The sequence below is a fragment of the Nymphalis io genome, chromosome 1 (genome assembly GCF_905147045.1).
Source record: "Nymphalis io chromosome 1, ilAglIoxx1.1, whole genome shotgun sequence".
Lineage (NCBI taxonomy): Eukaryota > Metazoa > Arthropoda > Insecta > Lepidoptera > Nymphalidae > Nymphalis > Nymphalis io.
This window is the reverse complement of record NC_065888.1, coordinates 2,695,144-2,767,232: the sequence shown is the minus strand read 5'-3', so window position 1 is coordinate 2,767,232 and position 72,089 is coordinate 2,695,144. Positions and strand designations below refer to the sequence as shown.

General features: G+C 33.9%; 1 protein-coding gene across 3 annotated transcripts; it reads left to right on the top strand.

The window, feature by feature from the left end:
* The first annotated feature begins 38,534 nt into the window (after positions 1 to 38,534).
* LOC126771871 (monocarboxylate transporter 12-B-like) lies at positions 38,535 to 58,084 on the top strand. Of its 3 annotated transcripts, XM_050492044.1 has the most exons (9): positions 38,535 to 38,676; positions 53,960 to 54,166; positions 54,451 to 54,721; positions 55,080 to 55,282; positions 55,402 to 55,666; positions 56,349 to 56,515; positions 56,682 to 56,847; positions 57,082 to 57,473; positions 57,883 to 58,084. In XM_050492044.1, the coding sequence occupies exons 2-8, from the start codon at positions 54,053 to 54,055 to the stop codon at positions 57,432 to 57,434; spliced, it is 1,539 nt and encodes a 512-aa protein (XP_050348001.1). In that variant the 5' UTR covers positions 38,535 to 38,676; positions 53,960 to 54,052; the 3' UTR covers positions 57,435 to 57,473; positions 57,883 to 58,084. The 3 variants fall into 3 exon arrangements, with proteins under 3 accessions (XP_050348001.1, XP_050347993.1, XP_050348008.1); XM_050492036.1 differs by having other exon boundaries at positions 57,082 to 58,084; XM_050492051.1 differs by having other exon boundaries at positions 56,349 to 56,519; positions 56,686 to 56,847; positions 57,082 to 58,084.
* Positions 58,085 to 72,089: the final 14,005 nt, after the last annotated feature.

Below are 72,089 nucleotides of genomic sequence, written 5' to 3'. Positions count from 1 at the left end.
TGGCGGAGTCGGAAGCTATATCTTGTATTTGCATACAAACGTTAAACAAATCTAACGAAACGATTTGAATGATACAAAAGTTAATTGAGTAATTTCTGTTAACAAATGTTCAATGTGAGTATCATTCACTCCTAAGTCTATCACCGTGAAATCAAAACGAATTTAGCGTGGCGATAGCTTTGAGTGTAATTGAAACGTGTCAACGGATGTTGTTACAACGCTAGATGGATGTCTTTGTGCTGGCGACTGATAGGCAGATAGTCTGTCAGTCAATGTACAATGTACATGTCCATCCTGTCATGCGCTGTCCATAGCCGATAGTAGTTCGTATTCAATTTCCGTTGGGACCATGTACGCGCACCACACGCGAAATGTATTATTGGCTGAAATGAAAATTCCTGATAAACCGTGGTCATATTTAACGGTGGGTTTTTGCGTATCCGGCGGCTAGCAGCCTATATTCAATCTACAGCCAAATTTATATCAACGTAAATTCTTTTTCTTTTATGTACTTTTACATAAATGTCTCGTTATTCGTTTTTGTATAGTAGTAGAATCTGAAGTTCTCTGTTCCTTAAAAAAGTTTTTGAATTTTACTAATGTACTTTTTCTTTTAAAGTGAAATGCCTAAGCCTACTGCCGTAAGTCTAAGCCTGATTTATCTCCAGACGGACTGGATTGTTCTTTAACCTGTTTATGAAAATGAGGAAATAAAATAAAAAAGTCAGCTCGACGTAAGTCACTATTACAAGTGAACTATTATATAATACTATTGGACAGTATATTTTGTGCGCAGTTAAATATTCTTTGACTTTGACTACCGCAAGCGAATTATCTTTGTAGTTTATATTATAATTTACCCATATCTAGCATTGTTTTGATTATTAACACAGAAATAAATGTCGTTTAAAAGTAAAATAAAACAATATGGCAGTCACGGGATGACAGGCAGATGTCAAACATCGAATGGTATGGAATGGTTATTGATCGAATTTATAACTTAAGAAAACCAAAATGAATACGAACATTTTCAATAATAGAATAAATATATTTTTATACATGTGCAGTGCACACACTCACAGGAAGAAGTAGCGAATTGTAATATTACAGGCGGAGAGGGCATGGCGGTATAAAAGAGCGTCATGTCGTTGGCCGTCGCGGCGTACGAGTTAGTTTTACTTCAATTTTTTATAGTTTATTAATTTTTAAACCAAGATGTGTATAGAAAGAATTATATAAGATTATATTGAATTAACCCCTGCTTTCTCATATATTTCGTAACACATCTTACGTATACTGATTTTAAATAAATCCCAAAAATAGCTTAAAATTGGGACTAACAACCAACTTTTAATAAATATAACCTGATTTTTTATGTAAAGCAAAGATCCACTAATTAAAAATGACGGTTAATGGAATGTATCTGGACACCATTTAGTATTTAGAATATCAGTAGTTATAAAAAAGAAATAAATTTTCTGTGACCGTTGAATGCTGCTTAAAATGGCCAGCTAATATTTGCACAGACTATCATGTTTTTTTACGCTGAAAATGCATTTAATCATCCAAATTAAGAGGGAGGAGTAAATCAACTATTTCCTCACTATCATCACTCTCGCGACCAACGCCAATATGATTCAATTGGTGTTTTATCGCTACCAATCTCAAAAGCTGTATAGCTTTTTTTAAACTATATAACTTTTTATAACTATAATAACTATTTATAGCATTTATAACTTTTTTATAACTATTTATATGTCATAAACTATATGATATATGGCTCAATGGATAATAGTGAGGGCGTCCAAAGAAAGCGGTATTTTTTTTTTACAATTAATAGGCCAGCGTTTGACCGTTGACTTGCCTGATGTCGACACGGTCTAAGATGTAGCACGCTTGCCTATAAGAGACCTCTGGATTTTTTGTTTACTCTGGATTTGAAGACACCAACGGTATACAATCTAAGCACAACTGAGAATTCATTTACTTAATTTGATTTTATAATTTCTGTCGTAATGGGTGGAAATGGAAAGCAACGTGAGGAAACCTGCATGTGTTGATGAAATTGTGCCACAATTCCTGATCATCGTTACTATGAAGTAACTAGCTGTTACTTTACTTATAATCATTAGAGGATATTTTTAACAATGATGTCCCTGAGGATGATTTTAAAGTATGAGATATAATTCAATAGTTCATTTTTGCATAATATATATAAATATAATATATATTAAATGAAAAAGGTATTGTCATATGAGACAAGGCCTAACAGTGGGGCTATTTAAAATTATTAAATATTCTACATATTTTTTACAAACGTGTATATAAATGTAGTTACACTTTATGAAGTCTAATGGTATATCATAAAAGGTGTATGAAATGACGCCACGTTGCTGTAGACGAGCAGATGTGCACTACACCGAACAAAAATGTTTGTCAGCCATAATGCCTTGCATCACATTTCCTCAAGGAAAACATTAACTATTATTTTACTTCACAATGGAAAGTTATATTTTTTAAAGAAAGATTATTTTATTAACTACACTGAACTACCTCATTTGTCTAGGTGCTATCGGCTGAAGATACCGAGTTTCTTGGTTTGAAACCCGGATCGATGCAATTACACTTAATGAGTTTTTTAATTCTCAATACCCCGGGGTTTCAAAGCTGGCAAAGATATGTCTTTGCTTCAGAGAACACGTGAAACTACTGGTTCTGCATCTAATTTCCCTCAAAACTTATCAAATGCCATTAATGCACTATTATCTCATTTACAATTAAAAATATATACCTAACTTAAAATAATATTTGTTAATACTATATAAGCATTATTAAACAAAAAAAAAAACAATTAAATTATTTTGAATTTTATTAGATTCAGTTTTATTCAACTCAATGATGCCAGAACATTGTTACTATTTGCTACAATATTATTGCAAACATTTTAATACTAAAACTTAACTTTGATTTCCAACATTTCAATATTGTTTCTGAAGAAATATATCTGAGTTTTATCTGATAATACGGGCAACACTAGTCATAACTCAACCCGATTTGTATTCAGGGTGAGTTTCGGTGAGAGGAACAAATTTTTAAAATTGAATCTCGTAGAACGAGCCGTCTGTGATACAGCCACTACAGAAACAAGCCTTTTAGAATAACCATGTCTGCTGTAGATGTTTATTTAGAAAATAAAAATAATTTATTTTCTTCAAAGCGGTTTATACAACCAGTCACATATATATTATATTGTACAATGTCATTGACCTTAAAACCGAAGGTATAATATAAAACATATTCTAATAAATGTAGTCAAATAATTTTTGTAAAGAGTTCATGAATTATAATTTTTTTTTTATTATTATTGAAAAAGGTTTTACTTATTTATATATATTTGAATAAAACGCTTCTTTAAGATATGATAAAGTGGATTCACTTGGTCGTAGGGTTTTGTGCAAGACCATCTGAGAGGTAAGACCCACTCAACACTTATTTTACCGCAAAATTGCATTCCTTAGTATTGTCGTATTCTGGTTTGAAGGGTGTCACCCAGTGTTATTGTAGGCACAGGATTATAACTTCTCTCTCAAGAATGGTGGCGTAACTGCGATCTAAATTCTACGAGTGGTGGTGACTTACCATCTAATAGCCCAATTGTCAGTCTACCTATGAATTACGAGCCAAAAAATTGTAAAATAATACTTTTTGTATGTTACATTTGTAAACAACAAATTTGTGGCTTAAAATAAATATCATAAATGGAGCAGTAGCTATCAGAAAAAAATGTATCATATTTTAAAATTTAAAAGTAGAAATCGTGAAAAGGAACTTTAAAAAATATATAATAAAGCATATGTAACCTCTTTTTTAATAAAAAATATTCGAAAGCGTTCCATTTTAATATCATAATTAAATTTAAAGTCTACGTTTGATTATAAATTATAATAAAAATAAGATTTATAACACATGTAAATTATAATTTAATTTCCCTCTATCTCATTATGTACACCTTCGTTAGGACAATTTAACGTCTTAATTTACTTCACAAAGAGAAATTAAAGAGCCCGTTAAAAGCTTGACATGATAAAGTGCTTTTATAACTTTTAAGTTCATAAGCCTTACGTGCAGTAATTTTGTTAATTACTAACGCCAGTGTTAAAGCAATTAGGCATTAGATCTATAAATAGAAAATAAGTTTCTCGACGTATCTGTCTATATGTACTTACGTACAGATCTCGAGGATTAGTGTGTTGTTGTTTATTTTATTTTCATCAATAAACAGTTTAATGGTAGATTGGAATACTTTATGAATATTTTATTAACATAAGGTAAAATTTGGTGCTATTCGTTAATAAAATCAAAATAGATCGTGCCGAATAAGAACTATTATGTTGTACATTGTGTGCACACAGTATATATATATATATATTGCAATAGTAAAAATGTAATTTATAAAGTGACACTTTGTTATATAATATAGGAAGGCAGACTGGCAAATAGGCCACCTGATGGTAAGTGGTCACCTCCGCCCATAGACATTGGCGGTGTGAAATATTAACCACTCATTACATCGCAAATGCGCTAACAGCCTATTAGTTAATCAATGTCATGTCTTTTTGTTTCGAATGTCAAATCAATCATGACAGAAAGAGAGAAAGCAGTGTTTAACTAAACAGCTAAGCAACTTTTAGAAGTAAGGCCGATAATATTTAAAATAAATTTACACACAATTAAGACAATATTTACTTAATTTTTCATTAAATATACATTTTATCCTTTTAAATTTTCATGGGTCGCCTTTAAGCTTTATTATATTCCGTAAATTATTAAAATATCTTAAAACTAGCAATATATTGAATATTATACGCAAAACAAGTGAAAAGTTCATTTTTTTCAAGTTCAAGTTTTCTACACTGACTACACTATTAAGAAAAGATTTAAAAAATAAATATTATATAAACACAGTACAGGAACAGCCTGTGAATGTCCCACTACTGGGTTAAGGCCTCCTCTCCCTTTTTGAGGAGAAGGTTAAGAGTTTATTCCACCACGCTGCTCCAATGCGGGTTGGTAGAATACACATGTGACATAATTTTAATGAAATTAGACACATGCAGATTTTCTCACGATGTTTTTTTTCACCATCAAGCACGAGATGAATTATAATCACATATTAAGCACATGAAAATTCAGTGGTGCTTGCCCGGGTTTGAACCGACGATAATCGGTTAGGATTCACGCGTTCTAACCACATACATACACATATATATATATGTAAAGCCTCCCACTTTTTGAAGTCTGCTAAAAATATTAAAACAATAAATAATACTGTAATTAAACGCGCGCTGAGATAAATTAATTTATCTACCATCGCTGTTTAACTGTAAGAATATATTGCAATAATTAAGTAAATTTTGATGTACGAATCTTAAATAATGTAGCATTCGTAATTGCCGTAATATAATAAGCAATGTTGAGTAATAAGATTGATTTCATAAATTTATATTATCTATATGATTTGAATATATATAATAAGATGAAACCACACTTCTTGATTACAGCTACCATGATGTGTTGACGTGATACGAATACGACTCGTTTTTTTTTTTAATTATAGATTTAAATACAGTGTGATATGTACTTGAGGTAATAGCTGGTAACAGTATCACTGATGAGCCTGCTCTTATTCGGGTTTGCTCCATTATGGACGGTGCATACAGATATTCGTAAAGGTTTCCATTCGTGCATGTTTTCACAGTATGATTTCTTTCATCACCGAACATGAGATGAATTATAAACGCATATTTAGAACATTAGATTCATAGGTGGCACAAATTCGGTGATGCTTGCCAGAAATGTAGATAAACTAAAAACTCAGCAAAACCTTACTAGTGCAACACAATTTTATTTCTTTAAGAAAATACGCGGACACATATTATTCAAAATATTAATTTATAAAACATATTATTTTGTACAATATTATATAATTAAAAACGTTGAATTTATTAGTATTTTTTAATATTCATAAAAGACACATAAATTTAATTGTTATACCAGGCACTTTATGGCCGATTTTTCTCAGTAGAATCTACATTCCGGTTTTATTTTATTCAATACTATAATGTAGTGATTTAAAATTTGTTTATGATCTTAAATAAATAATATTTTTATTATAAAATAATAATAAATATATTATAGTAATAGGATCAATAGAAGGAGTATAGTTTATATTTCAAAACGTTAAATCACAATCAAACAAATGATTTATCAAATTAAGTTAATATTGTATCATAAGATGATAATGTTCTTCTGTATAATTATATTATATTATGGATATTAATATATTAATTATTTTATTAAAATCTTAAAAGCAAGATAATAGATATTATACGCAAGTAAGCTGTATCCCAAATTGCATTAGCACTTGTGACTATCAGATGACTGCGGTCGTGCGTATGTCTATTATCAATAAAAAAATATTATTTAGATCAATATGCCTTATTATTGTTATATTGCCTGTATAGAAGATATGGATCGTGGTCAGAATTATTTAGTGTTCTGATTTCGATACAGTAATAGCCTGTTAATGCTGGACTAAGGCCTCCTCTGCCTTTTGAGGAGAAGGCTTGGAGCTTATTCCAACACGCTGCTCCAATTCGGATTAGTAGAATACACATGTGGCATAATTTCAATGAAATAAGACACCTGCAGGTTTCCTCACGATGTTTTCCTTCACCGTAAAGCAGATGATTTATAAACACAATTTAAGCACATGAAAATTCAGTGGTGCTTGTCCGAGTTTGTACCCACGATCATCGGTTAAGATTCACGCGTTCTAATCACTAGGCCATCTCGGTTTTGATTTTGATAATGATAAGAGAAATATGCACAAAGGTAAGTAATATCACCAGATATGCGAAAATGAACGTTCTTATTTTTTTTATGACACGCGTTTTCTCCTAAGGTAATTCAATGCCTGTGTTATAGGTAACCGCTGACTAATATATGTATTTACATAGATAATTTTAAATAAATGTATAAATACATAATACATCCAGTCTTAGGCCGAAAATCGAATCAAAACTATTAGACCAGTCAAAATTTGCTCAGTAAATCTGAACATTACGTTCATGTAGATGATTTTTTCAAGTCACTGCAGACTAATTCGCTTAATTTTATCGTCCTTCAAAAATAATTTGAATTATCTAGTATTAATAAATTTAGATTAAGTTACCGACTATTTGATATTACGTATTAATAAAACATAATGCTGTTGCTTACGTAAATACCCGTTTACTGGTAGTTAAATATCGTCGAAAATATATGTAAAACTCGATTCAATAAAGCATAAATGTTAATTTATGTTTACAGATTCACAACGTAACCAACGACTGAATATCAAGTATACAGTGCTTTCAAACACCACTTGAATTGTAATACTAATTGAAACGTGGAACAGGTCTGTTTTTACTTCGAATATAAAAATAAAACATTAAATTATTTGCATTTATACGACTTAAGCGTTTTCTTATATTTCACATCGCTTAATCTAGATTATTTATATTTATATTTTTATTTATTATGTCTATAAGTAAGGCCATCTTTTTATTCATTATTAACTCCCGTAAATAGATTGTTTCTCAAAAAAGGTTTAATTTTATCAGTCAAAAATATTTTGGCTGTTATGATATTCATCGACTAAGTAGGAAAATATCGTGTTGCCAGTGGGTTACTATGACCACTGTGTAACATCATGTTCCACCACCATTTTACCACTGTGTTCAATCGTTGAAGTTGTATTTGTACTTTACATCTCATTAATAACATCGGTACATTCAGTCTATTTTTATTATATATATTTGGTATATATTTGGTAGACAAATGGCAAATGAGCCACTTGATGGTCACAACCGCTTAACGACATTGGCGATGTAAGACCATGTATGACCATGATGTATCTACCATTGCGTACAACACCAATGCGCCACCAATCTTTGGAACAAAAATGTTATGACCCTTGTACTTGTACATGGACTTTACTTACCCTTTAAACCGGAACACAACAATACTAAATATCGCTTTTTGGTAGTAGAATATCTGATGGATATTCGACTGAGACAGGTTTTCACAAAGCCATACGACCAAGTAAATTATATAACTATAACTGAACGAGCTTGAATAAAACCAATTTTTGTTATTTTTTAAATGATAACTTGGGATAAATTCTGCGACTACAGTTTCTAAACAATTTATAATTATTTGTAAAGAGTCTAAGCATTATCAAGTCTGACCTTAATTTCGATTTGAATCAAATAATATTATCACAATATTCGTATTTCAAAGTTTTACTAAAGAAATACTGGACGTCCAATAAAATATATTTAATAAAAAGAAACAGAATTCTACATTCTTAAAGGTTAAAATTTAATATATGTTTCATATCTCATATTATTAAGAGAACATTGGATATTTCTATGTATCAATAGATTACACATTAAACATTTTGAATGATTATTTAAAGTTAGGGTGACTTTGATACTTCTCGATAAGTGTATTTTATAGGATATATACAATTGGATTCTCTTCAGACAAAATAACTAAATTATTTCTTAAAAATCGAGCCGTTTGGATTATTTGTTTCTAGGAGATAATATAATACCTTAAGGATGTTCTTAATAGAGTAAGAAATAATAACTGAGTAACAAGATTAAGGATATTCACAAAGAAATAATGATTTTGATGGAAACAATGATAACGATGAATCAATTTGTAATACCTAGTTTTCGATTTCGCAAAGTCAAAACATCCTGCCTGGTGTAGGGTATTCGATTCAATAACAGAACTCTATATAAAAAATACATAACAAATATTATAAATATATTAGATTACAGAATTGTATAGATGATAAAAGGTAGGCTTCATGCAAGCCCGTCTGGGTAAGTACCACTACTCATCAAATAATCAACCGCTCAACAGCGATACTTGTTATTGTTGTGCTCCGGTTTCCAGGCACAAGAGATATTATAACGGAAGGTGTCCTTATATCAACAGTGGTACATTTAGAGCTGTTTTGTAAACGAGAAAATTAATATAGAATATAATCGTATATTAAATAAATAAAATATTTTTATAAGAATTGTTCTTTTAAAAACGACTGGTGATAGACGGAGTGGAATCCAGATGCCAATATTACTAACCAGAAACCACCGAGTAGGCAAATCTTTGCATTCGGAAGATATGAAGCGTCTAGCTGAGCTTTATTGATGTCAGTATATCTTAAGCTCTCGTTTTTAGGCCACAAAATTGCACTTTTATAAAAATTAAATTAAATTAAATAACGTTGTAAATTATTTATCATTGTTTTTATTAAAGGAATTAAATATTTAAAAGGATAATATTATGCTTGTTAAATGTTGCGCTTTTGAAAACGGCGTAAAAAATTTATAAAAAAGTTTTTAGATATCGTACAGTAATTTTATATCAAAAAATTATCTACAAATAAGTTTAAACCTATTAAAATTACATTTTGGTAGAGAATTTAAATTATGAAGCCGCTTTCAAGAGTAAATTGGATCAACTGAGTAGCTTCGTCATCAATACCAGTGTGAGACATAAACAACTTCTTAATGAAATGCTACCAGCTACCAACTACGGTGTCCAATATGTCACATGTGCCTGGGATTATTCTGGCTCACTCCTATCAGAAAACACATCAATACTACTGCTACTGCTGGGTGGCAATAGAATACCTTGTGAGTTGGAGTATCCATCCAAATAGATCTGCATACCCTAGTTCCAGTCACTTAACCTTATCTAAACCCTATTCCAATTGAAGAAGAAGTAAAAATAAACAATCCTTAGATTTACATATTCCACGTGATTTGGTTGTAGTTCTCGATTAATATATATTTATTTATGACACACAGAATTCCACTTAACTACATTTTGTACTTTCAAGACAACAATTTTGCAAATCCATGATAAATACCATAGGTTTTAGTTTGGTGCCGCAATGGCGATGTAAGCGATGGTTAACATTTTTTACAATGCCAATGTCTATGGGCGTTGGTGACCATTTACCATCAGGTGGCCCATATGCTTGTCCGCCTTCCTATACTATAAAAAAAGACTATCCGCTATCAAAGGATTTTTGGAAGTTTAAGCTTTAAGGAAAACTTTAGGGAAATGAATGTAACTTTATATAAATTGTACCCAAACGAAGTCGGGACAAACAGTTATAATATATAATTATAAATAAATAAAGTAAAAGTTATATAATACGAGAATACGTTCAGTCTATTGTGAAAATTATATAAATCTTGTTTTCTGTTTTATTTTTTCGAGTTTTGTGTACCCGTGTCGTATTCAACTCGTTTCCTTAAATTCAATTTTGGGAATTTGTTTCCTCCCGTCGAATGCTGTGCAGAATACTGATGCCGCTCAGGCTTCCGGTAAAAAGACCCTTCCTTACCTACTTTTTAACATAATCATAATATAATTAAAACACATTAAAATAAACCGAATTTCGTTGCTTATTTATAATTTTACTTTAAATGTTATTACATTCAGTTAATTTTTTTTAATAGTCACAAATTACAAAATTGATTGCTTTGTTTAAGCAGGTTCTTTAGTAGATAAAAAAATGGTTAAACGACTTAACGATTGCTCATAGACTTAATGAAATGCAAAATCAAGTACCTTTGAAGATTCCAAATGTTTTATAATTATGATAAGTTTCTGTATTATTGAATTAAACAATTATAAACAAGTCTGATCAATATCACACTTTATCATTTCAAAGATTTTTGTTAAAACTTAATTTATTGATCGATACAGTTAAAAATATACGCGAAACCTTATTATAGAAATGAATTATCTTAAAGTATGGAAGTATTGACGTTTGCGGAGTTGCGGAAACTTTGATAAAATTCTAAAACAGTATCCGGTCTTTAACGAAGCAGCGTGGTTAATTAGGCTTCACTTCTTATTAAGTATAAGATATGGGATATCTGTGTTACGTTTTACACGCTTCATATTAGTTTCAGTTGTCTAACGAAGTCAGTATTTAAATAGAAATTAATTAGTTAATTAAATTTTCGTATTGTAAAAATGACACATTACACTGTAAAATCGTGTTTTATATAATAATCTTATATTTATGATATCATTTTAAGAGAAACAGAAGAGGCTTATCGTATGTTTCACGTCCAAGACAATTTATGTGAAATATTAAAGTATTACAAAAAAGCAAGTCGTAACTTAAATTTATTACTTTCATATACTTATTATATAAATATCACTAGTCCAATATTTTCCAAGACTACTTATATATGTTTATCTGTATTATTATGTATTGAAAAACTCGTACATGTTAATCGTATTTTAATATTTACGGTTAACTAGCTAACCTTTGTCTATTTCTCGGCCATTTTTTTTTGTAGAAGTTGTCTTTATGTACCTAAATCCCATATTTTATACTACTTTATTGTTATTATTATATCCAATTTTATTAAAAAAGCGTTTAATTATTACGAAGTAATAAGCAGACATAGTTGCTTTCGCTTTAAAATATAAATTTGATATTGTCAAAAAATATATAATTTCTATTAATTTATTATTATAATAAATTATATAATTTTATTGCCTTCATTATATTTTAAACATTGTGAATTTGTATTTATTCACAAAACAATTTGAGTGGTCGAGTTGCTACAATTAATAAATAAGCTAATTAATAACAAGCTTATATCTGGCTTGAGACATAATGACAAGTCATTTGCAGTATATTATTGCTCTGTTACAATATTATAGTTATCCTTAGCTTTACTGTAATAAATGGGCAGCACAGAACATCTGAGACCATTACATTATGCACTTAATTAAGTGCAACTATTTCAGGCATGAGATGTTCAATTGTTAACATTATAGATACAGTTGATTCATGATCGTTGTCGATAAATAGGACGTGTTCAAATTAAATATTATTCAAATGAAATTTTTTTTATAATTTTGTCTTTTAGTGATAAGGTTAAATTTTATCCCACCGCTGCTCTTAGGCAGGTAACACATATTTAAGGATATAAGACAATTGTATACTGCTATTATTAAATATATTATTAATATGAAATAAATTTACTAAATTAACATATATGTATTTATTATGTGTTAAAGTATTGTTGCAGTAGTTATATTCCAAAATTCTTCTAATAATAATTATTATGATGAATGATATTTTACATTAAGATATGTTATCTTAAGATCTGTTTGTTATCTGTAGAATACACACACACTTACAATACACTACACAGTAACGATAGGAAGAATAATGATATCACACTTTACAATCGTCCATAAACTCCATTTGTGACTAAGTTAGTATCGTCGTAACGGGCAGCAAGAGACAAAGTTTCGGAGGTCAGATAAGGCTCGCTACCATAAACACTCCGCACATACAACGTAGTGTCAAATCTTACTCATAAACTTTATCATACGAGGGATTTACCCGACAATAAATTTTGATAAATTTATACTATATATTAAACCTATAATAAAGGACATATTTATATCCGTTGTATACAAATTATCGAATCAAGTGATTGGATCGTGATGCTTGTTGAATTAATAATAATTATTATGTTCTTAAATTAATAGTTTTATTTGTCTAGTGACCAAGTTATAAGGTCGTAGACCTATCATATGTTACCCAAAGCTGATGTTGATTTTTTTTAACGCTGGAAAAACGCATTACGCGTTGACCCCAAGGGAACAATCGTGGGAATATGCGGAGTTCGATGGTGTCTAAGGCGACAAGTGCGCCCCGAACATCGGAATACCCACTAAAAAACCAGCGGAACAATTTCCGTTTTAACACCACGAGCGCCACGGGATCGCCTGCGCATGCTACCGTGACGCTCTGGCGAATTGATGTTGGACCCTAAGTTAACGCGTTTAAAACCATAAGGATACAAAAAGTCTTTATAAAAACTACGTTGTTTCCGTATCTGGTTTGGAAAACTTGTAGTGTTTTAAAGTTGATTGTTTTCGTGTTATCCAGTTTACATGTATTTTGTTTCATCCCAATATATTCTGCATCGTGGAGCACGTGACAAATTGTAAATTACACCGATATTCTCTAACCTGTATACGCGACGTGTGTTGCATTATTGCATTATAGCCTTCGTTCTGTTCTAAAAATATTAACGAACATTAGGTACATATTATTATAGAGTTTTATTAATATACGCGAACCTGCACTATAGTAAAATTGTGGAATACGCTCCGAAAAGGAGGCACTTTAGATTGGATTAGAGCAGAATCTTAGTATATATTTATATATTAACTCAACATTTATTGCAGTTATTTATATCCGTCTCTGAAGTAGTACTCGTTTTGAAATGAAATTCCAAATTTAAATAATACATTATAAGTATTATTGCAGTAAGCTTTATTACACACGAGCGCAATATATACATAATCACAGGATATCCAATAAGCTAAAACCGTGATAAGGCGACCCATATCGCTATACAGTAAACCATACAATAAATCTTAAATCTATAATTATATATATAAATATATAAATTAAATTATTTTCCTACCCTTCCTTCTACTATAAAAGACAAAATTTGACGTATTTTAATATAAAAGTTTTTCAACGAGACAATTAATAGAAAAAACAACTCAACACCATATTGCTAAACACAAACTGTGACATGAAAAATTTACAAGATATCTCATAAAACACCTTACTTCCTCCCAGTATTGTAAGAAGTTCAGTCAGACAATACACTATTGTCGAGACCAGATTATATTTGTGGATTGTTCGCAAGTTAATCCGAACTATTCCAAGTATACTTCCAGACTCTTATACTTTTATAACCTAAGTAACGTCTCCAACATGATATTACCCCTTGCTTTGAAAACTTTTGCAATAGTACCTAAACTTTCGTCTTTGTATGTAATAAATAAAGTTATGTTGCATTGACAAAATTCATTTTATACTTTCTTCAATTCAGATACACGTCTTTTGTAATGCTAATATATAACGCAATATATATAAATATGATTTATAAAAATCAAAATATACTTTATTAAAGTGGGCTCTTTGAATAATTTGAAAAGATAAATTACATGTAAAGTTTCTGCCGGTCCAAGATGTAAAGTATAATTGTCAAGAAAGTTACTTTTTTTCATAAATCCTGTTCATATCACATCACACAGTTCAATTTATATTAGTCTTTTAAATTACTACAATATTATTGCATTGTTGCAAATTATTATTTATTCCAAATATTTGATACAACATATAAATAATCTATATATATATATATATATATATATATATATATATATATATATATATAATTATATTTAATATCGCGATCAGTGTTATTATGTACGAATATGCTTGGAACTCACAATACACAGCATAAGCTCGTGAATAATCAGAAAGTTATTATTACGCTATATTGAAATAATTGTTATAATAATACACGCATCAAAATATTATATCATCATAAGGCGTTTATTTACATTTATCACTAAATGAAAGATAAGATACGTAGTTAATTTTTGGAGAATAATTAAATAATAATTGAATATATTCATTAAAAATATATATTTCAAACCTTGAAATGCTAATGAACCGGTCTTTAAAACTTCTTCATAAAACCTTCAATAAAGTTTCCCTTTAAAAGAGGAAAAACTATACACTACTTTGAACATCAATGGACTTTTCCATTTCTTGTTGAGGCTGTTGTTTCTGTTGTCCCGCGGAGTTCCGCGGAGTTATTGCCGAATGCTTTGTTCATAGTAACGTAAAACCACAACTTTTACCGTAAATATTACCGGCTATTCGAAAACTACGAAAAACTAGACTTCTATATAACTATATATTTTATACAATAGCTAAAGTAAATAATGTTTGTGGATCTTAACCAAAAGTAGTTTCAATTCCAGGTAAGGATAGTTTTCTCAGCATTAATTTTTATTTACAATCTCTATTGCATCGTGAGGTAAAATAAATATTTCATATCAAAATCAACCATAAGTGTATTCTATTATATTTTATCATATTATATTTTACTGGTGGTAGGGCTTTGTGCAAACTCTTCTGGGTAGGTACCACCCACTCATCAGATATTCTACCGCAAAATAGCAGTACTTGATATTGTTGTGCTCCGGTTTGAAGGGTGAGTGAGCCAGTGTAATTACAGTCACAAGGGACATAAAATCTTAGTTTCCAAGGTTGGTGGCGCATTGGCTATGTAATCGATGGTTGATATTTCTTACAATGCCAATGTCTAAGGGCGTTGGCGACCACTTACCATCAGGTGGCCCATATGCTCGTCCGCCTTCCTACTCTATAAAAAAAAGGTAGACTGTCTAACGGGCCACCTGATGGTAAGTATTCACTACTGCCCATAGACATTGCCACTGTAAATATTAAACAGTTCCCATATCGCTACTGCGCTACCAACGTCAGAAATTAATATGCTATATGCTTGTAATTAGACTGGCTCAATCAACCTTTAAACCGGATCACAACAGTAGAGTATTGCTGCTTGACGTTAGAATATGTGGAGTGTGATAAATACCCAGACGGACTCAACATATCATCTTAGTTCCCAAACTTAGTGGAGCGTTAATGATCTACGGAATGGTTAATATTTCGTACATCGCCAATATATATAGGCGATGGCCACTTGCTAACAGGTAAGGAACAACGAAAAAAGTATATGTTAATTTTTAAACGTAATATTAGGTGTTAGTCTAGAAATAAGATAAGAACTAAATGGGAAATTGTTGAACATGCGAGAAATGGACGATCTAACAGACGTCAGACAGTCGGTAGCGAGTATCGACCCTTCGACTATCTGGCATGCATTTGGCGGTATCCGGTTTAATTTAATACACATTGCTTAAGTCGCTTGTCTGCGTTGATATCGAATATAATCTGTAGTACTATTCTGTAATAACAAACACAAAACTCACGCGATCGCGAAAAAGAACGCGATCGTGAAATGTCGGAAAGCGATAAGCTACTATGACTATAATAATTATAACGTTTAAGGACAAACGCATCAAAATAGCGTTGATATTTTACAAGTGAGATACGATGTTAATTCTTAGAGCATGACTGTTCTGGAATATTCTTTTAGTATCAGTTCTTAACGAGAAAGTTTAAAGTTTACCCCACAATATATTAACAGTGCGAAGTGGATACATATGAAGTCAAATTTGATCCTATATATGATATGATCGATATATTCCTTCACAGCCGAACATAAGATGAAGAATAATAAATACAAATAATGCGCTTGAAACCTCAATAACGCTTGCTGGATTTGAGCCCACAATCATGTTAATATTCATAAGATCTTCTCCAGTAATTACGGCGTGTCGTCTTTAGTTTTATAGAGAAACGTTATATGAAGAGATGTTCTAAAATTTTCAATCAAATATTTGATTTGAAACATCTATCGACGAGCTTTAAGGGTACGACGGATTCGTATGCCGTAACGGCAAACGGCATGACGCTCTCTTATGCGGTCATGCCATTTCTCTACCGCCGCTCTCTACTCCATTGTATTGTATGTGTACGAAGTATTTTATAACTTGTTGCTATATTTTATCATTATAATAAAAAAAAATATTTATTTTATTAACGAGACTATTTATTTATTTATTTATTTATTGGTTTTCTTCATTAAAAATTAATAACTAATATCTTTCAATAAATATTAATTTTAATGTTTCACATCTGACGGCCGACCCAAGACGGTCTCGTTTTATTGTGAATGTTTGAAAGCTGTGTAGTTGAATAACAGAGTTAATATGTTAATTGTAGCTGTATTAACAATTTGTATTTCATAATTTCTAGAATAATATTATTTTGTGATTTTTTTGACAAATTTGCTTACATTATCAAATAAACATTGAGAAGAATACCAACAGGCCTTGACCTCCTCTCCTTATTGAGGTTTGGAGCTTACACTACCGCGCTGCTATAATGCGCGTTGGTAGATACGTGACTGCCTCGTTAGTCTAGTGGCTACATGTAAAGCAGACCCTGGGTTCAAATCTCAGGTCAGGCCAATAAAAAAATATTGAGTCTTTCTGTCAAAAAATTTCAGTATCAGCCCGGAGCCTGGAAGTTGATACAAGCACGAATCTCGGAAAACACGTAAAGCCGTTGGATCTGCGTTTGAACTCGAAACTCGTCGGATTGCCGTCCCATCGGATTATGAGAGTTACGGAATATTTTCCGTAACTCTCATAATCAAACACAGGTATACACTATTGTGTATTTTTTTTTTATATATATGCCCCGGGATGGCAAATGACTCTACTCCACCTGATGGTAAGTGGTAGTAGAGTCCAAACGCGACGACGGCCAGTACAGTCGGGAAGAATGTTCTGTACTAGCCGTCCCCGCCTTGCCAGCCCGCAAGATGCCTCTTCACGCCTCGTTTGAAGGAACCCGGGTTGTAAGAGGAGGGGAACACGTGAGCTGGTAAGGAATTCCATTCTTTGGTAGTGCGACAAAGAAAGGAGTTGCCAAATTTCTTTGTGCGCGATGGAATTGATGTCACAGTTAGGCGGTGACATCGAGAACCAGCTCGCGTGGACTTAAGAAGGAAGGGGAAAGCAGGAATTAGAGAGAATAATTCCTCAGAGCACTCGCCGTGATACAGACGATAGAAAGCGCTCAGTGCTGCTATCTCGCGACGCAATTGTAAAGGTTCAAGGGTGTTTGTGACCTTTACGTCGCCAATAATGCGTACTGCACGTCGCTGCAACCGGTCCAAGGCCTCCATTAGGTACTTAGCGGAGCCATTCCAAAGGTGCGAGCAATATTCAACGCAAGACCGTACCTGTGTTTTGTATAACAGGCACAGTTGTTGTGGCGTGAAAAAACGCCACACCTTGTTCAGAACTCCGAGTTTTCGTGAAGCTGTTTTTATAATAGCCTCGATGTAATCCCTTGGACTAAGGTCGCAGCGAACGTCCATCCCCAGCATGGCGATTTTGCTTTGTATCATCAGCGGTGTGCCACAGAGGGAGGGATGAGGGTAAAATGGTGACTTTTTCGCTGTGAGAGCGCACACCTGTGTTTTCTTGGCATTAAACTCAACAAGATTATCAGAACCCCATTTGGCGATGAGCTCTAATGTCCTATCGAGTTCAATAACAAGATTCTCCCGCCTCTCCTCAGTTTCCGCCCGGCCAGCCACTGCGCGTCCGTGGTATCCACCATGCACTGTACTATCATCTGCATAGCAATGTATGTTCCCAAGAGAGAGCATATCATTGATATGCAAAAGAAAGAGTGTGGGAGATAGCACAGATCCCTGGGGGACCCCAGCATTCACTACATAGAATTGTGAAGCGCAACCATCTACTAAAACACGTAGGCTACGCTTGTGTAGGAAGCTGGCAATCCAGGTGCATAGCTGAGCAGGCAGACCATATGCCGGTAGCTTGGAGAGAAGACTTCTGTGCCAGACCCTGTCGAAAGCCTTGGAGATATCGAGGCTGACAGCCAACGATTCTCCATGCTTGTCGATAGCTTCACCCCAGAGGTGCGTTACGTACGCTAGAAGATCACCTGTGGACCGTTTTAGTCGAAACCCGTACTGACGATCATTAATGAGACAGTGATCTTCTAGGTAATGGATCAGTTGGTTGTTTAAAATCCGTTCCATCACCTTACAAAGTACTGAGGTGATAGCTATTGGCCGATAATTTGCCGGGTCAGACCGATCCCCTTTTTGGGAACCGCTTGCACATTAGCTCTTCTCCAAGCCTCCGGCACACATCCCGAAGAGAGAGAAAGTTGGAACAGGCGCGTTAACACAGGAGACAGCTCCGCCGCGCACTTCTTCAGCACAATGGCTGGTATTCCATCGGGACCACTAGCTTTCCGTATATCGAGTGATTGCACGCACGCACATCACGTTGCCTGATTTTGATGTCAGGCATCGTGTGGCCACATGAAGGTATTGTTGGTGGCTGCGCACTACAATCATCGATCACAGAGTTGTCGGCAAAGAGTTTAGCCAGGAGGACAGCTTTCTCCTGCGGACTGTGAGCTAGCGATCCGTCCGGATTTCTGAGCGGTGGCAGTGAAGGTTGGCAGAAATTGTTTTGCACAGACTTGGTCAGACGCCAGAAGCTACGGGAGCCCCTAGGATGCGAAATAAGGTCATGACCAATCTGTACAATGCGATGTGCATCCGCTCTCGTGTATGCCTTCCTACAGGACTTGGAATTTTTATTGTAGTTTGCTTTCAGTGAGTCAATGTTAGATGCCCCGCTAATGCAGCCGTTGATCCACGCGCGATATGCCGCCTGCTTAGATGATACAGCGTCGGCACATTCACGCGTGAACCAACGGTTACGCGTACCCCTATTGATGAGATCTGAGCTAGGAATGTAGTATTCCATTCCTAACATGATCTCATCAGCAACAGCAGCGGCACTAGCTGTCGGGTCATTCCCACTGAAGCAACGTTCCTTCCAAGGGACTGACGCATAGTAATCGCGCATACCGTCCCAATCTGCCGACTTATAGTGCCAAACGCGACGTTTGCATACCGCTGATGGCGGCAGCTTGGCCTGTGGCACTTTGGTAGATATAAGGCCGTGATCCGAAGAACCAAGTGGAGCTTGAACCACAACCTGATATTCCACCGGGTGAGAAGTCAGCAGAAGATCCAGTAGCGAAGGCGCTTGCCCATCAATGTCTGGGATCCTGGTGGGCTGATCAACCAGTTGGGTCAAGTCGTGTGTGAGAGCAAAAGCATGAGCAGTTCTTCCAGCATGGTCAGTTTTGAGGGATTTCAACCATGATTCATTGTGAGCATTAAAATCCCCCAAAAACACCAATTCCGCGTTAGGAAACTGCTCTTGCGCAGCATCTGCCACCCGACTAAGATGGTCGAACAATCGGCTTGTCTCCAAGTCACCATTGTGGGATCTGTAGAGGCACACGTAGACTCGACTCTGACGAACCAGGTCTACACGTGCCACCAACATGGAGAAGGAGGGGTCCTCCAAGCAGCGCAATCGGTGACAACAAACATCCGCCCTGACGAACAAGCATACTCCGGCTTTCGCTTTAAAAGATTCTTCAAGCATGTAGCCGGGATAGTTAAGGTAGCTGGTGTCGGCAGGGCGGAGTATTTGCGTCTCCGTGAGAAACAACATTGCTGGCCGTGCTGTCTCGAGATGGTGGTGGACAGCGTTGAGGTTAGCGTGGAGTCCTCGGATGTTAGAGAACTCGACCTCAAACAGCGTGGGTATGGTGGGGGTGTGCACCGCTGAACGACCGTTATTTCTTATTTGCGCTACCATTTGGAAAAATAAGGAAAAGAGACGTGAAGCGAGCGACGTATTGCCACGATAGGGATGGGCAAAGTATGGAGGCGTGTTTTCCCAAATGTTTGCCAAAAAGGAAAATATACTGATCCGCCGGACGGAAGGGCCCCCGAACCCCCCCGGAAGTGGCCGCCGGGACCCCACCTTCCGGTCACCAACCGGCACGACGGTCCACCCCGAGATTATGCGTGGCCTGGTGGGGCAGCCTCGCGAGCTGGTTAGGCACGCTCGGGCCTCGGGCCTTATTATTATACGTGACAGTTTTTATATATCACATGCAGGTTTTCTTACGATCCCCGCCGAGCACGAGATGAATTGTAAAAATAAGTTCAGTACTATGCCACGGGCGGCCAGCGGAACAGCCGTTTCTTCGGGTCTCCCTGTCCGGCAGGTCAATACAGTTTCCCCCGGCATCGGTTCAACAGCCGTCTCCACTGGACCAACACCCATCGCGGCAATACTCGCTCGGACACTGGCTGTACGCTGGCTGACCTCGAAACGCGGCTGCAAGCCACTTCACGAGTTTTTCACCATGCGTACGGTGGTAACAAGCCAGGCGGACGTTAGCATCCTACCACCAGATGAGCAGATGGTCGCTCATATATCCCTTAGTCGCCTCTTACGACACCCATGGGAGAGAGAGGGGCAGTGAAATGTATTCTTTCTCCGTCACTGCACGGATAGTATACCTGTGTTTGCGCACACACTTGTGCATAATATGTCCTGCGCAGTTGGCTAATCTCCTTTGAGATTGGCCGCCGTGGCCGAAATTGGTCTGGAGGACATTATTATTATACGTGACAGTTTTTATATATCACATGCAGGTTTTCTTACGATCCCCGCCGAGCACGAGATGAATTGTAAAAATAAGTTCAGCACTTGAACTCTGAATCGTGTTGAGATTCACGTCTATTAACCAACGGGCTATCATGGCGTTCTTATATTGAGAAGCATATACTTAATTAAAAGTGACGTTATTTCATAACAATTACAATAATAAAAACAATTATAAAATTGATTTCGGCGTTTCAGGATAAGTAAAATTTTAATTCTAAATTATTAATACCTAATAAATATTATCATAGGCCTGTTGAGTCTTCGATATTAATGGAAAAATAACTTCGACGTAAATATTTTGATAAGGGAACTCAAAGACTAAGGTCAAAGGTTTTAAAAACAAATTTATGGTATCGAGATCTATTTTTTGCGATTGTAATATAAATTAATATTACTTTTACTTAACGGTAATATTAATAAGACAATATAATTATTTTTAATTTTTTATTTAAAATTGATTTATACCTTTAATAAATAAAGTGCAAGTTATTGGAATTTTATTGCTTTATCTATATTTTTTATTATTTTTTATATACTTTATGTATTCAGTTCCGGCAGTGTAACAATTTTTTAACGTATAATGATTTTGATTTTGTCTTAGACTTGCAAAATAACTGGAATATATACAAAACAAACAACTTTTACATTACAATAATAATTAAAATTACAAATAATATTTAAAACTATTTAAGCTTCTTTTATTTTGGAGGAATTAGTATTATTTCTATATTGTAAAAATAATTACTTTTTAAAATACATTACAAAACCTATTCTTCTAAAATAACTGTGATAGCACACAAAATATTAAACAAAAGAGACAACACAACTTTTCATCAGTCAGTACAAAGACTATAAAAATAAAATAAGGATTTTTAAAACGGACATACGCATGGGCATTCTACGACCGTCTGCTAAGTTCCCTTTGAAAAAGTTTAACCGACAACGTACTAGTACCTGTCTGCACGTCAATAGCAGCGAACGCTCAAAAGAGCCGCGTGTCTTTTAAGCAGCTACAGACAACGAAACCGCCACGGACGCAATTTAAATGGCGAATTTTCTTAAAAAGTTCTTAAACGAAGAAACAGACAAACTTTAAACTAAAGTATTGTATCTTAAAGATTGAAACTGCTCATTTCAAAAGTCTTTCTGGATTCGCAACGACAAATTCGAAATTCGTATTTCGTGCCAACGCGCGCTTTGAATGAACCTTTAATTTTAATTTAGAAATAAAACATTTTAATAATTAACATGAAATTATATTTTTAATTTATAGTCTTTCTGGTTTCATATATTTGTATAATTCTCTTATATATTTTGCTTATCGTCATATATTTTGCTATTGTTAGTAGTTATTGGTAGATATGCGTAGGTGTACATAATTGCACACATACTTTTTTATTTACCCAAAATATGACAAAACCTATAATTGGTAGTAAGCAATGAGATATCATTTAGTTGTAATACTATCATTATTTTTATATTCAATAAAGGGTATTAAATGAATAATTCATAAAAATGACTACATAATTTCAATTAAAAAAATAACGTATTATAAAATTATTTGTATAATAACATTTTCTATGAACGAGTGCAGTAAAATGAAAGAGAGTATTATATATTATTATAAAGTAAATCTGTCATTTATCTATTATAAAAATATATACACAAATAAGATAAAAATTCCTTTATAATACCTTTATATCATTCGACTAATAATATTACCAAAAAATTATGTAATAGTTGATTTAGTAATTATAATTTTGTTAACTTGCTGATTTTTGTTAAAGGCATGAAATGAAAACAAAATCATAATGCGTAATTATGAACAAATACAATAACATTAGGCACTTAACTTAATCCCGGCAATTAGCCCATTTAATATGATTAAAGTCTTAGGTAGCGTTCTAACCCAGATGATATACAGTTGTGTAAGCCAATGGAACTGTTAATAAGCCTCATATGCTCTGGTCTTAAGGGATTCAAGCGAGATTTGTATCGAGTATTAGAGACTATTAACAAAGGGGATGATATGCCGTAAACGAAGAGCAATTAGTCTGCGCAAATCATACATATTAATAGCTTACATAATCAACATACTCACTAGAATTGTTAACTAAGACGGCGTTGCTGTTAAATAAATAGGCATTCCATTTTTGAATTAGAATTATTTCTATTAAAGACTTATATATATATATATATATATATATATATATATATATATATATATATATATATATATATTATATATATTATAATATAATTAAAAATAACAACTGTACTAATCACGACCACGTCGAATGCTAGCAATCCGGACTTGCGATTCAATGGGGGGAAATATTGGTATTTCCCCCATTGAATTAATTCTATGAACGAAAAATTAACCAGCTATACTGTTTCTATTGGAGGTAAAAAACATTGCGTTATTTAAAACATAAACAGACTGGCAAATAAGCGATCTGATGGTAAGTCGTCAATAACGCCCCAACTAACTTATAACGGCACTGCGCCACCAATCTTAGCAACTTAGATGTTATAACCTTAGACGTTATCTTTTCGGCAAACAACCCAGCTTTTGTATCAAGAGTCATATTTTTACTATAAAATAAACTATTTTGATTTTTTTTTGTCTTGTTACAAGTATAAATCTTTTGTTGACTGTATATTGAATTGTTGCTTAATAATAAATAATAATAAGTCAATATAGGTAGTTTATTAATAATGTTTTCTCACATTTTCAAAATGTTTTTATTATATATAAATTATGGTTTTTATCGTATCTTGATTTACTTTTCTATACTGGATAAAACATTTAATATATATATATATTTACTAAAGTTAGTAAATTTAATATTTTTTTATAGTATTCAGACAGTATTCAGAAGCAAAAAGTGAAGTCAAACAGAAAATTTATCATGGTTTACAGCACAAACAAGGTTTTAAGGAAATGTTAGCTAGTAATAAAATTAAAAAGCTTCTTAGTTCTTATAGCAACGCATAAAGAACTTATGACTTCAAGTTTTACGCCGTTAAACCAGCCGTGCCGCAAAGCTACACCAGCTGAGAGCGATAAAGATTCGCAAATTGGATTAATTCCGGATTGACGAGAACTCTCTACTTGATTCGGCACCAACACCAAAACAAAAATGCGAACTAAATATAAAACCGTATTTGAAAACTCGTTGAATTCCCAATAAAGTACGAGGTAAAGTAAGCAAGGAAAAAGCTGCGAATTACACTTAGCCGGCGGCACATTAAAAGAACGAGGCCGTCTCGGAATGTTGCTAAATCTCCCAAGACGTGCTATAGGAAATGTTCTCTTTATCTTACACCATCCTGTTTCCGAAGGCGCACCTTCCGCTCCGCGTTCCGCCCGGCCGCACTACACACCGGAATTGATCTAGATTTATTTTGAATACGCCTTTTTTTGGATTACTACGAATTGCGAAGCAAAAATATCAAATACTAACTGACTCGTAGCAAATTACGTTTTATATATTTCATATACTAAATTATTCCTGATTTGTTTAATAATGCAATACACAAATTGAATTTATAACTTCGCTCAATAAGCAAGTGTAATGTTGCTTATTGAGCGATTGAGTGTTTACTTAATTCAATGTTGAATAAAGTATTTTGTTTTTTTATTTTTTATTTACGTAATTCGAGTATTTACATTGCGCATTTAGTGTGCATATTCACATTGATTATATTATGAACTAATATTTCACTTAACAATTTTCAATATATACGAATCGTATACATTGCGAGATGGACAGATTTACCTGACATTTGTTATCTACAACAGTACAGGTTGTTGAGACGCTTAAATAAAAATTTTTACTCAGTCAGCTCTTACGATAAACGTAGAATATCTATTATACGTTTGTCTATTCTCCGTTTCAAACTTCGATACCTACATAACGATGTCCTTTTTGGAAGCGTAGTTCTACGCTTCCAAAAACGACATCGTTATTCGACTACACGACACGTCAAAATAAAATAAACGACATAAAAACGAATACGAACGGACAATTGATGTGTTGAGAAAATTCACATCACAGAGTGAACGTTGCAAGTGCATTGTTTTGCCGCGCAGATGTGTAGGGATTATCATCAATCACCAACTGCGAATTGCGCAGGGCCTTTTACAACGCACGCCCGCTATATGTGTGCCACCGGTCAGGATTAGGCTGCATTAGTTGAATCGAATTCCGTGCTAAGCGCTCTGCGGAGCAATGTGTTACTCCGAATTGCGCCTCCAGCTTTCCGTATAAAGCACCCGAATTGCCTGCACGGAAACATTTAACGTACAAATAAATTATTTAATCATTTAAGTAAGGAGCGAAATCGAAATTAATTTTGTTTCAATTTAAGTTTGCCGATTCACGTTTCCTTTTAAATTTGGTTAGGGATTCGGTAAAGTCTCTCGTTGAAGCTAGTTGCTGATAAATTCAACTTATTTCATTGGTTTCTCGTCGCGGTCGCTCGCGTTGCAACTCAAGTATCGTTGTACGCTATAAATAACTTTCTCCATGATTATTTTCCAAGTTCGCTGTCGGAGAAAATGGGAAAAAATGAACGGCTTATTAAGGTTCCCAATAGCATAGGTGGATTTATGTCTTTAATATGTAAAACTGGCGAAGCAAAAATTTTCTTGGTCAGTTTCAATTGAGTTTTATAGTTACAGTGTTCATTTTCAATATTTATTTGACAGGTTGTTATTAAGTTACGATATATTGTGTATGCAATATGCAATACTTAAATAGTTTGTTTTAAATTGTGAATGATAGCTTGTAGCTTGATAAGTTTATCTAATTTATTTACACGATTAAAGAGATAAGACATAACTCAGATAAGAGATAGTAATTCTCTTGTGTTTTACATCCACTTGAATAAATTGTTTACGAAAGTGTTGAAACTTCCCACTTATTCAAGAAATAAGGTTAATCATCATTTATCATAAAATATTTTTATAATGGTTCATTTTTTAAACGTATTGACCGATTGGAGTCGTTTTTACAAAATGTTTTCTTGACATGATTTGTTGCTAGGATCCGATAGATGGCACTGTAGTTAAGTTTACAAATACAATTATGCATATCTATCTATATACATATATTTATAAGCAGAACATACTTATCTGTACATTATCTATTGGCTTACAGCCAAAATAGAAAACATGAAACCCCGACTATTTAAGTGTAGCAATGGTTGAGTTATTGATAAATATTATTTCTATATATTCGATTGAGAAAGCTCAACGTGGTTTGATAGTGTATATAATATTTATTTATGTAATTTATTTAAAAAATAATGTTGTACATTTATTTCAGATTAATAGACTTCGAGACCGTTCAAGCGAACGCCATGACAGTTGGTATATAAATATGTATACACATACACAGGCGGGTCAACCTCTGCCGGATTTTGTAAGTCTTTATATATATATATATATATATATATATATATATATATATATATATATATATATAATTGTTTTATACGTGTGTATGTCACTGAACAACTAAACGGCTGGACCGATTTTGATGAAACTTTTTGTTAGGCACTGCGATCAGGAAAAGCAGCTTGAACTAAAAGCTGCTATTACACAAGAATGGAAAGCAATATATGACACAAGAACTGTTTTCTTATCACAGATTATAAAAGTTGTCGTCCCGCCATGTCCTCATGTCTATATATATGCTTTTTATTTTTATATATATTCTTTTCTTATGCTTTCACGTTTTAACCACTTAACCGATCATCATGAAATTTTATACATGAGGGATACAGATAAGGATAAGGTACGTAGCACCTCACCTCCTCCTTCGTAGGATGGCAGACACTTATAATAATTTTTAATTTTACAATACCTGTGACTGAGGAATATTCTTGCGTCTTTAAGACTTATAGTATAACTTAAGAGTATATACAGGATATCTATATACTTGAGAGTATTTACAGCATTTTTTTATCAAATATTTTTTAAATATAAAAATAAATAATAAAAATTCAAAAATTAATTTATATTTATTGAAATTAAAACTTAAAAATTAAATTTGTTATCGATGTTGCCTCAAAAGTTTTTTGAGTAAACGATGGAAATGACTTGTTCATTTCTTGTTTCCGCTTAAATTATTCATTATGATAAATAAATCTAAAGACTGTGAAAAGGTCTCAAGGATTTAGGAATAAATTAAATTAAATAAGCCCGATTAATTGTATTATACCTGCAATTAATTTACTCGACAAGTTTAACGATTGTTTGGAGCGGAAACTCTCGAATTAACTATGTCCCGACCTAGTCACAGTTCATTCGGTTCTTTAATTACTGTTACTTGCGCTGAGTGGGAGTGGAGGCGTGTCCTAGACTTAAGAAACTATTCGAGGTAGTAAATCTAGCCTTACAATACCATCTCAAAGCGCAACATGCATGCTCATGCAAATTCCAGTGGGTCGGCCCTCTCGTTAATTCGATCCTTGTCACGGAGCACGGCCCTTTCTTGGTAACGAAAACTTAGGTGGCGAAAACGCTTATATTTATTAGCGAACATTAACGCTTTGTTTCGTTTTTTTGTTTCGTCTATGTGAATAGAATTTCAATTCTTTTATGTGCGTATAGTCATTGCTTTGCCCGAATTTGTTAATTTCGCGTGATGCTTATATTGGCAACATTGCGAACTTAATGATTGAAGTTGCGTTCAAGGCGGATTGCTAACTTCACACGACATGACATGGGTAGGGGACTAGGGCCACTTTTGATTTACCCGTGAGACCGTTTGGACGAGGCGTTTTCTTTATAATTTGAGCTTACTTTTGTGTTTTTGTACTAAATAAAATTGTGATATATTCGGAATTCGTTGATTTGTAGTTTAATTATGAATATTTATATTTCATTTTATTGTATAACTATCTAATTAAAGTAGCGCATTTGGATTTTACTCGAAATATTTCCGTTTTATATATAACTCATTATATATAAAACGGAAATATTTCGAGATAACAATCACTCATTAGTTCCCATTTACTCATCTTTAATTAACTTTATCCTCTTTGCAAGTCACAGTAATTTTTTATACTCTTTTTAAAGTATTACTAAGGTTTTGTGTATGCAAATGTTTTATGTGTTTCCAAGAAGTGTCATAATAATTTTATAAGACAGTGGAATGTGAATGCAAATAAAAGTTTTATTCACCAATTTAAATTACAGCTAAAATAAATTATAAAATATTATGCACATTCGCGAGTGTACTGAGATGACGTAAGTAAGCCGAGGGGGCATATATGGAATGTTACTTTACTTTATAGTTTACTAGTTTCCGCCCGCGGCTTCACCCGCGTGTAAAGTCGAGAGCGGGTATAGTTGTTAGATAAGGTTAGTCTATGTGTTAACTCAGGGTTTTTCTCTATTCCAAATTTCACCAAAATGCATCTAGCTGATATGTCCTGATAGAGTAACACATATCCAAATACACCAACTTTCACGTTTACAATTTTATTTATTATTAATTAGTTTGAATATATAACGTACCTACTTTCAAGAATTTTTAATGAATCATGTTAATGTATTTAGATACATAAAAATGCAAACATAAGTGTGGCTTATTGATCCTTATCGTGACAGTAGGATAAACAGTAATACAGCATAAGAAGCATTACAATACTAAATATAGATTTTGAACCTTCCTCGAATATAAATAAAGTTTCTTTAAAGCAGAAAAAAAAACATATTTTTTTTTAATTCAATTCCGTTTCAATCTAAAGACCGCGCGAAAGATATGAAAACACAATGAAAGTTTTTAAAATTTTATTAATTGTTCCCTTTTGAAAACCTTATCATCAATCGTTTCTTCTAAGTATAAAACAATAAGGATATTTTTTGAAGTCAGCACAATGTATGTTATAGACTGCAATCATTTAAATACTACACAAGCTAGTAACTACAAGTACAAACTAGATTTAGATTTAGACCAGAACTAAATATGGTAATGAAATAGTTGAATTAGAGGGAATGATAATGTGCTCCTGACCGATTTCGGTGAAGGTGGCCAACCTCAAGAGAGATAAAGTAACTGTGCCATGTTATTAAGCACAAGTGTGTGTTTACCTGATTCCAAACCAATATTCCAACGGACAGATTCAAACTCCCTGACTCACGGTTATAGATAGAGATAGGTTAACTTAACATAAATTTGTCATTTCATTTTTAAGCTATGCAATTTTAAGAAAGGCATACTGTACATAAATAAATATGGTTTTGATTTGACTATTTTTATTAAAATCTAAGAAAATCAACAAGACGGGTAGTCATTTGACCCTACCCGTACCCGTCTTGTTGATGTTGTCGATAATTATAATTTTAAGTTGGGTTACGGACTTAAAAGGGCCGTGTGAATTGATTTCTCTGGCAGTTCGTCTGGTACATTGGTAGCGAAATCAAAGGTACGATTGTTATACTATTATAATGTTTACTATGTTAATGTGTAATGTGATTTAAATAAACATGTTTTGTTTAAAAAAAAAAGAAATAGTAGATGTTAACACATTGATGGAAAAGAGTCACTACTGCTACATTTAATATAATTCTATGAAATGACGATTCAGAAGTGTTTGTAAAAGCCTTCTTGAATTGAGTATGTATTTGAGTTAGATGTAACATGACGCTTCGACCTACGAATTCCAGTAATTTTTAACGAGTAAAACCACGCGGAATAGCTAGTAAATAATATATTACAAAATGCAAAAAATCGTAAAAATATACAGTTTCAAGTCCGCAACTATTTTTGGCAACGTCACTGTTGATTAAACGCTTTACAATTTACGATTGTGTTTCAGGAGCATTTGTAAAAATATGGCTCGGTAAAATATAGCTATATTTTTACAAATTTATATTTTATATATAGTTTGTTATTCTGTGTTGATTTTAATAGAGCAGCCGACCTTGATATAATTAATTCTGCATCTAAATATTACAAGTATCTGTAGCCAATATGATTCGTCAACCGAAATTTGATTGATTTTTTTTATTATGCCTTTAGGTGTGCTATTTTGCTAATATTAGTATTGCTACAAATATTTTGTTGTAAAGCGTTAATGGTGTGGGAAAAAAACATATGTGCCAATTTTGAAATCGGAACACACTAAACCTTGTTAACACAACAAAATTCCTTGATATCAATATATCTTTATTATTTATATGATACAATATATTATATTATATGATACGCTACATGACCCCCTTAAAATAATATTCACTGGTGGTAGGGCTTTGTGAAAGCGCGCCTGGTTAGGTACCACTCACTCATCAGATATTCTACCGCAAAACAGCAGTACTCGGTATTGTTGTGTTTTGGTTTGAATATTGAGTGAGCCAGTGTAATTACAGGCACAAGGGACATAACATATTCGTTCCAAGGTTAGTGGCGCATTGGCATTGGCAATGTAAGCGATGGTTAACATTTCTTACATTGCTAATGCCTATCGGCGTTGGTGACTTACCATCAGGTAGCCGCCCATAAGCTCGTCCAACTACATATTCAATAAAAAAAAAGTTTGCTTGTTTGTAGATACGTCTTTAAAGTGAAGTTAATATTAAATTTGTGAACTGATATTGATACGGGTTGTATCCTCTGGTATAAAAGTTTTTTCAATTGATAGTATGAGGTCTTTTTTCATCTCAGATTTGTTTATATTTTTTTATTTGTGTCTTCAGTTCACTGTCCTTTTTTGCATATTTTTTATCATATTAAATAAATTTACTTTTGATGTGCCGCATTTTTTTATTTTCAGGCAAGTATTTGCGATAGTATAAGAACTTTGCACTAATGCAGCCGATATGAACCAGACGTTTGTCCTGCAAAAGAGAATTCTTCGCGTAGCTTGCAACTTGGTCCTAAAGATATATTTTATAAAAAAATAATCTGAAGCGAATAAAAATACTTTTACTTCCCAATCCTAGGGTATTGGATGATGTGATTTACATATGTTCCTTAAAAGAAAAGTTATTTCTAAATATTTTGAGGTACACACTACTCGTATTAATACTATAAACAAAATTACATCTCTGTTACTGATTACACGGCTTGTACTTCTTTTGATGGACTATTTCTATGCTTTTATATATATTTATACTATTTAAGAAGATTTTGTACTATTACAAGAACATGAAATTCACGCTTGTCACCTTAATATAAATTTAAATCTGGTGGAACAGTGATGTGCAGTTATTTATATAATAAAATTATATACTGATAACTTCTCCGAAATTCGTAGCATTTTTTGGTATTCTTTACGTATATTGGTTTAGTGGTTTTTTTAATTAGGTATTATAAATAAAATTGTCTTCCCATTTATTAGTTTAGATAATATTGTATTTCATGTTAGTAGCTAACACCGCTAGAAATAATTAATCGCCATAAAGCCGTTGCAAATAAAAAGTTATCACTGTTTACAAAATTGTTGGTAAGAAAATCAATAACCTCTAATCCGGCTAAGTTTCTTTCTGATTCCTTTACAAGTCTGTATTTGTGTATTATTTATGTGGTATTTATTTCTGAAATTTTATAATAAAAATGAAATTAGTGATTTATAATTGATTTACAACTACAAAAGGCCTTATTACTGTTTTTTATTAAATTAAGTCTGCGGTAACAAAGTCTACTTAGTCAGACTAGCCACTTTCGTCTCATCCAAGTATCGTGGGTCAGCAGAATAGCTTCGGCGGCGCGGTACCGTGCGTGCCGTCACTAGAAGCCTCTCGCGGCACTTTACTAGGATTTGAAACAAGCTGCTTCAACGCTTTAAACGCAATCAGAAACCATCAAATTCAATCCTGTAACATGACGATTAAAGCACTTGGAATATCTTACTTGAATGGTTATACATTAGTCACTATCAAAATAAGAGACATCATATAGATTTGAATATTGCCCTAATACAAAATAAGCTTACAAATAATCAGTTTTTGGTCTCTTCGTATTTTACGTACGTCATTTTAACATTAGACCTTTTGATTAAGTACGATATGAAGTACATAATATTAAAACGAGATTTCAGTCAACTATGAAGTTATTTGTTAAACTCAATGCTACCAACACGTATATAATTTATAATAACCTAATATTTATTTAAGTTAAGTTGATTATAAATTTTGTTTCAATGTTATTAAATTTCGTGATATAATTTTTACAACTACCAACATTAAAATGATTTGATTTTTGAATAAATAGCGATGTATTTACAATGATCGATCATAATTATTGTTGAACTTGAGCAGGGTGGGTACTCTGCCTGTTTAAAAAATATTGTTTATAACAACACAACACTTCTTTCGCTATCCTGGCTCACCTTCTGTTTCATATTATTATGTATATAAAATATATTATTATCAGTAACTGGGCGACCGAGCTTAGCTCTGTTTTAATAAAATTTGTTATAATTTTTTTTTATCGTTAGGGCCGTTTACGAGATACACCAAATAGTTTTATATGAATGTATATATGTACAAAAGAACTGATTTAATTTCATAAGTTATGCAAATATTTACAACATTTGAAATTATGATTAGCCAAGATTAATTTTTAAATTAATCTTGGCTAATTAATTTTGGTGTCTACATTCAAATACTCATACCATATAGAATAGTAAGTTGTTAAATTTTATAAAAATGATAAATTTTAGCCAAAAGTATACTAATCGAGCGTTATAAAATAGTATTTACAAATTATTACGAAACGTTAAATGACCAATGTGCTTATGAAAATACTAACAAATATTTTCATAAGCACTTCAGCTATGGAGCTGAGTCATCCAGTTAAGGATAATAAATGAGACTCCTATTAAAGTTTCAAATCTAAAGTAATTCCTGGAAAAAAACTAGTTTCACTAAGATCTCTATTCAAGATTTTTAAAAGGTTTGAATCTTCAAATAGTATTTTAATAAGAAATCTGAGACACTCAGCAGATGATAATCATCGATATTAAAAGAATTTATAATCAAAGAAAACCAATAAATATGAGGTAAAAATAAAGACACTTCCTTTAATAAATTTATTTTTTTTTCTTATTTCACTAAGTATTTATTATAGGTGTCAAACACACAAAAGAAAGTAGAAGCGTCGTCACGCCATACGAGCCGTTTTTACTCCCAAGACGCGCCAATAGAATATGTTTCACTTCAAAAATATTATAAAAGAATAAACATTAATACTTATTATAGTTATTTTTTCTTATTACACATTAAGTAAAAACAAAATACAAACTTATAACAAAAATATATTTCTTATATTGAATAAATTAATGCTACTTTTTAATAGCTTCAAGTTGGTTGTATTTTAATTAAATTGTGAATTAAGTTTATTTGACTATTTTATAACCAAGCCCAAACGGGTAAGCAAATAATATGAACCGGGTGTATGGAGTCGGTTAAATATTATTTGCAAGATTAAATTTGCAAATAAATCACCGTGTCTTATGAGGTCTTAGATACAATATCAGAATGAATTTTATTATGAAGATAAATCGTGATTTATGTCATAAAAGAGAGGATGAGGAGAAATATCTGCAGTTGTAAAAAATCATAATTAAGAATTACGCTTAATATGTATAATATTTTTAACATGAAAAATAAAAAAAATATATAAACATTTTTTATTTATCTGCCGTCATTGCTTATTACAAACGCAAACAATTTTTTTTCACGCAGTGGAAACCTAAGGAAAGGTACCTAGCTCCCATGGCCCCCCATGGGACTGGGTTATGTGGTTACCCACTAAAAACCATTGCGATGGCCGTCCTCGGCACGGATCGGAGAGGCTGCAGGATCGTGTTGATATAATGCATTTTTTTTTTATATGATGGGATAGGATGGCAAATGACTCTACTCCACCTGATGGTAAGTGGTAGTAGAGTCCAAACGCGACGACGGCCAGTACAGTCGGGAAGAATGTTCTGTACTAGCCGTCCCCGCCTTGCCGGCCCGCAAGATGCCTCTTCACGCCTCGTTTGAAGGAACCCGGGTTGTAAGAGGAGGGGAACACGTGAGCTGGTAAGGAATTCCATTCTTTGGTAGTGCGACAAAGAAAGGAGTTGCCAAATTTCTTTGTGCGCGATGGAATTGATATCACAGTTAGGCGGTGACATCGAGAACCAGCTCGCGTGGACTTAAGAAGGAAGGGGGAAGCAGGAATTAGAGAGAATAATTCCTCAGAGCACTCGCCGTGATACAGACGATAGAAAGCGCTCAGTGCTGCTATCTCGCGACGCAATTGTAAAGGTTCAAGGGTGTTTGTGACCTTTACGTCGCCAATAATGCGTACTGCACGTCGCTGCAACCGGTCCAAGGCCTCCATTAGGTACTTAGCGGAGCCATCCCAAAGGTGCGAGCAATATTCAACGCAAGACCGTACCTGTGTTTTGTATAACAGGCACAGTTGTTGTGGCGTGAAAAAACGCCGCACCTTGTTCAGGACTCCGAGTTTTCGTGAAGCTGTTTTTATAATAGCCTCGATGTAATCCCTTGGACTAAGGTCGCAGCGAACGTCCATCCCCAGCATGGCGATTTTGCTTTGTATCATCAGCGGTGTGCCACAGAGGGAGGGATGAGGGTAAAATGGTGACTTTTTCGCTGTGAGAGCGCACACCTGTGTTTTCTTGGCATTAAACTCAACAAGATTATCAGAACCCCATTTGGCGATGAGCTCTAATGTCCTATCGAGTTCAATAACAAGATTCTCCCGCCTCTCCTCAGTTTCCGCCCGCCCAGCCACTGCGCGTCCGTGGTACCCACCATGCACTGTACTATCATCTGCATAGCAATGTATGTTCCCAAGAGAGAGCATATCATTGATATGCAAAAGAAAGAGTGCATCCGCGACTTCTCCCGTCGCTCGTGGCTCGGCGGAGCCCTCCTCAGGGGGCCAAGTTAATCTTGTCCCCCGCACTCCTCGCTAGTGCGTACGGCAGCGCGAGGCCATCCCGGCTGCCGTCCTCCTCAGGGCCGTCTGAAATAAGACACGCGAGGCCCCTACCACATTCATCCACGGCCCAGGGTTACGCCCTATCTTTTAAGCCCCGGGCGTTGGGGCTGTGAGAGGGAAGAGACGACGCTGACGTCGTCTCTACCGAGCAGGATTGGCACTTTCCCGTTCCCGCTTCGCCGTCTCCTTCTGGACCATGACGGTCTCACAAAAGGAGGCTACGGCCCTCCACGCCGATTCTCGGCAGGTCTTGTCCGACTTCGTGGACCAGGATCTCCCTCTCCGCATTCCACGTGAGGCATGTCTCCAGCGTATGCTGAGCGGTGTCCCGGTTGCACCGCAGTAGTGGCACATCGCCGACGATTCGTCTACAAACGCAAACCATATCTTAACTGATTTGACTGTACTATAAGATTAAATTAAATCTTTTAAAAATAAAAGAGGCAAAACGTGTATCAACAAAACATTTCAAACATTAAATGAATAAGAATTTTATTGATTGTAATTGACAATGTAAAGAAACATAATTCTAAAACGGAAATCCTCATTAATTAGTTACATAAGTAATAATTTCTGCGGTTGTTATGTTTACTAACAAAACATTTTGTAACATTGTTACAGTATTTTGATAAGATTTATTACAACGGCATGCGTTCCTTTTAATTACATATACATAAATTCAATGTATTCGAACATCAATAACAAAAACATTACAATACGTTTATTAATACACATCCCATAAAAGTCCAAAAAATGTATAAATAATTTATTTGCTACTGATAAGTAATAACGTGTCCCACGGCTGGACAAAGCACTCTTTTTTTAGAAGAAGGTATTGAGGTTATTGCATACATTGCCCAAATATGGATTGGTAGATAGACATGTAATGTCCTCCAGACCGATTTCGGCAACGGTGGCCAATCTTAAGAGAGATTAGCCAACTGCGCAGGAGATATTATAATGCACAAGTATGTGCACGTATACAGGTGCACTGTCTATTCCCTAACTCTTCTAACCCGATGAGACGGAAATCTGACACGACCGAAAAGAGTTCGGGCTGCTACTAAAAATTTTAATAACATTTTCATAACAGAAAGTTTTAATAACATTTTATAGACCCGACCTGGGATTTGAACCCATGACCTCCGAGTCTGCGGCCTTGCATGTAGCCACTAGACCAATGAAGCAGATACACATGTATTGGAATTTCATCCAAGGCTTCCTGTCGATAACATCGGCAGCACGAGATTAATATTATTAGAAGAAATTAACACACGAAATTTATTACTCTTTGCCTTGGTTTGAAGCCTCTTCGCTTAAGGTTTAGATGTTCTAACAAATTGGCCATCCTCGTTTTTGTTCAAGAGTAGGCTCACAGCTTAATCCGACACGCTGTTTTCATATATATGCAGTGTGTATATTAGAATACATAACACTTAAGTATCTCATACATAATGTATGATATATTTAAAAGAGATCATTAAATATAAGATATTCTGAAGTAAATCTATTACTCTCCTCAGAGTAACGAACTGAAACGATCGAATTTTAAGCAGTGCTTAAGAAACAGTTCTTTTGAATACTATAATGCTGTCAAAGAGTTGAGATAATAAAATTTTAAGGATTAAGGATTTTTTTTAATATTTTACGCAATCCCTTTTTCAATAAATTACTAATACTGTTGGTTTACCCTCCAACTAAGTTTGTAGCATGTTTTAATAGTGGGGACGTATCAGCACAAAGGGTTCCAATCGAACTTGTGATTTTTTCACCGCTACTCGATTCATATACCATTGAACTGTTGATACTTCAAAATAAAATATACTTGACGCCAATACGATAATAACGATGTTAGCCTTCAATAACATTTATTTTGGTCTGGGCTTGCAATTGGGGGGCTCCTCGATACGCCACGGAACGTATGTAATCCTATTTTTGTATGATAAATATGTTTTGACCGCATTATTCTTCTTGTGCATTTTTCGGTATGAAAAAGAACGCAAGATACACTGAGGTGCATAAACTATCTCTGTAATTCTAGAAACATAAAATTCTGTTCAGCTGGTCTTTTTTATATTTAAGGTATTTATAATATAAATATTATAGGAACTTCGTCTTTAGGGTTAAATATATTATAAATAATGAATTTCGTGCTTTGGCTTATATTTATTAATGATAATAATATAAGCGTTTTTGAAAATACATAAGGTAAATTTTGGTTTGAATTTTTTTACGGAAGAGAAAGACAGTCATTGCCGAGACCAACATTTGAAAAAAATCGCGTGGAAATGGTTTCTAAAACAAATATTATTGAATACATGGCCAATAAAGTACAAATTTCTAGTAAAACTATAATCATTTTGATGGAATGCTTTCTTTATGTACAAGTTAAATCATTGAATGGTGACTTTTAAAACGCTCAAATTGAAAAATATATTGAATGATTATCATTTTAGAAAAAAAATATATTTTTAATTTAATTAATAAATATATTTTGTTATATTATGATTACGTAGTGTTTTAGACATCTTATATTTATAATTATATTAAAAAAGATAAAATAAAATTCTAAAAAAAGAAAGAAGTGTCTTAAATATATCTTAAAATTCTAGTCTCAAGACTCATCTATCTAGACTACATTATAGGTCGAACCACCGATGAGTCAAGAATACTTCGGTTGAAATAACTGACAAAATTTCTCAATATTTTTACTCGTTCATTACCTTTCGTGCGGTTAATATTATGTCAGTAACGGAACACTGGTCCTGTTTTTTGAGTTCTTACGTCACTTCTTACAACTGACTCGCCTGCAATGCAGTTTTGATTGAAATTACTTTAAAAACGTTTCGTTCGTGTAGTGATTGTTAACATTGTATCTTAACCTTTATATATCTATTTAATCGGCTTACGCTTGATCATAATCACTCCTGATGATGAAAACTGATGCAGTTTACGATACGCGTTTAACTAGAAGATGCCTATTCATCGTAGTTGCGTGTTTTAGTAATCGACTTGACCGATCGTGATAAATATTAATATAATGTTAGGTAATTAATTGTGTTATCTAAACGATATTACATACATACTATGATTTGATTAATTAAAATTAGTTTACTACCAAAGTTAATTTTTATAGTAATAACGATTTATATAAGGTCCTTTTAAAATCCGATAGATGTCGCCGTGGTGGATTTATTATTTAATTTTATTACTTTTTTTTTTGCGGACGAATCCAACACGTGGTTTGCTTTTATATATAGTATAATGTGATCTTATCGCGACAGGTCCGACTCCGATGACTCTGATACGGTGACAATTCATTGATGTTGGTGTATTTGCAGTAGGCGGTCGTTTTTATTAAAATTAAATAATGTGCACGATATACGACGTTATGCGTATTGGACTGTGAAACAAAATTGGTTAACACTATTCTTTCGGACGTTTATTTATCATGCATAGTGTTATGAACTGTTAGAAATAGGTAAGGGTAACTTTTTTTTACTACTCTATTGTTATGTTAGTTATATATTTTTTCTTTTTTATTGTACAAGGAAGAAAATATACGTATTGCTAATGTCAGATTATTACATATTTTACTAATATTAAAAATTTTGTACGTTTGCATGTATGTTACTCAACGCATTTAAATTTTTGTTAAATGTATATTTTGAGAAAAAGTGAATATGTGTATTTTTTATTCACCTTCGCGAGTGGGTAACACATCTGTGTGTATTTACACATAATTATTATATCACAGTGTGCATAATATACAAAATGTGTAATTGTGTGTTTAATCTACTATTTCTAAATTCAAATATATTGCTAAATTATCGAACTATTCGGTAATATTCCTATGACTATTACAAATTCTTTTGAAAAATTATCATTTGAGATTAGTATCTGATAAGGATTTTAAAAGGCATTTGGTCATGTAGTTTTATCAGAGTAATCATGTTAAACAGAATACGTAACGGATTATTTCTGCAGATTCATTTAACACTTCACTACTGTGAACACTTCCCTTCACTTATTAGAAATAAGAAAAAAAAGTTTTAATAATATTTTAATAGATATGCGGTTGTAGCCGCTATATTTTAAAAATATTATTAATTTGGTGTATTAGTATTTTAATAAAAAATCATTTATATACATTTTTTAAATCTCAATCTCATTAAATACAAGCCGTGCGATGCGACACTCGTAATTGATTCGATCCCACCTGATTGCTATTAAGTGTCGTTCACTTCACTTGTTCCAACAAAATTTTTATACATAGATGTAGATAAGTGAAAAAAAAATTCTAGCTATGTAGTCTCAAGCCGGCAGTAATGATATTTTTAAGTCGAACTTAAATCGGATATTAATTATATTATTATTATTTCTATAATATAGGTAGGTGAATCACTTGATGGTATGTGGGCACTATCGACGAAAGATATTGGCGCTGTAAGAAATATTAACCAGTCCTTATATTTTCAATGTGCTACCAGCTTTAATACTAAGATGTTATGTCCCTTGCGCCTGTAGATACACTGGCTCACTCACCCTTCAAACCGTAACACAACAATACGAAGTATTTCTGTTTAAGGGTAGAATATCTGATTAGTGGCTGGTACCTACCCAGTTGGTTTTGCAAAAAAGCCCTAATGACACCGAGTTACAATTTTAAATAACACAAAAATAGAAAATATTTCTGTGTAGTGGTAGACGGTATCAACTCTTGGTAGTCAGACTTGCACAAGGAAGAAATTTTATTGAATTTCACCGGTTAGTATATGTGGGTTGAATCTTGGAACTGTTTTTTAAACCAGTTTCATCCAAGGTGAAACTTGTTGATGGGGACAATATAACAGCTGATTTTTTTTTTCTTGCCGTCTTATATATAAAATCGTTTGCCCTTATTTTACTGACTCTCAGTGCAACAAAACTACTGAATCGAGAAAGAATAAAGTAAACATCTACTAAGGTAGATTTTTTTAAACTTTTGACGGGTAGTTTATTTATTTATACGTTTATTATTTTATACGTCAAAATCGAAAATTATATAATTAATAATAATCAATAACGAGTAAAAATTTAACGTATTATTTCCATTATAAGCTATTTTTGTTAGGATGTGTGTGTGTGTGTGTATAGCAATAACCGCAAAAAAATATTAATTCGTATTCGAGATATCGATTTTCAACCGCAGAAATCGATGCGGATGAAACTGAAGAAAAAATAATTTAACAATTAAAAAAAATAACAATCAACAATTAATATTAAAATAGCTGATAGTAAGGAGGTTTTCAAACATTTTTTTTTTTGATTAGTCAATACTTTTGGTGTTTATGATTTTGCTTTAGGGTATCAAAAAATATATCTATATCTTATATAAATTGTTAAATTCAGGCTCATATTTGTAAAAGTTCCACCTACAATCTTTGATGGTTGATTAAAATTTTTAACAATCCTTTCATAAAAAAATAATCTTAGTTTCATATAAAAAAAAATATTCATAATATTTTCGCTTCCAATTTTGAATTTTCAAATATTCTACAATTACTGATACTCTTTTGTTTTTTACAACAAAATAAAGTAACTAGTATTTCTCGTTAGAATGACCTCGCGTATCGTCACCGTATCTCCATGAAACTGACATAATATTGAGAAACTGTTGTTAATAATTTCGTCATTTGATAAGAGGCATTATTAAATCATTCACACGTATAACGTAACAATTGTTTTGTTTAAACTTATTAAGAATTTATAGTATCCGTTAAATGTCGACTTCATTCCACGTTATAAAAAATCTATTTATTTGTATAAATAAAAATAAACGTACCACTATTTAATATGATCGATTCCTAAAGCAATATTTATTAGAATCAGTTCAGTCGTTTATTAACGTGATTGAATAAAACACTTTTAAATGCATTTATAACATTAATGAAAAAAATATCCTCAATTATGGCTAATTATGCCTTTCAAATTTGTAAAGATTTTGCAACTATATATGGTAAACCTGCATAATTTTTTATTGTATTTATATCACAGATATATTGTCCATGACTTTAGTGTATTTCAACTTTAATTTATTTTTATTCTTTTCTAATGTGCTTGCGTGCTTATTACAAGGCAGCATCGAAATTACGTTTCAGGATTAAAATTTTGATAGAGATATTTTGGTTTGTATTTTACGTCCTGCATTACTAGACCTAGAAAAATCTGCATTACTATTCTTTATATTTATATATTATAGTTTTATAAATATACCAAATACTTAAAATTATTTTTTACAGAGCAATGTTTAACTATGACTGTGTCACTGTAGTGAGTCAGTAAATATTTATGGGTTTAAGGGTAAGACCGCGTCGTGCAAGTGCAATGAGGGGATTTACTTTTCATAAATGAACTAAAATAATTACATTAATTTTGAAATAAATATAAGCATTTAATAAATCAATTTAATATTGAATTAATATATGTTAAAAACTTGACATTGATTTGTTTTTGTATATATAAGGTCCCAGAGATTAGCCAACTGCGCAAGACGTATAATAGTACACAAGTGTGTGCGCAAACAAAGGTGCACTCTCTATTCCCTAGCTCTCATAATCCGATGGGACGGCAATTCGACAGGACCGGAAAGAGGTCCGGCTTTACGTGCTTTCCGAGGCACGGGAGTGTACACACTTCCAACTTCCAGACGCCAGGCTGCTAATTTGATTTTTCTGACAGAAAAAACCAATTGCTTTTTATCGGCCCGACCTGGGAATTAAACCCAGGACCTCCGGGTCAGCGGCCTTATATCTAGCTACTAGATCAATATATACATATATTCTATAAACGATTATATAAACGATTATTTTATAAACGATTTCTAATAGTGCAAATGTCTATTAAAGAAGAAGTTAAAACAAATTAATATTTGTTAATTTTAGTATGTAATTATTATTACATTTTGTTATATGTTTCATTCCAAAATTATTTGCCAAATTTCTGAGTGCACCTTTACATTGTAATGTAAATGTAATTTAAGATTCTCCCAAAATTCAAGTCTTTTTATTTCACAGACAAGCTGTATCGTTATCGGTAATAACCCTCATTCAACGTCATTATTGCATTGCCCTTTACATATAAATAGTAATTTTTAAGTTTTAGAAAGTCGTAAGCGACTTAGTCTTGAATAACAATGAGATAAATTATTATTTAATACGTAACGACTTTTGATTGTGTGAGTAATAAAATGTAAATGAATCAAGAAGATAATATAATATAATAATTCATACCGACGATAAATCGAAAACGATTCACAAACTGTTTCATTGTGCTATTTTAAAGAGGAAACAAATACAGGCCGCCAATAATAATTAATGGTAGAGTTTGTCAACAACTGATTAAGAATAAAATACTACCTATATATGAGTACAGATAAATATATTGTTATTTACATAACATATACATAACAAAAAATTCTACATATAAATATATGTTGATATATATATTTGAGATTAGTTCGACACTGTCGGTGTAATTTTTCACGGACGACAGAGAGAGCTGGTTCTTCCTATCAGGCCTAGCCAGTCTGGGTACGGGCCTCGGGGTTGCCCACTTTACCCGGGCTGTTCCTTACCGGCAAGTTATCTTGCCGTGGCTTTAAATTTTGGCCCGAAGGGCCAGGGTCTCATTGGTCCAGTGGCTGTTGTCTTAGTCAGTGTTTCTTCCTGTTTATGTTGTCTTGTCCGGGTGGTTAGAAAACAGAACGGAGAACATTTTATCAATATCCACATAGTTATAACTTGCCACAAGGTGGCGCTGCAGCACATCAACTGCTATAACGTTCAACCGATCATCAGAACGAATGGTACAATATATACAAGTATTCAGACAGAACGACAATACTACGTACCAAAAAAAATTTACACACATAATACATAAGTACACTTATATTAAGCTTAAGTGTGTGTTTATTATTATTTTATTATTTTGTTTTTTATCTGATCGTAGTTTATTAAAAAAGGTTAAGCACTATATAACATCTAAGAGCAAGAGAGGCATAGCAATAACGTAATGAATTAATCTGAAAAAACTTTATACGTTCGTGTATCGTTTATCGGATTCAGTTATAATTTTTCCAATCGTTGATGGCATATTAACGTCAATAGACAATAGGCGTGCGAAACATTTCCTATTATTGTATACAATGAATATAAACAGGCATTATAACGCTTACCGTAAGCTAACAATCAGCATAAAAAAAAATTGTCTGAACCTTTTCAGATTTTAGAAAGGACGTTTATTGGTTCAAGCCAAAAGTCCAGTCACTAACTGACACCGCCAACGATCCACTACTACCCTTTGGAATGATCTCCATTACAAGAATAGAATTCGAGTTCATTCCACCATGCTGCTCGAATGCGATGCAATACGATGTTTTCTTTCACCGCCAAGTACCTACTAGATGAAATATATGCGAGAACTTCAGTGACGCGTGCTCGGGTTCAAACCTGCTATATCCGGTGAATAAGCACGTATTCTAAACACTTGGCTACCTCGGATAATATATTATTATAATATATATATTTGTACATTATATTAAAAAAAGATATCAGAATACTTTAATGCAACATGGTCGAATGTTAAATAATATATCACAAATATGCTTAAAAGCGCTATCATTATAATTGGTAATAAATATTACTAGGTTTTGTTTATTATGTTGTCGAATTCTTTAAATTTTTTTAAAGATATTCAAATTCATTGAAGTTAAACGTATACGTCATAAGTAATTAATTAAAACATACACATGTATGTAACTTTATATATATTTCATTAGTAATATCCGATAGTCTATTCTAAACCATATTACACCTTTTCTATCAATACAACTCAAGCAAGGCTTTAATTGCGAGCAAAAATGATTAGTGATCTTTTATTAATAATTTCTTATTATTATATATTATAACGAACAAACGAAAATACAATTACTGGTGGTAGAGCTTTGTGCAAGCTCGTCTGGGTAGGTACCACCCACTCATCAGATATTCTACCGCAAAACAGCACTATTATTAGTACTTGTTATTGTTGTGTTCCGGTTTGAAGGGTGAGTGAGCCAGTGTAATTACAGGCACAAGGGACATAACATCTTAGTTCCCAAGGTTGGTGGCGCATTGGCTGTATAAGTGATGGTTGACATTTCTTACAATGCCAAATTTCTTACAAAACCAAACGCCCTTGCGTTTGGTGACCACTTCCCATCAGGTGACCCAAATGCTCGTCCGCCAACCTATTCTATAAAAACAAAAATATACATTGCGATGTTGTATCTTCAATTCAATGAACTCACCTTCGATTCGACTCCGATTTAATTGTGACATTGCATTTATAGAGACAACGAATAAATATAATAATAAATCTTCGATCCGAGTCTCTTATTTTTATTATCATTAAGAAAATATATTATTTTTTAACAACAAATACACTGTTGATAATATTGTTTTGCTCAATTAAAAATAAAAATTTCCAATTATATTAGGCTATCTAGAGCCCCACGTGTCGATTAGGGGGATATAAAAATTTTAAACATCAACCGTTAAAAATAAAAATGACCCCCTGAATTTATTTTTCCGGTTATTTTCAGGTCGTATAAGGTATTTCTTTCCTAAGCATAAGTAGATTTTTAACCATCAACAAGTAAGTGTAATGCTTCTTACTCTAATTTAAAAAAAAGCTAGAAATAAAATATTAAAATTTATCATTAATAAATTTTATATTACATCAACGAGTAACAATTTAAGACGTCCGCGTTATTACTGTGAATAAAAAGTAAACAAAAATAGATTAAAAAATAAAACACTGAAAATTAAATTCTAGTTGCTGTTTTTGTTTGAATATTTTTATTAAAGCGTTGAAATAGCTCGATAGAATACAATCTAACCGGCAAGATATTGATAAATGAAGTGTAACAGATAAGGGTCATGTTATTAAAAACATGTTTTTACTGTTTTCGTTATTGACATCCTTAAGCGACCTTTGTGTAATGTGTATCTTTAAAAAATCTATATTTATTCATTTTTATCAAATGTTTATTGTTTTTAAAAACTATGTTCGATATAATAAACAATACGTTACAATCAAAGTCTAACTTAATATGAACAGAAAATTTAGTAGGCATTTCTTTCCCTATTGCATCATGTAACTGTTGTATATGGTATCTCCTAACTAACTTTATTGGATACGATCGGAGAGAGATCAGTCTATGGGTCTGGATCAATATCAGGGTCAATGAGAGTAACACGGCTAACGTCCTTAATCTAGGCTCCTACTGAAAATTACTTGACAGAAAAACCCAATACCTTTTTTTAACAAACTCTGGATTTTGAATTCGATTCCTCAAAACGATGTCTTTCTGACCGATTTCAAATAAATCTCAAGAGAGATTAACCAACTACGCAGGACATATTAAAGTGCACAAGTGTATGTGCACTCTCAATTCCCTCACTCTCATAATTCGATCGGTCGGCAACCTAACACGATTAGAATAAGTTCAGGTGCAGGACCAACGGCTAAATGTGCTTTCTGAGGCGCAGGACACACTTCTAACTTCCAGACTTCGGGCTGCTACTAAGAATCTTCGACAGAAAAACACAATAACCTTTCATGGCCCGACTTGAGATTTGAACCTAGGACCTCGGGATCTGCGGCCTTATATTTATCCACTAGACCAACGATGCAGTCAAAATCAGAATATTACGAATAATAAGCGAGTCACTACACCAAGGAGATACCTAGATAGATATGTAAGGGTCTATCAGTGTAATTCTAGAGTTCACCAGTCTCCATAATTGGACTCTTGCCGTCCGATTAAATTACACAATAATAACTCAATATTTTTCTTGCCGTTATAATAATGGAATAAAGCCGTACCTATAATGTTTACAACGGATAAACTGATAAACTTTGTGTTATTAAAATTAAAAATATAGATATGAAATTTGACTTTTCAAATAGTATACTTTCAAAAGATATCGAAATCAAAACTTATATTAATCATGATTAATAGATTCTTTCAAGCACTTTTGATCCGTTAGTTTTTTATTGAAATAATTTGTCATACTGGCAAATACCACAAACTATTATATTAATAAACAATTAAATAGGTGAACGAAGTCATCATCATTGCCCGTAGGCACTGGTATTGTAATAAATATTAACCGTTCCTTAGATTGCCCATGCACTTGCCTTCGGAACTAAGATATAATGTGCCTTGTGCCTGTTACATTGTTAGGTTACATTGAATCACTTGCCTTTCAAGCCGGTCCCAACAATATATAGTATTATTGTGTAGCGGTTGAATATGTGATGTGAGGGTTGTACCTACCTAGACGGGCTTGTACAAAGTCCTACCACTGCTTTGGAATGTATGTAGATTCTACCCAGAAACCGGCAAGAAACTCCGCTACTTTTCTCGAATATCTTGTATGAAAATCAAGGAATAAAAGATCCAGCTAATACCTATTTCTAATATTATATTTAAATTTATTAATATGCAAAGTTTTCATTTAGCACCATTCTTCACCAAAATCAAAAAATATAATATTAATTAAAGAGTGCATCTGGTGGTAGGATGCTAACATCCGCCTGGCTTGTTACCACCGTACGCATGGTGAAAAACTCGTGAAGTGGCTTGCAGCCGCGTTTCGAGGTCAGCCAGCATACAGCCAGAGCCCGAGCGAGTATTGCCGCGATGGGTGTTGGTCCGGTTGGAGACGGCTGTTGAACCAATGCCGGGGGAAACTGTATTGACCTGCCGGTCAGGGAGACCCGAAGAAACGGCTGTTCCGCTGGCCGCCCGTGGCATAGTACAGGGGCCCGAGCGTGCCTAACCAGCTCGTGAGGCTGCCCCACCAGGCCACGCATAATCTCGGGGTGGACCGTCGTGCCGGTTGGTGACCGGTAGGTGGGGTCCCGGCGGCCACTTCCGGGGGGGTTCGGGGGCCCTTCCGTCCGGCGGGTCAGTGTATTTTTCCTTTTGGCAACCACTTGGGGAAACACGCCTCCACACTTTGCCCATCCCTATCGTGGCAATACAATTTCTCCCAAATGGCGCAACAAAAAAGAAATAACGGTCGTACAGCGGTGCTCACCCCCACCATACCCTCGCTGTTTGAGGTCGAGTTCTCTAACATCCGAGGACTCCACACTAACCTCAACGCTGTCCACCACCATCTCGAGACAGCACGGCCAGCAATGTTGTTTCTCACGGAGACACAAATACTCCGTCCTGCCGATACCAGCTACCTTAATTATCCCGGCTACACGCTTGAAGAATCCTTCAAAGCGAAAGCCGGAGTATGCTTGTTCGTCAGGACGGATGTTTGCTGTCACCGACTGCGCTGCTTGGAGGACCCCTCCTTCTCCATGTTGGTGGTACGTGTGGACCTGGTTCGTCAGAGCCGAGTCTACGTGTGCCTCTACAGATCCCACAATGGTGACTTGGAGACAAGCCGACTATTTGACCATCTTAGTCGGGTGGCAGATGCTGCGCAAGAGCAATTTCCTAACGCGGAATTGGTGTTTTTGGGGGACTTTAATGCTCACCACGAATCCTGGTTGAAATCCCTCAAAACTGACCATGCTGGAAGGACTGCTCATGCTTTTGCTCTCACACATGACTTGACCCAACTGGTTGATCAGCCCACCAGGATCCCAGACATTGATGGGCAAGCACCTTCTCTACTGGACCTTCTGCTGACTTCTCACCCGGTGGAATATCAGGTTGTGGTTCAGGCTCCTCTTGGCTCTTCGGATCACAGCCTTATTTCTACCAGAGTGCCACAGGCCAAGCTGCCGCCACTAGCGGTATGCAAACGTCGCGTTTGGCACTATAAGTCGGCGGATTGGGACGGTATGCGCGATTACTATGCGTCGGTCCCTTGGAAGGAACGTTGCTTCAGTGGGAATGACCCGACAGCTAGTGCCGCTGCTGTTGCTGGCGAGATCATGCTGGGAATGGAATACTACATTCCTAGCTCAGATCTCGTCAGTAGGAGTACGCGTAACCGTTGGTTCACTCGTGAATGTGCCGATGCTGTATCAGCTAAGCAGGCGGCATATCGCAAGTGGATCAACGGCTGCATTAGCGGGGCATCTAACATTGACTCACTGAAAGCAAACTATAATAAAAATTCCAAGTCCTGTAGAAAGGCATACACGAGTGCGGATGCACAGCGCATTGTACAGATTGGTCATGACCTTGTTTCGCATCCTAGGGGCTCCCGTAGCTTCTGGCGTCTGACCAAGTCTGTGCAAAACAATTTCTGCCAACCTTCGCTGCCACCGCTCAGAAATCCGGACGGATCGCTAGCTCACAGTCCGCAAGAGCAAGCTGATCTCCTGGCTAAACTCTTTGCCGACAATTCCGTCATCGATGATTGTAGTGCACTGCCACCTACAATACCTGCATGTGGCCATACGATGCCTGACATTAAAATCAGGCAACGTGATGTGCGTGCGGAGCTGCAATCACTTGATGTACGGAAAGCTAGCGGTCCCGATGGAATACCAGCCATAGTGCTGAAGAAGTGCGCAGCGGAGCTGTCTCCTGTGTTAACGCGCCTGTTCCAACTTTCTCTCTCTTCGGGAAGTGTGCCGGAGGCTTGGAGAAGAGCTAATGTGCAAGCGGTTCCCAAAAAAGGGGATCGGTCTGACCCGGCAAATTATCGGCCAATAGCTATCACCTCAGTACTTTGTAAGGTGATGGAACGGATTTTAAACAACCAACTGATCCATTACCTAGAAGATCACTGTCTAATTAATGATCGTCAGTACGGGTTTCGATCAAAACGGTCCACAGGTGATCTTCTAGCGTACGTAACACACCTCTGGGGTGAAGCTATCGACAAGCATGGAGAATCGTTGGCTGTCAGCCTCGATATCTCCAAGGCTTTCGACAGGGTCTGGCACAGAAGTCTTCTCTCCAAGCTACCGGCATATGGTCTGCCTGCTCAGCTATGCACCTGGATTGCCAGCTTCCTACACAAGCGTAGCCTTCGTGTTTTAGTAGATGGTTGCGCTTCACAATTCTATGTAGTGAATGCTGGGGTCCCCCAGGGATCTGTGCTATCTTCCACACTCTTTCTTTTGCATATCAATGATATGCTCTCCGTTGGGAACATACATTGCTATGCAGATGATAGTACAGTGCATGGTGGATACCACGGACGCGCAGTGGCTGGGCGGGCGGAAACAGAGGAGAGGCGGGAAAATCTTGTCATTGAACTCGATAGGACGTTAGATCTCATCGCCAAATGGGGCTCTGATAATCTTGTTGAGTTTAATGCCAAGAAAACACAGGTATGCGCTCTCACGGCGAAAAAGTCATCATTTTCCCCTCTTCCCTCCCTCTGTGGTACTCCGCTGGTGATGCAAAGCAAAATCGCCATGCTGGGGATTGACGTTCGCTGCGACCTTAGTCCAAGGGATTACATCGAGGCTGTTATAAAAACAGCTTCACGGAAACTCGGAGTTCTGAACAAGGTGCGGCGCTTTTTCACGCCACAACAACTCTGCCTGCTGTACAAAACACAGGTACGGTCTTGCGTGGAATATTGCTCGCACCTTTGGGATGGCTCCGCTAAGTACCTACTTGAGGCCTTGGACCGGTTGCAGCGACGTGCCGTACGCATTATTGGCGACGTAAAGGTCACAAACACCCTTGAACCTTTACAATTGCGTCGTGAGATAGCAGCACTGAGCGCTTTCTATTGACTGTATCACGGCGAGTGCTCTGAGGAATTATTCTCTCTAATTCCTGCTTCCCCCTTCCTTCTTAAGTCCACGCGAGCTGGTTCTCGATGTCACCGCCTAACTGTGACATCAATTCCATCGCGAACAAAGAAATTTGGCAACTCCTTTCTTTGTCGCACTTCCAAAAAATGGAATTCCTTACCAGCTCACGTATTCCCCTCCTCTTACAACCCGGGTTCCTTCAAACGAGGCGTGAAGAGGCATCTTGCGGGCCGGCAAGGCGAAGGCGGCTAGTGCAGAACGTTTTTCCCGTCTGTACTGGCCGTCGTCGCGTTTGGACTCTACTACCACTTACCATCAGGTGGAGTAGAGTCATTTGCCCTCCCGGCGATATAAAAAAAAAAAAAAAAAAAGAGTATACTAACTAATAACCTTTAAATGTTAGAATGTGATTAGTTAAACAATGATTCGTCTTCTTCTTTATATGTCAAATCATTAATGACAGAAAGAGAGAAATCAGTGTTTATCTGAACACCCGCTAAACAATGTTGATTATGATACACTTCGTAATAATAATGATAAACAACAAATACAATTTGTGGCTTTCCAGGCGAAAATTTACGTTCTGGATGACGATGAAGTATCACGTTTCTAATTATAGAATTCATTATAAGTGTGTGTAGACAATTAGTAGTAAAATAACTCGTGAATTTTCCAACGTTTGTTATTCAAATAAAACATGTTCAATATTACTAGCTTACATTGTTTTATATTTTGATAAACGTATATTTTATAAATTATATAAGAGCGCGACGTTTAACCTTGTAATATACAAAACTGTAAAAGATTATTTTTGTAAAACATTCAATGGCCGTGCCATTTAGTAGGAGTAAAACCGAATCGTATGCCGTGACTGCAAACGACATGACAGCATTTCTTAATTATACAGTAAACAGTAACAGCCTGTTAATGTCCCACTGCTGGGCTAAGGCCTCCTCACCCTTTTTTTGAGGAGAACGTTTGGAGCTTATTCCACCACGCTGCTCCAATGCGGGTTAGTAGAATACACATGTGGCAGAATTTCAATGAAATTAGACACATGCAGGTTTCCTCACGATATTTTCCTTCACCGTCAAGCACGAGATGAATTATAAACACAAACTAAGCACATGAAAATTCAGTGGTGCTTGCCCGGGTTTGAACCCACGATCATCGGTTAAGATTCACGCGTTCTAACCACTAGGCCATCTCGGCTTAGGCTTACAATATTGAATATATATATATATATTTCAGTGTAAAAATATACGTTGTTAGTATAGCATATTTTTAATGGTGCAATGTTTATAGGCAGTGGTAACTTAACATGGCCCAATCGATGGCCCATTTGCGAACTGTTTTCAGTTATACAAGAAATAGATTCAAAGCAATGGAATTATTACTGTGTCATATCACACAAGAACACGCAGCTTTACAGCATACGCTTTTAAAAATGTTAGACAATATACTGAAATGGTTTACGCTGACTTATTGTACTATTTCACATCTTGTTATATGTTACTATATAGAAACGTTTTTTTTTTCTTTTTTTATAGAATAGGAAGGCTGACGAGCATATGGGCCATCTGATGGTAAGTGGTCACCAACGCCCATAGACATTGGCATTGTAAGTAATGTTAACCATCGCTTACATCACCAATGCACCACCAACCTTCGCAACTAAGGTGTTATGTCCCTTGTGCCTGTAATTACAGTGGCTCACTCGCCCTTCAAACCGGAACACAACAATGCCAAGTACTGCTGTTTTGTTGTAGAATATCTAGTGAGTGGGTGGTACCTACACAGACGAGCTTGCAAAAAGGTCGACTACCAGTTTAAAATGTCTAAAGGAATTATCGTTATCTGGGAGACATTTTTATTACAATTTTAACGAATTATCACTTACACCGTTGTCACAATATATTTAAAACAACACTTCTACACATTCATTGTTTTGATAGAAACTGTCAAAAAACCGTTTAAAGATCAGACGGTAAGGTAAATTAAGAACAACATTTCAGATTTGCACAAATTAATAATTATATGCATACTTTCGTAAGCTTTCTTTAACAAGAAAATCGCTCGTAATTTTATTGTCAACTAATAAAAGGCCAGATAGCGTAGGCTTACAGATATAATCGGGCATAGTGCATTGAACTGCTCCCATCCCTAAATGTTCCTTCTCGTTAAAAATAGTCATTAAAATACACAATTAATCCCTATATTTTAAATTAAAAGTAACCACCGTTATGTTCGAAATTAATTACTTTATAATGTAAAAATAATAGAAGGGAATTTTAAAGGGTATTTTGATATAAATTTGTTTCAAGAAATTGGTTTATATATACGAGTACAATTAGAAGCAGTATTAAAAAAAAGTAAAAATGGCTATACTTCTGCCGGAATCCGATTTTAACTAGTTTTAAAAACATAAAGGCAAAAATCATTGGAATGATATTTGGTTACATGAGTAAATGATGTGTGTCTTTAGTTTTAGATTTAATTATACAGTAGTGAGGAATAGTTTGTAAGAGAAAATTATTACAGCAATTTTGTTACCTTTGTCCAGCTTAAATTGTTAAAAATATTGTCAAAGACTGTCCTAATAACGACTATAAGGAGTGTCAGTCGTTTTAAATTTAAAGAATATTTAAATTTACACAAAATTACAATAATTCACTAATTGGGAGTAAAGAGACAGTTCCGTGGCGTCTCATCAAGTGATGATAGTTTGAGAGAATGACCGCTCCGTTCGTTGACTCTCCCTAGACACGCCTAATTATCATTGAAATACCTCACTTATAAGGCTGCAAACCCCGAGCTACTGACTTCAAGCTCCGGTTTGAACCAATCAAAGCTATTAGGTTTTTCTACCAAGGAATTTTCAGTTACTATTAAAAAAGCTCGGCGATTGAAAGTTGACTGCGTCAAGTCAAGTCAAATCAAAATACTTTATTAAATATAGAAACATTATACTTACTTATTGATTGATTAACCCGAACCTCAAAAATAACACGAAAGCTGTAGTTGGTTCTGCATATGATATCCGATGTCGGATTTGCTTGAACACAAATTTTTGTCCTATATAGTAACAGCCTGTAAATGTCCCACTGCTGGGCTAAGGCCTCCTCTCCTTTTTTTGAGGAGAAGGTTTGGAGCTTATTCCACCACGCTGCTCCAATGCGGGTTGGTGGAATACACATGTGGCAGAATTTCGATGAAATTAGACACATGCAGGTTTCCTCACGATGTTTTCCTTCACCGAAAAGCACGAGATGAATTATAAACAGAAATTAAGCACATGAAAATTCAGAGGTGCTTGCCCGGGTTTGAACCCACGTTCATCGGTTAAGATTCCCGCGTTCTTACCACTGGGCCATCTCGACTTTTGTCCTATACCATGTCCTATTTAGTAGCACAGTCTGTTGAGTTCGACTCCAGTGTCCAGGATTGGTCGTGAGGATTTTACGTACAAGAAAGAAAGAAAGAAAAATATGCGCCTGAATATTTTGTTTTCAAATATTGACAAAACTATTACACCTACAAATCTCGAGGTACAGAACTGTAAGTTCCAAACTCCGAACTGCTACTGAGCATTTTTGTACAAAAAACTTTATTTGCCGGATACGAGATTTACAGCCTTATAAGTTAGCCGCTAGACCATCCTTGACAGCTATGTACATGCACAAATTATATATAAAACAAAAATCTCATTCGCGTCACTCAATGCGCTCTTGGACATCAATAAATATTTTCTCAATTAAATGACAAATGCAGTCGATAAGTCACTAAGTTACTCTGAGAATTTTGAATAAAAATACAATGTTGCTTTTCAATATTGATAGAACATTAGTAAAAATTAATTACATTTATTTAATTTTAAATAATCACAATATTATTGTTGATAAATTCAATGTTTATTTATGTTGTTTTATATTTATTATCTCTTTTATTTGTGTAGAGAGAATGGGAAATATACAAATTTATTTTTGTTTTAGGTATTATATTATAAGTATAAATAGAAATATTATAAAAAGGTTATACAAGAGAGACAGAATTAGTTTATTATATCGAATATTTAAATAAGAAATATGTCAAAAAGAAACTCTTTTGCGATGTTACCGAAGACTGAGAAGAGAATAAAATTGGTCCCACCTGATGGAGGATGGGGGTGGATGGTTTTATTAGGAACAGCGCTTTCGAATGTGAGTTATAAATTACACCAACATAATTATCATTGGTTATCATTACTTGTTTATTATATTATTTTATCACGTATTCTTTTTACAAAATCTATTGAACTATTTTTACCATTATACCTCATTATTTCTTGAACAAAGAGTACTTTGTTAGAAGATAACAGAGCTTATGTACAGAACAAAAAAAGGGTTTATTATAAAAAATTAATTTCTCTTAATTTAAATAAACATATAAAATATTTTCAGAATATGTTATTGAATATTATGTATATTTTATTGTAACGTTTCAGATTTTCAATCAATCAATGCTGTCTTTGTTTAGTTTGTTGTACGGAGACGCGTTAGAGGCGATGGGGCACAATACCCAGGGAGCAGCAATTGTTCTGAGTACTATGTTGTTTGTCACAAATTTCGGAGGTCCGATAGCCGGAGCGATCATCAAACTAACGACGCCTAGATTCGTTGCAGTATCCGGTGCCTTTTTTTGTACAACAGGCATTTTGCTCAGCGGATTCTCTACAAATATTTGGCATTTGGTCTTAACTTATGGTGTTTTCCTTGGTACGTTTATTTCTTGTGATACAATAATTTAATAATATTATACTACGTTAGGATGTATTTTTAACATTGATATGAACTCAGAATGAACAATTGAGCTACCAGATGGTAAGGTCACTTTTCATAGATATTGAAATAGTAAGAGATAATAACATCTCCTTGCTCAGGCAATAGCCGCCAAGCGTAGAACTCTGTGTTCGTTTATACTGGCTTATTTACACTTCAAACCAAAACATAGTAAAAATGATATAAATATAAACATATATGAAGTAAGACCTGATGAACTATAGTACTTACTTAGATGGGCGTACAAAAGCATTTAAAAATTGATGAAAATATTTTAATTTAAGATTTTTTCCAGGATTGGGTCTAGGATTCATTCAAAACGCATCATTTGTAGCGATTAATAGCTACTTCAAGGTACGAAAAAGCCTTGCTGTTGGTCTTGCCATGGCTGGGACAGGTGTAGGCCAGACACTTATGCCTCATGTTGTCCGATACCTTCTAGAACATTTCGGCTTTAAGGGTGCATGTTTAATGTTGGCATCTCTAAGTTTACATGGGGTAATTATTTGACATAGAACTTAATTTTGACAATTAGTTTTATATGTATAACTATCTTAAAAAAGGTAATTAAAATTAAAAAAAAAAAACATTTATAACAACGTTATTTTTGACAACAGATATGCGGAACCATGTTAATTCAACCAGTTGAATGGCATATGAAAAAAGTTGAAGAAGAGGTAGTAATTGATGAAAAAATGCATCTCCTTGAAGAAAATAACAAAGATATAAATAAAAACAAAGAGTACAATGGCAATACTGATGTTAACCAGAAAGGTCAAGTCACTGTGCTGGCTGTAGCTTCTGAAAATGGAGTTGATAAAAATATATCACAAAGTCCAAAAGAGACGAACAAAAATGGCGTATCAAAAGAAAAACTTAACGGTAACATCTTAATCTAACCTTCATTAAGATAAGACATTTATATACTACTAGCTGTAACATCGCCCGGATAAAATTAAGGTTGTTTTCCCATAATATATAATCTCATCGCCTGTATTCTGCTTATATATCGTATCATACGTTCACGTTTTTTTTTATTCATGCCTCTAATGAAATATACTAACATATTTTAAAAACTACTGGTCCAAATCGCTTTCGTAATTTTTATATACAGAAAAACGTTTAATATAAATACTTAATTGTTTACATAACTATTTATTATGTAGTACAAACAAATTGTACTATAGTTCATATATACTTTTCCGATTTTTTTCAACTTTTCAATGAGGTTATTAATATGAAACAGACAGTTTGTTAATACGGATTTTTATAGACATTCGGGAGAATTGATCCGGACGTAGCTTTAGCATCGTTCGTTTATAACAACTGATACCAAAAATGATTTTACATTTTCACTATATTTCTAAAAATATACAATTTAAAAAAATATAAAGTCAATCCGACCTGAAACTACAATCTATCATGACGTGAAAATTTATATCACTCGAATAAGTATTTTTACGTGACTTCAGTAAAACAAACAAACTGAACGTTCCTTTTTACGGAATTACTATAATTAATGATATGATTATGTCGACAAAGACTCACTTTCCTTTTATTTCAGGAACCCAAAATGTCCCAAAACCGAAGAAGACTTTGATGAGAAAAATATATGAATTATTTGATATTTCTTTATTATCAAGCCCTCGGTTCCTAAATATTATTATTGGAACTGCTCTGACCGTCGTTTCCATTCAGAACTTCAGTATGCTTTATCCATTTTTTTTGCAAGTAAGTTGAATTATTTTTCGTAAGTAAAATCTTATAATAATGAGCATTACACCCACTATTCAGTATTGTTTTATTTTGATAAAATTTAATGAACAAAAAATGACAAGCAATAAATATTTAATAATTATTTGTCCAATAATATTTCGTTTTATTTTTATTTTAACAGAAAGTTGCAGCAATGGATAAACAACAAACTGCTTACTGTATGTCAGCAATTGCTTTTGCTGATATTATTGGAAGGCTTGTATTACCAGCATTACAGGACAAATATAATATCAAAGCAAGAATGATGTTAATTTTGACGAGCACGTGGTTAATCGTAGTAAGACAAAGTAAGTTAAAAACGTGTTAAATATCTTACATAATCGTATTTTTAATATCGAACTTCCTTTAATTGTAATAATGGACTATACATTGTAATTTTGTAAAATGTTTCCTAAAATTAAATTAATTTAAGAAATCGAAATTTTTTATTTTAATAATCTTACTGAAGGAATATTTAATGGACTTTAGGTTTTATAAGACTTTTTAATTTATAATAAGCATCCAAACTTTTTCTCTTTCAGTATTAGCATATCAAACGGATTTATACGTACTTCTGACTTTGTCTGCTTTATATGGTTTTGGAAGAAGCATGATCATTGTTGCGAGAAACATCGCTATATCTGAACAATGTAGAATGGACCAAGTTCCGTCAGCTGTTGGATTGGGCATGTTAACAATGGGCATAATAGTACCCCCCGTGGGCTATTTCCTAGGCTGGATCAGAGATCACACGGGCAGTTATGCTCTTTGCATAACAGCGCAAAATCTACTTTTGGTATTATTTTTAGTGATGTGGATACCAGATATGATACTTATATTCTTCAATGAAAGAAAAGAGAAGAAAAAATGTGTCGAACAAACATTATCACAGTGATTAAGTGATTACGAATCATGTACTCGTTAGTACGCACAGGTTTGTCTGTGATATTTTTATATTTACAACGGCTGTGAGATTCCGAAAGTGTTAGATGACAGTGCTACGAGTAACACCAGTTTAGCATTTATAAAGTTTTGAGACTGAACATGGAAGTGTTATGATGCGATTTTCTAATTATATACCTGATCATCGTTAGTTCGACAGTGCAATATGTAATCTCTAGTCTAATAAATTAATAAGCCGCTATTATTATTTTACTCAATAAATAACACATTATTATAGCACGATATTTATTTAAATATATTCCGGTGTATGAAGTGCTGTGATAAAAATCACATCCTTATAAATTTATTAAGCAGTAAAATCTCATAAAAATAAAAGCAACGTATTACAGTTTATGAAAGTTTACCGAACGATCAGTTCAGAATTCTCATGTTTAATTCAGAAATGGACGCCCAAGAGTCGCAAGGACCGAGCGTCGCCGGCAAACGTCCGCCGACTAGCATACGGATGTAAGCACTCCATCGAAATATCAAATGAATTGATGATAAATTTTATATTTACATAATGTTTGGACCATAGAAACTTAAATTATATGCATCTGTTAAATAAGCATATTAGAATTAAATAAGTATATTCATTGTTTATTTTTTTCCAATTTGTACTTTAGTTTATGATTTGTTTAATTTCAATGCTAATACCGATAACGATTACGGACACGAAGTAGGATAATTTTAGATAGAAAAGTTGTGACAAATAGAATTTAAGCAGACCTGCTTCCATCTTCATTATAAGTTAAATAATTTTGATTTGTGTTTAATAAGCTAGTAGTTAGTGAGCACGACCCGTAAATTTAAAGAGCCCTTTTCATGTATTCGAGACGACCAGCACATTATTCTCTGCGCAAAATGTTTATATATTTAGCTCTTTGTAGTCTAGAAAAATTGTGGACTGAGTCATTGTGTACAGATTTTTTACATTATTCACAAAGTAATTAAAACGGTCGTTAAATTTAATAGTCTATTCGCAAACATTTTTTTGCTTAATTGACAAATTATACGTTTTGCTCAACTATAACAAATTGTAACTAGCTTCAAATTTTTCTTTGTATCATAAATGAAAGTGAATTATGAATATACATTTTTTTTAATAACACTTATCGTTTTATATTTTTTTAAGTATTTGGATTTCGACCGTGGTCATGCTTATTAATCAACTTATGACCATGACCATCGCAATATTGCGATCGTGGTTGAAATCCAATTATCTATATATATTATAAGAATGATTTTTTTTTGTTATTATATGCGGCTCGAGTCTAACCAGTTGAAATTTTGTGCAAAGTATCAATGCATTTAGCTTGCAAGATATAAAAGCGATAATGTATGTAGAGAAAATGTAAAGTGTTAAATGTAACTAATCAAAAGTTATTAATTATATTATTATTATTTTTATTTAAATGTTACGCAGGATATATTATAGTGCACAAGTGTGTGTGTGCAAACACAAATGCACTCTCTATTGTCTAACTCTCATAATCCGATGGGACGGCAATCCGACACGACCCGAAAGAGTTCAGGCGCAGGACCAACGGCTTTACGTGCTTTACGAGGTGCAGGAGTATACACACTTCCAACTTCCAATTTTCTAACAGAAAAACCCAATACCTTTTTATTGCCCCGACCTGGGAATTTGACACAGGACCTACGGGGTCTGCGGCCTTACATCAAACCACTAGACCAACGAGGCAGCCACTCTTATTACTACGACATTAAACATAGCTTATAAATTTAAATGCTTATCGTATTATCGTAGATCAAACTAATACTAAGCGTATATAAAAATGATACACCAATATGATGATGACTCTAAGATCATTATTCCCTTATTAATACGACATTCATTCATCTTTTATATTTATGTTAAATAAAATAAACAATAATAAAAACATCGAGTTGATTGATAAGTATTTCAAATAAATCATCTTTAATCGTAAGTACATTAAATATATCCATAATTTGTATCTTTACAAACGCAAATAAAATAATTAAGAGATTTTTAATTAAATTGTTTTATTTCACAATTGCTGTCGTACGTCGATCCCATCATATTTTAATAATTTTTCAAATACTGAAATATAACAACAGTTTCCTCTTTGAAATGTTAAATATATTTTAAAGCAAAATATTGATTTATTTATTTATTTAACACTTTTTGCACAACATATACATAAAATGAGAGAAGTAGGAAACAATCAAAGAAAAAGAAAATAAAAAATGGTGCGCAAAGGCGGTCTTATCGCTTATAGCGATCTCTAACAGACAACCTTTGGTGAAAGAATTTTGTAAGAGAACAGGTAAGTGCATTTACATATAAAAAGGAGATACTAAATATTTAATAGACTACACATATTTACATCCCACTAACCACATATACATACATACATACACACACATACACATATACATTCATACAAACATATATATATATATATATATATACATATATATATACATACATACATACACATATATAATTATTACTTAGCATATACATATTATATATAATTATAGAGTATAAAATTATATATAGATAAATTATAAACCACATACTATTTCATACATACATACATACCTTACTTGGAAATGGACAAATAATAGCTTTTCAAGCGGTATTTAAAAATACTCAATGAATTCGACTGCCGAATATCTGTAGGCAGTGCATTCCAAAGTTTGATGGTTTTTGCAGTAAAAGAGTTACTGTAGGTTTGTGTCCGGCTGCAGGGAGTAACTAGCTTATTATCATCCTAAGAACGCAGGTTGTGTGCGCTGTCGCAACCAAGAAATTTAAAGCGTTCTTTAAGGAAAGATGGTGTGTGATCGATATAAATAATAGAGTAGAGAAGAGATAAGGCGTGTAGATTTCTTCGTAGTCTGATTGGCAGCCACTTTAACTGAGACCGATTTATTATCTGTTTATTAATTAAAATAAATATTATATGGCTTTCGTAGTGTTTTCTCGTTGCGTTGACATAAATTAGTTGTATCGCACGTGATACACAATATACATAATCGTTAAACCGTCAGTTTTTGAAATGATGACGTATGCTCATTTGCGACATCGATTGCGTCATCGACTCCCTTTGACCAATGACTATTCAGATTCACGTCAAATTAATCAAACTTTGTACAGCGTTGCAGCGTTTTTAGTTTATTATGTATTCGTTTGTATTTACATATCTTCATTTATATATTAGTACTTGTATAATAAACATACTTTAATCTCATTATTAATGGACTGACTGGAAGAAATGGGTATTTATCAAAAAATAGCTATGAGACTGATTTTTACCACACAATTAATAATAATTAATACGAAATATTGTCACTAACTTATTTATATTCTTTATAATAATATATATATATATATATATATATATATATATATTATAGTGTAGGTAGGCGGACGACCTTATGGGCCACCTAATGGTAAGTGGTCACCAACGTCCATAGACATGGCCGAGATGGCCCAGTGGTAAGAACGCGTGAATCTTAACCGATGATCGTGGGTTCAAACCCGGGCAAGCACCACTGAATTTTCATGTGCTTAATTTGTGATTATAATTCATCTTGTGCTTTACGGTGAAGGAAAACATCGTGAGGAAACCTGCATGTGTCTAATTTCACTGAAATTCTGCCACATGTGAATTCTACCAATCCGCATTGGAGCAGCGTGGTGGAATAAGCTCCAAACCTTCTCCTCAAAAAGAGGAGAGGAGGCCTTTAGCCCAGCAGTGGGACATTCACAGGCTGTTACGGATATATTATAGTGTAGGTAGGCGGACGACCTTATGGGCCACCTAATGGTAAGTGGTCACCAACGTCTATAGACATTGGCATTGTAAGAAATGTTAACCATCGCTTACATCAACAATGCGCCACCAACCTTAGGAACTAAGATCCCTTGTGCCTGTAATTACACTGGCTCACTCACTCTTCAAACCGGAACACAACAATACCAAGTAATAATAGTAAGAAAGGTAAGCTTATCTTTATTCTAATGTTAGAAAAAATGTTTCATACCTAACAAACTCAGATTAATTTCGATATTGTTTTTTTATTGCTAATCTATATGAGGCATTCTATTTTGATTTTAAAATCGATATTGTCTAACGGAATTATCGTCTTCGATAATTATCGAATTATAATTTTGTCATGAAACTATAAATTTACGCTACATTGTTTTATGTAAATTATTTATATTTGATAAGGTTCAAATTCCAATTTTAAATTAGAATGCTTAGTACTAATCTATCGCTTACTTCTTCGAATTATAGCTGATGTATAAGTTCTTAAATATAAGTCTTATAAAATAACATAAAACACTAAGCATTCAAGCGAGTAACTGCAAATATTATTAATATTTATTATTGAAGAATTACAAATTTACGATTCAATTTATTTTGTGTGTGTGTGTGTGTAAAATTTTAGTCAGCTAGTGAAATTTACAGACACCTTATGGTAATGAATATTAAGCCAAAAAATTTAGTAGTTGTTGAAATTCACATGGAGCGCCTCATAATTTTAAACTTGCACATAAGCGAATGTTCACTTTAACACGAAGAACAAAGAATTTAGAAGTGGTTTTTAATCTAAATATATCTACCATAATTGCCTCGGCCGAGATGGCCTAATGGTTAGAACGCGTGAATCTTAACCGATGATCGTGTATCCGAAAATTCAGTGATCCGGGCAAGCATCACTGAATTTTCATGTGCTTAATTTGTGTTTATAATTCATCTCGTGCTTGACGGTGAATGAAAACATCGTGAGGAAACCTGCATGTGTATAATTTCATTGAAATTCTGCCACATGTGTATTCTACCAACCCACATTGGAGCAGCGTGGTGAAATAGGCTCCAAAACTTCTCCTCAAAAGGGAGAGAAGGCCTTAGTCCAGGAGTGGGATATTAACAGGCTGTTACTGTTAATTGGCTCGTAGTAGCTAGCTTATGTGGTTGCATATTTTGATTCCAAGTCAAATAAATAAACTGTCATTTGAGTTTTTCTGGAAAGATAATCTAAATAGCTCCTAGAGTTAACCAATTGGTAGTGTTAATTAATAAATATATCTTTTATAATAATTTATATATTTCTCCAAATTTCTATTATAGTTACATAGTATAATTTCGTAGATTCCAATGTTTTCTAATGAATTAAATAACATGCATAATGGGATCGAAATATGAAAATTTAAATAAAAACCTAGTGAGCATTTTTAAGACTCGTAAATAATTAGAAAATTTCAATTTTATTTTACGAATATAAGAATTTGGCTTGATTGCACTTCCAGTACACTTTCTATATTTGAGTTGAAACAAAACCCAGGCAGGACAGTGAGTGCTACGGAATACAAATTGCTATATTAAATGCAACTGTTTTCTCCAAATTAATTACTTAACGTATGTCGCCCACGTTGTGCTTGCTTGTCTGATAATGTTTTTAATAAACTGAATTTAATTTAAAAAAGAAATTTGAACTATAAAAAAATATTCCCAAAATTTCTTTTATAAAAAAAAGTTTTGGATGATACATTTTGTTATTAAAAGTCAAACATAGCCGATATGGCTCAGCGGGTAGAACACGTGTATTTGAATCAAACATTGCGGGTTGTAATCCGGAAAGGCACCATTGAGGTTTCAATTACGATGAAAGAAAACATCGCGAAGAACCAACTCAAAGCTCAATCGTGGTGGAATAACAAAGCAAAGTCTAAGCCCAGCAATGGGATATTTATAGGCTGTCACTAAAAACAAAATATCAGAAAAAAATAACTTATCTTTCACAATAGTTTTTATATTATTATTGTTTCAAATGCAGTCCACATAACTTACATTACAAGTAAAAGAAGAAGAAAACACCACCTTCCCTTTACTCAAAGGTTTCAACATCGTTATGTTACCGAGGAAAAATAAAAGCTCAGTCAAAAAAACATCAAAATCTCATTAGTTCCCATTTCATGCCGAAACGACACTACGGAAGCTGTATAACTAATGTACAGTAATAAACAGGGACGAGAAATGTCGTATTGCTTTTTATAACATCTCTGTTTCATCCATTTACTTGTTTAAAAGGTCTCGAAGTGGTAGACATGTTCGTAGAAAAATTGCTTGAAATTATTTTTCTTGTTGCCTTACAAAACAAAATAAAATGTAGAGTATGATTCATCCATTCTGCACACTTGAACAATGCAAGGAATTGTTGCTCTGACGTAGGAGAATCTATAATACTAATTTAATTCAATTCGAATCGCTTATTTCAGATACAAGTTTGCAATGTTAATAGTTTTAATGCTTACTTAGCACAACATTACGCTTTAGAATTATATGCAAAATTAATTCCTTAAATTATATAATAATAATTCATTAAATTATATTCATAACACTAACATTACACGTATTAATTAACAATAATAAGATAACAAATATAATAATTACGATTAAATCACAATAATCAAATAAACAAACTGCGATAAAACCATTAACAATCCTATCTCATATCGGTTTAATTAAAAATTTATCTCGTTATAATAATTACGATTAATTTTAAGTGGTTTTTTATTTATTTGTCTGTTAAGCAATTATATATGAATTAGCTATTAATTCATTATAGAATTAATTAATTATATTTTTAAGCGCTGCAACATTTTAGATTATGACGGTTTTAGACTTATAGTTTAATAATATGCTACTGTCAAAAAACGTAGCTGCAGGCGATTAAAACATAATTTACTATTTCTGCATTCGCTGTTACAATATTTGATGATTAATTCTAACAAATACACAACACACAATACACAACAACAACACAACACAACACACAACACAACAAGACAGGTGTCAGTATTGACAGTAATCTATAACGCTCCAATGACATATGGGTTGTATAAACTTCTTATGATATTTAAATATTCTCTCTCTATCAGCAAAATCCACAAATATTATTTCATATCTGAAGCTAGTGGTCACGTATGCATTGTATCCTATTACAACCGCTGCCTGAACAAATTATCTATTTAATAGTAGTACATAAATAATTAAAATTTTTAGTAATGATAATAAGTTGTTACGTTTATTTATAAATGTCAGAAGTTTTGGCAATATTAGTAATTAAAATCTTACAACCAACCGATTAACACCTAATCTTTTTTATTGTATTATTTGTGTCATTTTTAAATGATTATAGTTTTTCATCTAAAAAATTACTGGTCTGTCGTTTAAACAATCTAATTGATATCATTTAACTATGTAATAAATAGCATTGGAGCAAGTATACTGCTGTACTCCATTTGTTAAAAAGTTTTTTATAGACAAATTAAAATATTTATTTTTTCTATGTATATCGATGTAGTTTCTTTATTTTAAAAAATTCTTTAAAACTACTAAAAATATACCATTTTCTAAAATAATAAACATTATTAATAACTGACACTAAAGACTCTGGTTCTGCTTATACTTAAGGATAATACCTAAACAAATCTAAACGGACGTCTAATGATTCTTAACACACGTCATTATTTTTGTTTTCCTTTTGCTTTTATAACTTATCATTACGCCGCAACCACAGAGTACCACTAAAAATTAGTGTTCGAATTTACATATTTTGTGCATGCTTTAAATTTATTTGTTTTTATTTTTTTTCTATTTTATTATTACAATTTTTTTCTATAAACTTGAGCCATTTTTTTAATTTTTGTATTGTTAATGTTGTTTTTATCTAACATAATTTGATACCACATAAAACTCTCTTGTGTTATGATTTTCAGATAGGATATATAGATTTTGACCTGCTAAGTAAAACAAAATTTATTGTTATGTCCCTCATATTTCATTCTACCGGTTTGCTGATAACCGGAACACATTATCCATCATTGGTATATAATTATATATTTGATAGATAATAAAATATGGTACTCTATTAACTCATCTGTTTCATCGATCTCTAAGTAAAATAACAATTGTAATAAACTTTGTATTGTAATACACAATGTACACATATGTAACATTGTATTAATGCATAAACTTTATTGCACACAAACACAGTACATTACACATAAAAAGATATACAATTAGTCAAAAGCGTACAAAGGCGCTATTGTCATTTCATCCAGGCAGTATTTGCGACAAAATCTTTTCTCGAAATAAAAAAAATAGGATGGAGGTAATTAAGACTATCAAAAATAGCATAAAATGATAACACAATTTACGTTCAAAATCCTAACTAATATTTCAAATGAAACGTGAGTTTGTCTGTTTGTTTCACTTTCACGTGATAACTACTCAATCAATCATCATGCAATTTTACAAACATGCTGTCACAGAAAAGAACATGGAGTACCTTATAATTTTCATCGTAACAGCCTGTGGATGTCCCACTGCTGGGCTAAAGGCCTCCTCTCCCTTTTTGAGGAGAAGGCTTGGAGCTTATTCGACCACGCTGCTCCAGTGCGGGTTGGTGGAATACACATGTGGCAGAATTTCAGTGAAATTATACACATGCAGGTTTCCTCACGATGTTTTCCTTCACCGTAAAGCGCGAGATGAATTATAATCACAAATTAAGCACATGAAAATTCAGTGGTGCTTGCCTGGGTTTGAACCCACGATCATCGGTTAAGATTTACGCGTTCTTACCGCTGGGCCATCTCGGCTTCACCTTATAACTTAATAATATAAATATAATATATTTATAATAATATAATCGTAAGAAATCCGTTTAGCTCACTCATTAACTCTGGTAGCAAACGTTATATAAAATGACCTACAGATCTTTTTTTTTATATGCGCCAGGAGGGCAAATGACTCTACTCAGCCTGATGGTATGTGGTAGTAGAGTCCAAACGCGATGAAGGCCAGTACAATCGGGAAGAATGTTCTGTACTAGCCCTCCCCGCCTTGCCAGCTCGCAAGATGCCTCTTCACGCCTCGTTTGAAGGTACCCGGGTTGTAAGAGGAGGGGAACACGTGAGCTGGTAAGGAATTCCATTTTTTGGAGGTGCGACAAAGAAAAGAGTTGCTAAATTTCTTTGTGTGCAATGGAATTGATGTCACAGTTAGTTGGTGACATAGAGAGCCAGCACGCGTAGTCTTATGAAGGAAGGGGGAAGCAGGAGTTAGAGAGAATAATTCCTCAGACCACTCGCTAAATAAACTTGTCTTCAGAGCACTAAATAAACTTTTTCATAGCAAGACTCATAACATAATTATTTTAATAATAAAGATTAAGCAATAAAATAAACACATAACAAAATAAGTTTCGACCACAGTCGCCTTGCACTTTGGTCTTATGATAAAAATGTTTTCGCGATTATATTAATGATAAGCCCGATCATGTTTCTATGCGTAAAATTGTTGGTCAATGACCGAATTATATCTGATAGCTCGAGCTGATTTGAATGGTACAAAACAAAAACAAAATAATCCTATATAACACGGTTATAAATAACGATCTAGTTACATATTTACATACATTTTTTTCATAACATAGAAAAATGGAAGAGCAAGTGGGCCAATACGTCTCCAACTCTGCGAACTATAATATTATGTCCCTTGTGCCTGTAGTTTCACTGACTTACACAACCTACAAACCGGACCACAACATTAATTGTTGCTGTTTTGCGGTAGAATATCTGATGAGTGGGTGGTACCTCCACAGACGGTCTTGCACAAAGCCCTATTAGCACCAAGTAATAATAATAAATATTGAATAATGCGACGAAAGTGAAAAAAAGTTCGATTCTATATGACAGCATGTTGATTATAAAATACTTGCTACCGCCAAAAGCTAGGTAGTATTTGTGTTAAGTCAGGATATAAGCTATCTTTATTCCAAATTTCATCCAAATCTGATCAGTGGTATTTGCGTGAAAGAGTAAGAAAGATCCATCCGTCTATTCCCACAAACTTTTGCGTTTATAATGTTGTTGAAGGATAAACCTTTCCATCAACAACAATGTTACTGACTATTACCATAAAATGTGTATTGTCTTTTGTATTATTAAGTCCAAGTTGAAAGTTCAGATTAGAAAAATATTATCACAAGTACTTATTTAGTGTTCGCTAAATAAGTGATTTGATATTTAAAAATAGAATATTTTTATAATAGCTCGGAAACATAAATCATTACAAAGGATTTAATTAAATACGTAGTATCTTATTTAAAGATGTATAGTATATATTTTATTTATAAAAGGAAACAGATGAAGTATATTATGATATGTATTAAATGCATTTCGTTTAAATTTCGAAAAAAAAACATTTTACTTGAAAACATCGAAAATATATAACAAAATATCTATTATATTTAATAATGGATGAATGTCTATTTGTTTGATATCTTTGTTAGTGGACAGAAAGGTTTAATTAATTAATTATTGACGTAACTTGTGATTTGTTGAATGTGTTAAATTGTGTTTTTTGGATTTTTAAGACTAATTGAGTAAGCTATTTACTTCAATTTGTATGATTTGGTGTTCTATTTTTAAAAAGACCAGGTCGATGTTTTCATAATATCAGTTTAAATTGGATGCTAAATATATATTAATATGAATCGCATATATAATAATATTATACCCGAGATGGCCTAATGGTTAGAACGCGTGAATCTTAACCGATGATCGTGGGTTCAAATCCGGGCTAGCACCACTGAATTTTCATGTGCCTAATTTGTGTTCATAATTCATCTCGTTCTTGACGGTGAGGGAAAACATCGTGAGTAAACCTGCATGTGTCTAATTTCATTGAAATTATGTCACATGTGTATTCCACCAGCCCGCATTGGAGCAGCGTGGTGAAAAAGCTCCAAACCTTCTCCTCAAAAAGGGAGACAAGGCCTTAGCCCAGCAGTGGGACATTCACAGGCTGTTACTTGCTTACTTATATAATAATATTGATTAAAGGTATTTCTTTTATTCATGTGTGAATGAATACAAGTTGAAATATCCGAACGTAAAGATTAGAGCAAGTATATGCAATGGATTAAACTTCTATGATTTAATAAATTTTACGATTCTATAACTACCAAGATTATAACTCTTAAACATAAAAGAACAAACGCTACAAAAGAAAACAGTTCGCTCGAACTCACTCTGAATAACGTTGAAATTATTGCACGTTTGACCTTCCATTAACTCATTCAAGTCAGATTACACGAACAATTTTTACACAGTCCCTTTTTCTCTGAACAGAAGCATAAAACGTCTATAGCAATTCTTTGCAGATAAAAAGATTTGATTATTCATATTTCTTATAAAATACAGATAAAATAATGATAATAATAAAATCAAAATTTATTTTATTCTGTTTTGTGTAATGTGATAAACAAATTTATATCATATAAATAAAATTATATATTATTCTTTTACTAATACTACAGTAATTTTTCTTCTTTAAAATATTTTACAGAATTACATGAATATGCGTGGTATTTTTAATATGCTTGTAATATATATATTTTTATTTAGTTTGGTTTCACATTCATCCATCTAAATCGAATCTAGGACAGCGCACTGTGCTTAAAAGGGCTGCAGGCAATACAATATGCTGTCTCTGTAACATTTAGAAGTAGACATTTAAAAATTCTTTTAAATTTTGTATTTTTTTTAAATGTCTTCCCAAATATGTTTAATAAAATGTATTTATTTCGTGGTTTTTTATTCAAATTTTTACATAATATTAACTAACTAAAAAAATTATAAGAAAAGCAAAAAAAAAAATTACTAAATAAAATGTTTTATTTATATTTTACAATATTTTCTTGGCCTAACTTAGATAAGCTACACGCATTTTAATTATACTTCATCGCTTTGTTTACTATACTTAACATGCAAGTATGTACTATTATTACTATACTTAACATGTAAGTATGTATGTATTAATCTTTATTGGAAATCCTTGTACGTATAAAAAGTGTATAAAAAATGAATAACTTTAAAATACAGAAACAAAAGTATTCTTATGCCACTAAAAGTGTAGTAACACTAATATTTAAAAGAATAAAATAATATCTGTAAGCAGACCTCGTAACACATACGGAACCCCAAACAATGATATGGGTGCATGGGAGAGGTAAGTCCATTCCGCAATGCAATAAACTACCAAGACAGATGGGATAAGTGGAAAATGACACAGTGACAGGAGGAGATACAGGGATGCGAAATATGCTTTACCGGTACATTACATATAAAGAAAAAGTCATGTTCAATATTTGCAATTCACTTAACATAACCTAGAAAAAATTGATACTATCATTTTTTGCTAGGTTATGTTAAGTGATATTTTGATAGTTTATGATATATTGATACTATCAATGAATCAAGTATCAAGAACGTGAGAGTCTTAATCGATGATCGTGAGTTCAAACCCGTGCAAGTACCATTAAGATTTCATGTGCTTAATTTGTGTTTATAATTCATCTCGTGTTTAACGGTGAAGGAATATATCGTGACGAAACCTGCATGTGTCTAATTTCATTGAAATTCTGCCACATGTGTATTCCGCCAACTCTCATTGGAGCAGCGTGGTGGAATAATACCTCGATACCTTTTCCTCAAGGAGAGAAGGCCTAAGCCCAGCAGTGGGATATTAACAAGCTGGTACTATTACACAACAAAAAATTCAATACTTTTTGTTTTAAGAAATTTTCATTATGAACCTTGTTTATTATATATACGTAATAAATGTTCACCTATGGCCTATTTTCTGCATTACATTCATTAACCAAGCAAGCTTACTCATGATCCATACCTTCACCTGCGAGAACAACATGAGCTATAAACACACATTAATCACATAAGTCAATGGTGCTTACTCGACTTGAATCCGCAATTTTCATTTAAGAATCACGTTCTTGTTAAATCTTGTTAATTACGAATGAACCACTGAGCTTGTATATGTTTATTATTGTGGTTGGTAATATTTATTTACTCTGATCTTGGAGTAAGCTAATAATAAGGATAGTTTATCGTACACGTAAATGTCACTATAAATATTTATATATTTTCTTGATTTTCATTCAATAATATTAATACGGATATCTTTTGATAAATGTTGGCTTGAAATTCGTTTTTCCGGATATCATATTTCATAAATAATTTTAATGAAAATCGATGGCAATTCAAGAGGATAATTGATGATGTTATATATTTAATTCTGGTAAATGAAAAGCTTCACAGTATATAAAAGTATTATTAGGGATTTAAGGGGAGCCGATAACAACCTAAGCTCTCTACCGTCAACCTCACCTGCTCGTGGTACATCCTGCTAATCAACGAACGAGGCTCTGGCGACCGAAATCCTGGCGGTATAACCACACAAATGCTGGAATCCGAAAATGCAAATCCTGATAGCGGGCAGCAGCGCTATTAGTGAAAGATTTCCAGCCACTGCGGTCACCAACCCGCCTGTCAAGCGTGGTGACTAAGGCAAAAACCCCCCTATGAGCGACGACAAAAATTCACGGCCCCCAATTCCCGGTAATCACACTATTCCTGGCCACGGTACCGGCCATGGTAACGGTGCGATGGGGGGTGCTAAGAATCCCCGGGCTACGGCAGGGTACCACAAACGGCGACTGTTTCTGGCCACGTATAATGGACGCTCTCTGCGGCTGGACGAACATCTGACAGAATTGGAAGTAGAGTTAAGTCGTATTAACTGGGATATAGTAGGTCTATCAGAAGTCCGAAGACAGGGCGAGGACACGATGACACTAGATGCCGGTCACTTACTCTACTTCCGAGAAGGACACCAACCATCCCAAGGTGGCGTCGGCTTTTTGATCCACAAGTCACTCAGATGCAATGTCGTGGAGGTTGGCAGTGTGTCGGCGAGGGTGGCATACCTTGTCTTAAAGATAACCGAGAGGTATGCCTTGAAGGTTATACAAGTGTATGCCCCAACGTCTACATACACTGACGAAGAGGTCGAAGCCATGTACGAAGACATAGTGAAAGCTATGTCTCGTACCAATACCTTCTACACAATTGTTATGGGTGACTTCAATGCCAAAGTGGGAGTACAAGAAGATGGTGAATCGAGGGTAGGAAAATTCGGCTATGGGCGCAGAAATCATCGGGGACAAATGCTGGTAAACTTCCTCGAGGCTCAGCGATTATTTCTGATGAATTCATTTTTCCAGAAAAAGCCCCAAAGGAAGTGGACCTGGCGAAGCCCCGATAACATAGCGATGAATGAGATCGACTTCATTTTATCCAATAAGCGCCAAATATTTAGGGATGTCTCCGTGATCAACAGGGTAAACACTGGAAGTGATCACCGCCTGGTAAGAGGCACCCTGAATATTAACACTAAAATAGAACGATCGCGGTTAATGAAGTCGACTCTTAGACCAACTCTGCCTCAGGTCGAAGCTGGTTGCGAAAGCTTCCAGCTGGAACTACAGAACCGATTTGCCATGTTGGAAACCAGGCAGGGTATTGACGACGCCACCAATGGTCTGGTGCGTGTCATCCGCGAGGTAGGCCAGAATTACTTTCGACAAAAGAGCAATGGACGTAAGTCGAAGCTCTCAGGCGAAACTCTGAACGAGATGACGAGGAGACGAGAACAGCAGAACATGACGCCATCTGAGTGTC

Excerpts from the sequence above, each read along its gene's own strand:
- LOC126771871 (XM_050492044.1), top strand. The coding sequence starts at position 54,053 with ATGTCAAAAAGAAACTCTTTTGCGATGTTACCGAAGACTGAGAAGAGA. Across the intron at positions 54,167-54,450 it reads TAGGAACAGCGCTTTCGAAT|ATTTTCAATCAATCAATGCT; the intron begins GTGAGTTATAAA and ends GTAACGTTTCAG. Across the intron at positions 55,283-55,401 it reads CATCTCTAAGTTTACATGGG|ATATGCGGAACCATGTTAAT; the intron begins GTAATTATTTGA and ends TTTTGACAACAG.